This window comes from Notamacropus eugenii, chromosome 2, assembly GCF_028372415.1.
Source record: "Notamacropus eugenii isolate mMacEug1 chromosome 2, mMacEug1.pri_v2, whole genome shotgun sequence".
Lineage (NCBI taxonomy): Eukaryota > Metazoa > Chordata > Mammalia > Diprotodontia > Macropodidae > Notamacropus > Notamacropus eugenii.
In genome coordinates, this window is record NC_092873.1 from 495,851,342 (window position 1) to 495,907,422 (window position 56,081).

The following is a 56,081-nucleotide window of genomic DNA, read 5'->3' on the forward strand; positions in this document are numbered from 1 at the left end:
CTAGAGTGAGTTGCACCATCACCAGCAGGAGCAGAAGCACGCAAAGTCACCCAGGAAGGGAATGGTGACACCAGAATTCAAACCCAAGTTTCCTATTTCAAACACTTTCTACTACACCATTTCCTTTGCACCTTTATATGTGTTAACTGACTTCAGTCAGACCACTGCTAGGAGGAATCAGGATTCTAAAGAGGGCAAACAGTTGTAAGCATATATGTGCCTTGGCTAACCATCTGTGTGTGTCCATTCTAGTGAACTGGGTGTGGAACTCCCACACCCTCAATCCCAACAAATGGCGTGGTTGATAAGCAGCATAATGCCCTTTCCACAATGAAATATTTGAGTATACACAAAGTTATTATTTCCACATTATTCTCTGGAATAGGGGCAAGAAAAATGGTAGAATAATTAACGAAATGGGGTCAAAGGGTAATAATAAATCAACACAGATAACTTGGAAGATGATGTTATATATATAAAGACACAGTGAAAGAGGGACACAGAATGAGAAGAGTCTTCTAGACCAACACTCTCTGGTATGCCATGAGGGGGTCTGTTAAGAATTTTATCTTCCCCCTGACCTTGTGCCTGCTGGGGGGGGCAACTGCTTCCCTCATTCAGCTGAATAACAATGGCTATGAAAACATTGTCATTGCCATTGACCCAACTCTGCCAGAGGATGATAAACTCATTGAAGAAATAAAGGTAAGAGAGCTAAATACTACTGGTCCTCAGAGTAGGGGCAAAAGGATGGCTTGGGGAGATGTAGTTGGGCATATAAGAAAGGGAGAGATGACCTGGGCTGTCCCTCTACTGTTTCTTAATCTCTCAGGGCATCATCAGTTGCCTAATTTATAGATTGGGGATAATAATGTCTGGTGTGCTTTCAAGATGAAATACAACTTCCTTGGTTGGAAATGAGAAAGGAGTAGGGTCTTTGTGGAGAGATTTTGTCTACTAGAAGCTCCATAGTTATCAATGTTTTAAAATTCATGGACCCTAGGAGAAGAACCTGTAATACATCAATACAAAATGGCAAATGCTCTTTAATGGTCTTGGAAATTTGCTTGGGACATTGACAGGTTAAATGACTTGTCAAAGGTCACACAGTCAAGTGTCATCTCCTCCATGAAGCCCCAGCAGGAAGGGGTCAGGCTCATATTTCTCAAAGTACATTGGGTATCTCCTTACATTTATCACATCTCCCTTTGCATTATTACTATTTACAAATGTGGCTCTCCAATTCCTTCCTTACATCCCATTAGACCACAAACTCCTAAATAGAAGGGTCTGTGTTGTAGGCATCTTTCTGTCCCCAGTAGTATTTTGCAAATGTCGGTTACTTAAAAGCTTTTTGTAGAACTGAGTTTAATTGAACTGTAGGTCCTGTTGACAGAGAACTCCCTTATGGGGAGGAACAATGTCAGGACCCCACTAGGGCACATATCAAACCCTGGATGGTTTGAAAATGACTTATTAATCTACCAAGTTTCATGAGAAAAGCCGGAGAAGCTTTAGGAAAGACTCTTAAACCATCCCAGTTAGTCTGTGCTCACTGAAAAGTTGTCTAATTGTGAAGCAAGGTGGCCAATTTCCCTTATTTCACACATGAAGGCACTGAGAGTCTGTTTAAATATCTTGTTCTAAATTATATCATGTATGGGACTTTGGGGATGGCATGCCTGACCCTTGAACCAAGAACACCTGACTCCTCTTTCAATACAAGCATGTCCACATCTTCATTTTCACTTGGTTAAAATTCTATACTCTTTTTACAAAAGCAGTCTTCATGTGAAGTTAAATGATTATTGCTTATACTTCTGTCAGCTGTCAGATTTCCCAATGGATTTCTTCTTTCCATATAGAACGTGGTATTAGATGCTTCAACTTACCTGTATAAGGCCACAGAACAAAGATTTTACTTCAAAGAAGTCTCCATCTTGATTCCTACAACATGGCAGACAAAACCAAACTATGAAAAACCAAAACTTGAGACCTACAAAAATGTAAGATCATCAGATTCTCATTTTTATTAAATAGGTCATATGTGACTTAAATTTTTTAAAGATATAATTTACTAATAATTATTATTCCAGAATCTTTCAGTTCAAATATTGCAAGTTTTGTTTATGATGCTCTATATAATAAAAAGTTTTTTAAAAAACATTTCTAGGCAGATATCATCATTGAAGTCCCTAATGCCTCAGGCAGTGATGATCCACGAACTGACCACTATGGACGGTGTGGAGAAAAGGGAGAGAGAATTCATTTAACTCCTGACATCATATTGAAGAAAAAGGTGAAAGAGTATGGAAATCCAGGTAGAGTTACTGATGAAAGTCTATGATTACATCATATTGCAGAATATTTCATAACTAAGGTTTCACAATATGTATAGAATATGGTTCTCTTGATTTGAAAATGTAGATTAGCCAAAAAGATTTCAGGAGCATTCCTTCATTTCATTTAAGAAGGAGGAGCAGTATTTCACTTCACCTCTGGAAATGTAATAGTTTTACACTAGTAGTCGCTAAATTTTTTAATGCCTTCCCTATCAGAAAAAAAAAGGAAAATCACTTTAGTGGCTGAATTGAGGTTGGATCAGGTGAGGAGAGATGTGAGGCAGGCAGACCCACCAGCAAGCTACTGAAATAGTTCAGGTGTGAGGTGATGAGAGGCTGCACCAGAATGCTGGTAGCATCAGAGAAAAGAAGTGGCCATATTACTGAGATGCTTTGAAGGGGAAATCAATGGTTCTTGGCAACAGATTAAATGTTGGGAGTAAGATAGAGTACGGAGTCCTGGATGACACTTAGGTTGTGAGCCTGATGGACTGGGAAGATGGTATTGCCCTCTCCAGTAACAGGAAGAAGGGGGAGGGTTTAAGGGAAAAGACAATAAATTCAGTTTTGGAAACAGTGAGTTAAAGATGTCTACTGCATATCAGTTCAAGACGTTTGAAAGGCAGTTGGAGATGTGAGACTGGAGGTCAGCAGAGAGATTAGGGCAGACTAGGTTCATTTCAGAATCATCAGCAAAGAGATGGTAATTAAATTCAGGGTTTTGATGGATCACCAAGTGAAATAGCATAGAGGGAGAAGAGGGCCCACCTTAGAACCCTGAGGGTCACCTCTTGGATGAATGTCTTGGCTCTGCAGGGGTCTGGGCTTCTACCCTAGAGACCACTCCTTTAGAGAACATGTTCAATTAAAGTATTTCTCACATCAAAAGTTTATGAATCAGTGTAAAACCCAACATCAACATAAGAATCTAAATTTTCTCCATAAGGATTCAAGCATCTAAGCATAGGTGGTTATTAAAATGAAAGGAGTCAAATAGAACTAATTTGATTTTCAATAAATTCAACAAATATTACTAAGTACCTACCATGTGTAAGGGACTGAGCAAGGTTTAGAAGACAAGGAGATAAAAAATACCCTCACCTAGCCCACAGTCCATGGGAAGAATACAAGATGGACACAAAGAATTAGAAAACAGAGCAAGGAGTAAAGAGGGAACGAGAGAGAAGAGCCAATGAGCTCTAGCACTACCAGAAAGAGGCTGAATGTGGACTAATAGTGGTGGGCTCCAGGATGACATCTCAGAAGAAGTGATACTAAAATTGAATTTTGAATGAAGATAACGATTCTGGAAGGCACATAAGAAAGGAATTCATACTAGGAATAGGGCAGGGCTTAGACAAATATCGAGAGACAGGAGATTGCATGTTGAATTCTGGAAACAATCTGACTGGAACGTGAAGGGCACAAAGGGAAACGATAAATTGAAGTCAGAATCTGGAAGGCTAAAGATCAGATTCAGTGGTCTGAATTTCATCCTACTGTACTAGGGAGCCAAGAAGGTTTTTTAAACAGGGGAGTAACATGGTCAGATGTAGGATCATGGGATTATAGATTTAGAGATGGAAGGGACCTTAGAGGTAATCTAGTCCAATCATTTCTTTTGACACATGAGAAAACTGAGGCCCATGGATGTTATGTAATGTGTCGAAGATTACATAAGTAGCTGAGTTTGGGCCAATTTTCATCCTACTACAACACATTGCTAGTCAACATGTCCTACAAACATACAATACACAGTAATGTGAGGAGGGGGAGAGGCTTAGCAGTCAGGGAGAGAAATCAGAGAAGGCTTCATGGTAGATAGAGTGCTTGAGCTACACCTTAAAGGAAGATGAAGATTTTGAGAAGCATGAAGGACCAGTAGTATTAAATGTAATAGATGTACTGGGGATAAACACAGAATACCTAAGGGACAAAAAAGACAGACACATGTAGCACATGCTGAGTGTAGGAAAACAGAGGGATAGTCTATTGGTATCTATACAATGTCAACAAATCTATTCAAAGATACACTCCTCCCCCAGAGTGTTGGTTAGGATCCCTCTGATTGATTCATATTGGGGAGGACATAAGATGGGGAAATACGGATAAACTGAAATCTATATCACTGATGAGTATAACTGAATGAAAGAGATCACAAATCCATCCGATTATTTAAGTAAGAGTAAGAGAAATAGGGAAGGAAGGCAGGAAGGCAGGAAGGCAGGCAGGCAGGCAGGCAGGCAGGCAGGCAGGCAGGCAGGCAGGAAGGAAGGAAGGAAGGAAGGAAGGAAGGAAGGAAGGAAGGAAGGAAGGAAGGAAGGAAGGAAGGAAGGAAGGCAGGCAGGCAGGAAGGAAGGAAGGAAGGAAGGGAGGAAGGAAGGAAGGAAGGAAGGGAGGAAGGAAGGGAGGAAGGAAGGCAGACAGGCAGGCAGGCAGGCAGGCAGGCAGGCAGGCAGGAAGGAAGGAAGGAAGGAAGGAAGGAAGGAAGGAAGGAAGGAAGGAAGGGAGGGAGGGAGGGAGGGAGGAAAGAAGGAAGAAAGAAAGAAGGAAGGAAACATTTAGCAGTCATCTATTATGTACCAGGCACCTAAGTGTTTCACAGATCTCATCTCATAAAATATGAAACTCCAGAAGAAGAGCCTCAGTGCACTGGATAGTTTATCTACAGGTATGGAAGAATGTAAATAAGAATTTCACAGGAGAAGAAAGTGTGACTAGGGTGCACTTTGCATTAATAAAGGGAATACCCACATAGACTTAAGAAAATTCCCACAGAACCATTGAGTTGTAGAAGTAATTATATTTTTGCATTTCAAATATATTCCCACAGGTAGAGTTTTAGTTCATGAATGGGCCCATTTACGGTGGGGAGTGTTTGAGGAGTACAATGAAGAGGAGCGTTTCTACCAGTCTAATGGAAAAAATGTACCAGTAAAGTATGTTTATCTTCTTTCAACTTTTTTTGTGAACCACATCAGATTAAAATTATCTTCTCAAGTTAATTTTTAAAAATATTTTGGTTATCATGACTTTTCTTTTCATCTATAGACTATAACAATGGCATGTGTTATCATCAATTTCACCACAACCTTCTTCATATGTGACTGGTTCTTACAGCAACACACTTCAAAGCAAAGGCAGCTATATCAAAGCACAGAAATTTTTCTGAATCTGAGGCACAAAATCATTACAGATCAACTCTTTGGTGTTGTTATATATATCTGCACCACAGAGAGATTTGCCAACATGGCCTCAGATACAAGCCACCCCTAGAGAGACAGACCTAGCACAGGTCCTTGCTGCCTCCTCAGGACAGCAGCAGCACACATTGACAGACAGAGACAGAAGAAGTCCCCCAAATGTTGGAATATCACACCGTCACTGCACCAAAGAACCTACCAGACCCTTTCCCTCTTTCTCCTCAGGGGCTTTAAGAATGATTTTAGGAAGCACAAGCAACATTCTGTTACTTCTTGGTGTTTAAGTACAGTGGGAAATTACAACTCTCAAGGAGGGAAAACATCAGTATCCTTCCTTGCGTAGGCTACACCTGCTCTCTTTCTGTTTTTGCAGGAAACCTACATTGCTCTCCCTGTTGGGTTAACAAAAGGTTTAGCATCAGTCAATCCATGAGCATTAATGAAACACCTGCTATACAATGGGTGCTGTCCTTGATTTGGGATACAAAGGGGAAAATGAAAGTCTCAGCTCTCAAAGACCTTGAGGGAAATAACATGTGCGTGTGTGTATGTATGTTGTGTGTGTATGTATGTATATGTACACAAAATAGATGTGAAGTAAATGCAAGGTAACTGGGAGGGACATAAGTCTTCATGGTGCCCTCATTTCATCTATATGCTTGGCTGGGCCAGAGAGTTCTGAGTTCTGAGAGAAGCTTTGTTGAGTACTTTTGATCTAATGAATGAATGAAACCTTATGAAAGAAGTCAGTGAAAAGCAGGAATACAGATAAAAAATTTGAACTTCCTTATACATTAGTGTAGCTGAGCAGCTACTACAGTTGCTGAGAATGAGAATTCCCTCTTAATTTTCATGAAGACAATAAGGATCCTGGAGCTCATTCCTGGGAGCAGTAAAATCAGGGACACCAGTAAAGCCAACCTGGGACTCCCTGAAGACAGACTAGCATTGGGATATTCCAAAAAACCCACCTGAAATTCCCTGCAGGAGTTTTCTGCCAAACAGAAATTGGTCTTCCTGGCCCTCTGAGACTTTGCTGCCTAAACGCATTTGGTGATGAAGGATAATTGATGTGATAACATCAAGGATACACATAGGTTGGGGTGGTTTGAAATGAACTGATGTTCTTAAAACCTACTCCTAATATGTTTTCAGATGTTCTGAAGCTCTCAATGGTGAAAATAAGGCATATGTATGCTCCGGAGGCAGCTGTTCAGTCAGAAATTGCAGAATAAATCCCAGAACGGGAAAGTTCAACAAAGAGTGTGCATTCATACCTGGCCAATTTCAGACTGAGAAAGCCTCCATCATGTTCATGCAAAGCATCGATTCTGTAAGTATAAGGATTATTGGTTCTGAAGTTTGTAAAAAGAAGAAACAGGTTCTGTTCTAATCCTATGAGCTGGCATTTATTTAGTGTTAAGGTTTTCAAGACACTTTGCCTCTACATTCTTATTCGATACTTAAAACAACCTCATTTGCCTTAACTTTCTTTCTTATTTCCCACATGAGGAGAAATGAAATGAGCATGATCCCACTGCTAGCTCCGGGCTCTTTCCTTACCCTGGTCTGTCTCCCTATCAGTACATCTGTCCAGATGTTCTGAGGTAGACCCCTTGGGCTAGGCAGCCCTTCAAAGAGCCATTATTTCTCTAAAAGGGAACGCTAAGGATACAAAATCAGGAGAATACAAAAGAATACCGCCAGCAATACTCTGATCCTCTTATTTCCTTCTCCCCACCCCATACACTCTGGACATTCTATTTTACTTCAAGATCTTGAAATTAAATACCCCTTAAATCCCTAAAATAAATAAGGAAATATGGGACTTTGAGAGGGAATACTTTCTTTTTTTTTCTTCTTTTTATTACTAAAACTTAAAAGAAAAAATATATTGTAAATTTTAATATTGAAACGTAAATACAAAATAAGAAAAGAAAAACTATGTCCTGTGCACAGCAGAACGTGAGAGAGAATTCAAAATATATAGCAATAAATTTCCATGTCGAGAAAGCCTATATAATATGCAGTTCACATTGTGTTGAGAGCTGTACATCATTTCCTTGCTTCCATGCAAGTTTACTTTGATTCTCTGCTGTGCATTTTTTTAAAATTTTTATTTATTTATTTTTAGTTTCCAACATTTACTTCCACAAGATTTTGAGTTTCAATCCCTCCCATCTGCCCTCCCCAAGATGACATGCAGTCTGATATAGGCTCCACATATACATTCATATTAAACATGTTTTCACATTACTCATGTTGTAATGAAGAATTAGAACCACAAGAAAGAAGAAATAAAAACACAAAACAGCAAATAATATGCTTCAGTCTATATTCAGACTCCACAGTTCTTTCTCTGGATGTGGATAAGCATTTTCCGTTATGGGTCTTTTGGAGTTGTCTTAGATCCTTGCATTGCTGAGAAGAGCTAAGTCTATCAAAGTCAGTTACTGTTACAATGTTGCTGTTACTATGCATAATGTTCTCCTGGTTCTGCTTGCTTCAGTAAGCATCAGTTCATGCAAGTCTTCCCAGGTTTTTCTGAAGTCTTCCTGTTCATCATTTCTTATAGCACAATAGTATTCCATTTCATTCATATACCACAATTTGTTCAGTCATTCCCCAATGGATGGGCATCCCTTCAATTTCCAATTCTTGTCCACCACGAAAAGAGCTGCTATAAATATTTTTGTACATATGGCTCATTTTCCCATTTTTATGTTCTCTTTGGGATATGGACCTAGAAGTGGTATGTATTCTTGCATCAAAGGGTATGCACAGTTTTATAACCCTTTGGTCATTGCTCCCCAGAATGGTTGGATCATTTCACAACTCCACCAACAATGCATGTGTTCCAATTTTCCCACATCTTCTCTAGCATTTATCATTTTTCTGTTTTGTCATGTTAGCCAATCTGATAGGTGTGGTACAGTACCTCAAAGTTATTTTGATTTGAATTTCTCTCATCAATAGTGATTTAGAGCATTTTTATATGACTATAGATGACTTTAATTTCTTCCTCTGAAAACTGCCTGTTCATATCATTTGACCACTTATCAATTGGGGAATGACTTGTATGCTTATAAATTTGACTCAGCCTCTATCTATTTTAGAAATGAGGCCTTTATCAGAGACACTGGCTGTAGAAATTGTTTCCATGCCCTCTGCCCCACTTCTCATCTTGGTTGTATTGGCTTTGTCTGTGCAAAAACTTTTTAATTTAATGTAATCAAAATCATCCATTTTGCATTCCATAATGTTCTCTATGTCTTTTTTTGGTCATAAATGCTTCTGTTCTCCATAAATCTGACAGGTAAATTATTCCTTGCTCTTTTAGTTTGCTTATAGTATCAGCCTTTATATCTCAATCATGTTCCCATTTTGACTTTATCATAGTATATGCTGTAAAGTGTTCGTCTATGCCTACTATCTGGTTTCCTAGCAGTTTTTTTGTTAGTGAGTTCTTATCCCAGAAGCTGGAGTCTTTGGGTTTATCAAATGGTAGATTCTTATAGTCATTGACTATTGTGTCTTATGTACTTAACCTATTTCACTGATCCACCACTCTATTTCTTAACCAGTACCATGGAGTTCTGACAATTGCTGCTTTATAATACAATTTAAAATCTGGCATGGCTGGGCCACCATCCCTTGCTTTTCTTTTCATTAATTCCCTTGACGTCCTTTTGTACTTTGACCTTTTGTACTTCCAGATGAATTTCATTATTATTTTTTCTAGCTCTATAAAACAATTTTTAGTAGTTTGATTAGTATGGCACTTAGTAAGTAAATTAATTTTGGTAGAATTGTTATTTTTATATATTAACTCAGCCTACCAATGAGCAACTGATAGTTTTCCAATTGTTTAGATTTGACTTTGTGTGAAAAGTGTTTTGTAATTTTGCTCATATAGTTCCTGGGTTTGCTTTAGCAGTCAGACTTCCAAATACTTTATAATGTCTACAGTAACTTTAAATGGAATTTCTCTTTCTATCTCTTGCTCTTGGGCTTTGTTAGTAATATACTGAAATATCAGTGATTTATGTGGATTTATTTTATATCCTGCAACTTTGCTAAAGTTGTTTATCATTACAAGTAATTTTTTTACTTGATTCTCTAGGATTCTGTAAGTACACCACCATATAATTATATATATATATATATATATATATATATATATATATATATATATATATATATATATATATATATATACATATATATATATATATCTTTGTTTCTTCTATGCCTATTCTAATTAATTTCTTTTTCTTCTCTTATTGCTAAAGCTAAGGTTTCTAGTACAAATATTGAATAACAATGGCGCTAATAAGCATCCTTGTTTAACCCCCAATCTTATTGGAAATGCTGCTTGCTTATCCCTATTACAAATAATGCTTGCTAATGTAAAACTATAGATGTTGCTTATCATTTTAAGGAAGATTTCATTCATTCCTATGCTCTCCAGTGTTTTTAATAGGAATGGGTGTTGTATTTTGTCAAATGCTTTTTCTGCATCTATTCAGATAATCATATGGTTTATTAGTTTTGTGACTGATATGGTCAATTATGCTGATAGTTTTCCTAATATTGAACCAGCCCTGTGTTACTGGTATAAATCATACCTGGTCATAGTGTATTATCCTTGAGATAAGTTGTTATAATCTCTGTCAGTATTTTACTTACAATTTTTGCATCTATATTTATTAGGGAAATTGATCTATATTTTCTTTCTCCGTTTTGGTTCTTCCTAGTTCAGGTTTCAGCACCGTATTTGTATCATAAAAAGAATTTGGTAGGACTCCTTCTCTGCCTATTTTCCCAAATAGTTTATGTAGTATTGGAATGAATTGTTCTTAAAACTTTTGATAGAATTCACTTGTAAATCCATCTGAACCTGAAGATTTTTTCTTAGGGAATTCATTGATGGCTTGTTCAATTTCTTTTTCTGAAGTGGGGTTATTTAAGTGTTTTATTTCCTATCTAGTTAATCTGGGCAATTTATATTTTTGTAAATATTTATCCATTTCAGTAAAATTGTCAAATTTATTGGCATAGAGTTAGATAAAATAGCTCCTCATTGTTGTTTTAACTTCTTCTTCATTGATGGTAAATTCATTCTTTTCATTTTTGATACTAGTAATTTGATTTTCTTCTTTTTTTAATGAAATTAACAAAGATTTATCAATTTTATTGGGTTTTTCCATAAAACCAGCTCTTAGTTTTGTTTATTAGTTCAATTGTCTTCTTAATTTCAGTTTTATTAATCTCTCTTCTGGTTTTCAGAATTTCTAATTTGGTATTTAATTAGGAATTTTTCATTCGTTCTTTTTCTATCTTTTTTAGTTGCATGCCCAATTCATTGATCTCCTCTTTCTCTATTTTATTTATGTAAGCATTTAGAGATATAAAGCTTCACCTAAGAAATGCATTAGCTACATCCCATAAGTTTTGGTATGCTTTCTCATTATTGTCATTCGCTTAGATGAAGTTATTGATTGTTTCTATGACTTGTTGTTGGACCCCTTCATTCTTTAGGGTTAGAATTTTGTAGTTTCAAATTAATATTTAGTCTTACTTTCCATGGTCCTTTATTACATGTAATTTTTACTGCATCATGATCTGAAAATGATGCATTTACTATTTCTGTCTTTCTGCATTGATTGTGAGGTTTTTATGCCCTAGTACATGGTCAATTTTTGTGTAGATGCCATGCACCTAGGTATATTCTTTTCTATTCCTGTCCAATTTTCTCCAGAGACCTATCATAGCCAACTTTTCTGAAATAATATTCACTTTCTTCATTTCTTTCCTGTGTATTTTGTGGTAAGATTTATCTAGTTGTGAGAAAGGGAGGCTGAGGTCCATCGCTACACAGTTTTGTTGTCTATTTCTTCCTCTAACTCACTTAACTTCTTTAAGAATTTGGATGCTATACCACTTATTGTGTGTGTGTGTGTGTGTGTGTGTACATATATATATATATATATATATATATATATATATATATATATATATATATATAGATAGATAGATAGATAGATAGATAGATAGATAGATAGATAGATTTAATGATGATATTACTTCATTATCTATGTTCTATGTTTGTATTATGGCACTTGCTGAGCTCTCTTAGCAGCTTCAAGGACTTGGTCATTCCAATGGAGAATCATTAGTGGCAGTGGGAACTTTCCAGGTGAGGGAGTTTTGGATTATACTCAAGGGTGGAGTTAGCCTAACACAGATGGACAGATATAGTACCTCAGTTAAACAGAATTCCATTTGCACAGGGACTTCTGTCACTGTCCCTCCTTGCTGTAGTTTTCTTTCTTATCTCTTTTAATTAGATCTATTTTTGCTTTTCCTTTGTCTGAGATCAGGATTGCTACCACTGTATTTTGTTTTTACTTCAGCTGAAGCATAATAGATTCTACTCCAGTCTTTACCTTTACTCTGTATGCATCCTTTTCCTTCAAATGTGTTTCCTGTAAACCACATGTCGTAGGATTGTGGTTCTTAATCCATTCTGCTATCCCTGTTTTAGGGAAGAGTTCATCTCATTCACAATCACAGCTATGATTACTATCCATGTCTTTCTCTCCATCTTAGTTTCCTTCCTGTTTATGCTTTTCTCTCTCCTTTCTCCCTTTCCCTCATCACTAGAGTTTTGATTTTGACCACCCCCTCCCTCAATCTGCCCTCCCTTCTATTAAGAGGGAATACTTTCTTGGGGGATGTAGGGAATAAAGGGTCATGACATCTTCAATAGCTCTTTTTTCTCAACTCAATTTCTAACACTCATTTAAAAACTTTTTTTGAGTTCCAAATTCTCTCCGTCTGCTTCTCCTCTTTGAGAAGACAAACAATTGCTATAGATTATACATGTGCAGTCAAGCAAAACATATTTCCATATTAGCCACATTGCAAAAGAAAACAGACAATGCTCCCCCAATAAAGACAGTTAAAAAAAGATTCTTTGATCTGCATTCAGATTCCATCAGTTTTTTTTTCTTGAGGTGAATAAAATTTTTTCCATCATGAATCCTTTGAAATTCTCTTGGATCTCAATAGCTCTTTTTTCACGTTTAACTTTCAGTTAAATATTATCCTATCTCTTCATTATTAAAGTTCCTAACCTTTTGAAAACTATGCCTACATATAAATAAGGTTAAAGTAGTCTTTTAAATCTCAATGACTGCATCATTTTGGCTCGGAGGCCAAATGCTTGTTGACTGACTGACAGAAGAACTACCTTCTGATTTAGGGGGGAAAGGCAGACTAAGCCAAGGTTTCTACTTTCTGGCTATTTGATGAGACTTTACAAATAGCTGAGGAAAGAAGGAAAGGGAAAGGAAAAAGGGAAAGATAGCCAACTGAATGTAGAATTCTAGATAATAGCAAGGAGAAATAATAAAGTTTTCTTAAATGATCAACGCAAAGAAACAGAAACAACAGCATGGGAAACACGCGATCTCTTTTAAAAAAGTTAGAAATATTAATGGAAAATTTCATGCAGAAATGGGCATGATAAAAGACAAAAACGGTACAGACTTAATAGAAGCAGAAGAGATCAAGAAGAGGTAGCAAGAAATCACAAAATAATTGTGCAAGGAAGTCTTGACATCATCTATAACCACAATGGTGTAGTTACTGATCTACAGACAGACATCCTGGAGAATGAAGTCAAGTGGACTTTCAGAAGCATTCCTAATAATAAGCCTAATGGAGGTGATAGTATTCTAGCTGAGTTATTTAAAATCCTAAAAGATGACGCTGTTAAAGTGCTGCATTCAATATGCCAGCAAATTTTGAAAGCTCAACAGTGGCCACTGGGTTGGAAAAGATTTGAATTCAGGTCTTCCTGATGATAGAACATATCCACTGTGCTACATGGCTGTGCTTGGTTTGAGTTGTTTTGATTCAGTTTAATACAATTCAACTCAATTCAAGAAATGTTCATCAAGAGCCTGCTTTCTAATAAGATTATAGAACAGTTAGTTCCTTTTTTGACCTGGCACACAATTGGCATTTAATACATTTAAAAACACTTGTTTTTGGCTAACTAATGGTAGAGGCCTGCTGAGAGCTTTTGGACTCTAGTTCCGTTATCCCATGGATTACTCTTTCCACATATTTTTGACTCAACTGAAAATAAGATAAATAGACTACCTGAGCTTCTATGCATGGCACTTCTGTTTCCCTACTGCATCTGACATAGGGCTACTTATTCTCTTCAAGCACCAGGGCCTCTGAGACATTGAACTGAATGGGATCTATGGGGCTGACAGAATACTCCACTCCTTTGTGATTTGGGAATCCAGCAGGGAGGGACAGAGACAGAAGCCCCTGTGCAAATGGAGTTCTGTTTAACTGGGCCATCTGTGTTAGGCTAACCCCACCCTTGAGTATAATTCAAAGCTCCCTCACCTGGAAAGTTCCCACTGTCATTGATGATTCTCCATTGGAATGACCAAGTCCATGAAGCTGCTAAGAGAGCTCAGCAAGTGCCATAATAAAAACATAGAACTTTTTTGTGTAAGCTCAAATGGGGTTCTACCCAACCTCTGACCATAGCATGATCCTCTTCCACAACATCCTTGACAATTTGTTTATCTAGTTGAATATGTCCAGCAAGGGGGAGCCCTCCACTGAGTAATGAGATGCTTATCACTTCATCCATTTCTAGAAGCTTCTAACTCTAAATAAGTTTCTCTACATAGAGCTGAAATCTGATTTTCTGTAACTTCTAGCTGCTCATCCTAATTCTACCCCCCCCCTCCCCCCCACAGATCTAACCAGGGTCAGTCACAAGTCTAATATCTTTTCCATTTATAGCACTTAAAGTATTGGTAGAAAGCTATCATGTTTCTGTTGAGCCTCCCTTTCTTCAGATTTGTACTCCCCCACTCCTTTAACCTGTCTTCACATGGTGACATAGTTTGGAGCCTCCCCACAGTTCTTATCATCTCCCTGTGGATAATTTCCAGGTTGACATTTTCCCTTCTACAATGTGGCACCATGAGCTGGACCCAGTACTTCAGGTGTGGTGGGACCAGGCCAGTGGAGAAGGAGACTGTCATCCTCCTTTGGCTTTGGAAACTCTATGTCTATTAATGCAGTCTAGGATGCATTGACTTTGAGGGTTGGTGTCAGGCTATGCAAGGGATCATGGGTTTGGGACTGGTCATGATCTCAGATACCTTCTAGTTTACTTTGCAGATGAGTAAGTGAGACTCAGAGTCACACAGTAACAAATGGTAGAACCAGAATTTGAACCCAGGACCTCTTCATACAAACCCAGCACTCTTTCTATAGCACTATTATTCTGCCTCACTTCTGGACTCCTCATGCTGAGTGTGCAGTTCACTATAAACACTAGGATTTTTTTTCATTGAGGCACTAAGATGTGAAATTTGAAATTTCAATCTGTGTGACCTAGAGTAAGTCACTGAGCCTCTGCCTGCCTTAGTTTCCCTATATGTAAAATGGGGATAGTAATAGCACCTACTTCCCAGGGTTGTTGTGTGAATCGATGAGATCATCATCGTAGAAACAGTACTGGGTCTGACACCTAACAGGTGCCTTACAATGTTTTTTTTAATCAAGAAGCATTTAGTAACCCCTCGTTACCAAGTGCCAGGTACTATGACAGACTTCAAAGATGCAAAGACAGAAATAAAATAATCCCTTATCGATAGGAAGCTGACATTCCGCTGGAGGCAGGGGGAGAAATATAATATATTCATATATAAGTAAACACAAATATATGTAAAAATACAAATTATTTGGGTTTTTACAAGTAGGGGAATCAGAAAAGGATTCTTTTAAGAAAGTGACACCGGAGTTGATCCTTGCAAGAAGCTCAAGGTTCCAACAGATGGAAGTGAGGTCAGGGGAACATTTCGGGCATGGGAGAGAGCCAGGGCAAAGGCCTGGATAGAGAAGATGGAAGGCAAAGTATATAAAACAAACAAAAGCCATTCTGGATGGAGCCTAGTATGTGTGAAAGGGCATGTGGTATAATCAGCTGGGAAATATATCCTGGAAGAAGAGTTGGAAGGGACCTAAATGCTTAAGAGTCCAATGGGCAAACTTGGACTTTAGGAATATCAGTCTGATATCTATGTGGAAGACTGAGTAGACAGAAGAGGCTGGATACAGAGAGACCCATATAGTTGAGTCGAGGTGATGAGGTCTTGAAGAACCAGGGCAGTTGTATTTAAACAGACAAAAGGGGAATGGATACAAAAAGTGTTGTGGAGATAGAATCAATTTGACAACTGACTGGATGTGAGGCATGAGTGAAGAGGGGAGAATGATTCTTCAGTTGTGAATCCACATTACTGGAAGAATGATGGCACCCTCAATTGAAATGGAAAGTAATGGGGGGAAGTTAGGAAGCAGATGGTCTTGAAAACTGCTTCCTGGAATACCAATTTTTCCAACACTAGTCATTCATTATTCTGAAAAAGTGCCTACAGTCAACTACACTTGCTTTTTATTCCTTGATGACAGTATACCTAAAGCCCTTACCTGCTCCTTCCAATACAGAAGCAGCAGCCAAGTCCTAAGGAACTCTGCAATAGCCTCTTGGTTTCTATCATTCTTCTCACTGTGTTTCCAGAAAGTTCCTTGGAAAAACCTGTGTTTCCGGCACAGCTCTTCCATTTTTGAGAACCAAGTCATCCTACAATTGTTCCTACCCCAATGGTATTTCTCCTGTTGTTGCCTTTCTGATGTCTCTACTATCTTCTTAGAAGTGTTGTCAGTGATAGCTTTGAGCTCCTGGTCACAGAGGGTCAGAGTTTGATACACAGACTGGAATAATGAGCCACAGGGTTGGTGCAGGGGCTGTGTAGTAGCAGTGCTCCCGCAGTTCATCCTCATAGGTATGTAAAAGGCAGTGACCACTGATGGAAATTGGAGAGGGTCAGACAGAAGATGCAGGCTAAGTCATTGCTTCTTTTGCCGGCCATTTTCCCAGAATGACCAGAACACTCTTCCTTAGGCTCTGTTGGCATGGCAGTGAGTTCATTCAATTTCTCTGAAAGCTTTTCCAGCATACACTCTCTAGACTTTAGAGGCAGACTGACTGATCTGTGAATGCTTTCTTCTGCCCCAAGGTTAGGGGGAAGATGGCTTAACACAAGTTCTAGGATCTCCTGAAGATGTGAACTTCCTCAACAACATCTCATACTTTTTTACACAGTCATGGGAATTCTCCCCCATACTGAAGAAATTATTATGAGGCAAACTTCTAATGAGATTCGTTAACAGATCAAAGGAAAATAGTTGTTTCTTTACATTGATATGGCCCTTCATGAGATTCTGGTTCTCCAACTCATATAACATCAGTTCATGAGGGAGTTTTGCCCTCTCTATTTTTTCTTCAAGTCAGCATTCTATAAAGTAGTAAATGATTCTTTAATCAAAATTTATTTATTTATTTAAGTTTTCAACATTCACTTTCATAAGATTTTGAATTCCACATTTTCTCCCCATCTCTTCCTTCTCCCCACCACAGGACAGCATGTATTCTGATCGCCTCTTCTCCCTTCTGTCACCACCACCTGCCGCGCCCCCCCCCATTCTTATCCCCTTCCCCTTCTATTTTCCTGTAGGATAAGAGAGATTTCCATACCCCATTGCTTGTGTATCTTATTTCTCAGCTGCATGTAAAAACAATTTTTAACATTCATTTTTAAAACTTTGAGTTCCAATCTCTCCTTTCCTCCTTCCCCACTCACCCTCATTGAGAAGGTAAGCAATTCGATATAGGTTATGCAGGTGCCTTAATCTTTTGTCCCCTTCGTGAACTCCTTTCTTAACATATCTCCCCATTCTGTACTTGTAATTTTTGAACCCAAGTGAAGGACTCCACCTCTCCTCACCTTATGTTGTTTACCTCACCTCCTGTTCCAGCCTAGTAAGGTTTTTTACAGATCTTAATGATACAGATCGATGTATTAACTACTCTACCTTGTTTTGCAACATCTGAAAAACAGACCGAGATACTCTTTATGCCTTCATCCAAATCACTAAAAACTTATTTTAAAATTAGATTAAAAATTAGGTTATCAAATAGAATAGAACAGGGTCAAGGAAATTCCCCTGTGGCATTGCACTGAATGTGGCCGTTCATGTGAATACCTTCGTGTCACTACATTTATCACCGCTTCTGGAGTCGGCCAACCAGGGCCAGGCTGAATTAGTGATTTTATTATTCTTTCTACATTTTTTCAACATGTTCACAAAAGCATTTAGTCCAACATTTTGCTGAAATCCAACTGCCTGAGATGTTCCCATGATCCGTCTAGTGAGCTGATAACAAATGGAATCGAGGTTGGTCTGACATGACCAGTTCTTCAGGATCCTCTGCTACCTTTCAGGCATTGTTTCTTCTCCTTCTAAGTGCTCACACTCAGATCAAACTCAGAATCCCTAGATTCAAAGGAGAATCTACTTGGAAGGGAACCTGGAAATCACCTAGTCCATTTCTCAATTTGTGGGTTTGGCAGCCAAGATGGTGGAGTAAAAGCAGGGATCTGCTTGAGCTCTTCCCCCAAACCCCTGCAAATATCTGTAAAAAATTACTCTAACAAAATTCTAGAGCTGCATAACCTACAAATTGATGGAGTGAGGCAAATCTCCAGGCCAGGACAGCCTGGAAGGTCAACAGGAAGCATCTGTTACACCAGACTGGGAGAAGAGCAGAGTGCATACTGGCCACACCAGCACAGACTGGGCCAGAATAGGCCTCAGGGGACTAAACTGCTGGCAGCTCTGGCAGTTTCCAGACTTCTCAATCCACAAATGACAAAGAGAGCATAGAAGGTCAGTGGGAAAACTCTGTCAGACCTGAGGACCCCACTGGAAGCAGAGTCCTACCTTGACAAAGAGTTAGAAAGTTAAGTACTTAGCTGGGAAGATGAACAGACAGAGGAAAAAAAGTCAGACTATAGAATCTTATTTTGGTGACAAAGAAGATCAAAACATACAACCAGAAGACAACAAAGTCAAAAGCCTCTAAGAAAAGTATGAATTGGTTGCAGGCCATGGAAGAGCTCAAAAAAGGATTTTGAACATCAGGTAGGAGAAGTAGAGGAAAAATTGGGAAGAGAAATGAGAGTAATGCAAGAAAATCATGAAAAGAGAGTCAACAGCTTGCTAATAGAGACCCCCAAAATACTGAAGAAAATAACACTAAAAACGCACTAACCCAAATGGCAAAAGAGGTCCAAAAAGGCCATGAGAAGAATGCCTTAAAAAGCAGAATTGACCAAATGGAAAAGGAGGTACAGAAACTCAATGAAGAAAATAATTCCTTCAAAACTGGAATGGAGAAAATGAAAGCTAATGATCGTATGAGAAATCAGGAAATAAAACAAAACCAAAAGAATGAAAAAATAGAAGACAATGTGAAATATCTCAATGGAAAAACCACTGACCTGGAAAACAGATCCAGGAGAGATGACTTTAAAATTATTAGACTACCTGAAAGCCTTGATAAAAAATAAAAGCCATGACCTCAATTTGTGGACTAGGGAACAGTGTGGGCAAAGGTATGCTGGTATATATTTAACAAATGATTCCCTGAAACAAGCAAGACATATTTTAAATGTTAAATGCATCATTAACGTTGTCTCCTTCACTTTCTTTAGTCTACACCAGTGTGTCCAACTCAAAAAGAAATAAGTTTACTGATCCACATAGAAGGATTCCTTTTCCTGTACACTGAGCTGGCTTTAAAATGTTATCATCTATATTTTATTTTTTTAATTTATTTTGTTAAATATTTTCCTGTCTGGTTTCCAAGCACATGAGATGCTCTAGATACTCAAGGAAACATTAAATGTAAATGTGATTTGTAGCATTTGCTGATTTGTAAATGCTCATGCTAAAAATTCAACTATTGGCTCTTGACAGCCCCTTAAAGTTGGTTCTAGCACACTCAGTCTGCAGTCCCAGAGACCATTTCTGGGAGGTCCTCCAGATCAAAACTATTTCATAATAATACCATGGCATTCAATTTCTAACGTGATAAAAATAAATAGGTAAAACAAACATAAACTAAAGCTGTTGGGGGAAAGGGCATCAATAATTTTTTAAATGTAAATGAATCCCAAGACCTACTTATCTAGTCCAATGTCTTCACTTTGCAGGTAAGGAAAGTAAGGTTAAATTACTAGGTCAAGATAGGGCAGGTCTAGAATCCCAGGAGTGCTGAAGAGTTTTTCCATTGAGTTACTTTCTCCCCTATATCATCGTTGGCTTACTAGTTGTATTCATTACATTAATGGTTTACAGAAGGGGTTCTTGATTTTTTTGTGTACTGCCCTTCAGTATTCTGGTGAAATTTTGGACCCCTTCTCTTAATCAAGTTTTAAATGCAAAAAAAAAATACTCAGCATGATAAACAAAATGAATTATATTTAAAAAGGTATAAACACGTCTTTTTAAACTCTAGTTCATAGACCCAGGTTACGAAACCCTGCTTTACAATTTTTGTATTTATGGTGCAATTGGACTTTTTCAGGTGGTTGAATTTTGTACAGAAAAGAACCATAACAGAGATGCACCAAATGCTCAAAACCAGAAGTGCAACCTCAGGAGCACATGGGAAGTGATCCAAGACTCAGAAGACTACAAGACATCAACTCCTATGACAGAAGCACAGCCACCCCAGACCAATTTCTTACTGAAGCAGATCAGGGCAAGGACCCTGTGCTTAGTTCTGGATAAGTCTGGAAGCATGGGGGTAAGCCAAACCTGACCCATTCTGCTGGAGGTGGGAGGGGGGGTGTATTTACATCCTATGGTGCCCCGTAGAATTTGGGGGCTGTTGGAAACTACAATGATCTCATGGTTTAAAAGAAGCTAGGAAGTAGGGAATCATTATTCTCCCTACACCAAGTTTTCCTTTAAGCCCTCATACTCACACTCCCTCCTCTCCTCTTCCTACAACAAAAATGAATGGAGAATTATTCATTGTATCTAAGTGACATTTGGATTGTCCAAAAGTGACTAAACTAAGGATTTTCTCAGCGGTTTCCCATCCCGTGAAGATCTGTAGTCCCTGTTAACAAAACAACACAATCAACTTTGTATGATTTCTTATTTTCCTCCTTTGTTCATGATTGTGCAAAATCATCAAACATTCTACCTAAAAGTGCAGCTGAGATTCCATACTTGAAAAGACTGACAACTTCATTAATCTGGGTACCCTCTACTGTACCCCACCATTCCTCACTGATCAAAATGATTTAGTAGTCCCAATACACAAATTCTTTAGTTTCTCTGGTCAAAAATAATTTACTATGAGACAATGTGGTGTAGTGGATGGAGAACTGACCTCTGAGTCAGGAGGATCAGTTTCTACATCTGGCACATGCTGGTTTTGCAATTCTATGAAACTATAACTTACAGAGAAAGTGCTAACCTGCCTTGGTAGGGAGTTTCCTCATCTGGGAGTCCCCTGTACCAATGAAATCTCAGGTCTAGTCCTTGTTCTCCTTGGTAGTTCATCCCTGGTGATGTGGCTCAAATTAAAAGGCAAAAGTATTTCGCAGAACTTCTGTCATCTACTAAGCCCGACACCAACCCATTTGCAATCGTGATCCAACTTAAAAATCCCATGCTTCAATGTTTTCAGAATCTGCTAATTAGTTAATGAGCATCCACCAATGCAGAAACAAACCCTTCCACCATTTAAGCTTTGAGAGTTACTATGACTGAAACATGCACTGCCCTTTTGGTCATCTGGTGATGTGCCTCTCTAAATTTAGGAGGCTTAGACCTCAGAGAGCAAACATACAGCCTATCCTCCGACCCATTTTCAAATACTTTCTAGCCTAGAAGAATCCTCAGAGCTTGTGTTCTGTTTCCTAACCTGGGAGAATCCAGAGTCTCCACCATGGTACCCAGAGCCCCTACAGTCCCACATATGGGCTTAGTCCATTTTGCCACAGATTTCTTGTAGAAGACCCCTTGCCAATCCGACTTGTGTTTTTCTTTCAGGGTGAGAACCGGCTAAATAGACTGAATCAAGCCTCCAAACTCTTCCTGCTTCAGATCATTGAAAAGGGGTCCTGGGTTGGGATGGTCACATTTGACAGCTCAGCCTATGTTCAAAGTGAACTAGTACAGATACAGTCTGATGCTGAGAGGAACGCCCTCATTACCAAGTTACCTACTGTTGCTTCAGGAGGAACATCCATCTGCTCTGGACTCAAATCAGCATTTACGGTAAAGTCATCTCCCCTCCACTGTCTCTATTACAGTGGATATTTTCAAAGTGAATTTCTACTCTGAATTTCCCTCACATGCCTACCATCTACTATGAATTTGATGCCTTCCTCTAACATGTGAATATATTTCCAGGGAGGGAAAAAAATATCAACAAATGGTGATGTGGAGAAATTAAATTCAGCCCAAAAAACACTAAGCACTTAGTGCTGGACTAGGGTAGAAAGGAAGGAAGAAAGTCATCCTTAGACTCAGGAAGACTTGAGCTCATGTCCCTCCTGAGAGGCAACAAAATACAGTAGGCAAAACCATCATCTTGGAGTCAGAATAAGCCAAGTTCAAATTCTTCCTCAGAAATCTACTGGCTGTGTGACCCTGGGCAGGACACTTAATTTGTGCAAGCTTCAGTTTCCTCATGTTGAATAAGCAGAGTGGAACTGATGACCTGCGAGGTCATTTCTAGCCCTAAATCAATAATACTCTAACTCACATGGGCTATACAATTATAAAACCAATGAAAAACGCACTGTGCATGATATAGAAAGGGGGAAATGGTATGCAGCAGAAGCATTCAGGACATCCAGGGGCAATGATCTTCAATCTGGGCTCCATTCTGGCAAAGGCAGACATTTCTGGCTCTGTTGATTCATTTAAATACACTGAGTCAAGCAGCTGTTGGTCATCCATTTAGGGGGATGTTATAACACAGTCAATGAGTGATGAATGGATGTTTTGACTCCCATTATAGTAGGTTTTCCACATTTTGATGCATTAATTCTGTCTTGATATGAAATATGAAATGAAATTATAAAATTGTCTTAGTGATCCTGAAGTCCAGTAGCCTCATTTTATCAATGAGGAATATGAAAGAAACAAATGAATGGGAATTGGACCTATCATGTATGGTATTTCTAGAGTAAGTGTAGTACATATTTGTATAAGAAATAATTTTTATATAGGAAAAATGGGATAAAAATCAAGAAGGATAAGGACTAAGAGGTCATGGATGATGTTGTAGATACAACCTTCAATAGAGAAGAACAGAAGGAACCTGGATTGTAGAGCCATGAGTGGTATAGAAGTAATGAACATGAATTTTAATAGTGAAGGGGGAAAAAGACAGAGCCTGAGCCTGTACTCAAGGTAAAGTTGGCATGGGACTCCTAATCATGTTTGTAGGAACAGAGGAAGAAATCAGTAGACAGCAAGACTAAAGATACATAAGAGGGAAAGCAAGGAGAGTCAATGGAACAAGGTCCAGGAAGAAAAGAAAGAGAAGACATCAAGGTCAATGTGGAGAGATTAGCTTTGACATGACAGCCCTGCTGTTTCCTCTGATATAGGAGGAAGGAAATGGGTGAGAAACCAGAAAACATGCCAGATAGCTTCAACTTTTTCTTCAAAGTAAGAGATGATGTCATGTGATGTTACTTGAGGGATATTGATGAGAAGCTGGGGTCTCAGAGTTAGGGAAGTGGTAGGAACAGATGTTGTGGGGGATGTGCTAGAGAATCAAGAAAAAGTAAATGCAATAAGCATCCAAAGGTCTGGTTGAAGTGCATGTGGCATGCACTCCTAGGGGAAACACTGCCTCAGGGCTTTGTGTCCCGGTTCTCCATTGCTCAGGAGCAGAAGCAGAGAGAAGCAGGTGATAGGGAGCACAGGAGCACAGAGTTAGAGGTGGAAGACACCACAGAGGCCACCTACTTCTTCCTTTTACAGATGAGGAAACTGAGACCCACAAAGCTTCAGACTCTCTCTACCATGCCGTGTCTCCTCTAAGGTTTATAAGCTTTGTCCTCTTTAGCCCTCCCAGGAATAACAAAATAATCAGAAATAATTCCTTGCACATAGTGGGTGTTCATCTGTCCAGTGTCTCATCAGGCTCTGTTTGTGCTAGAGCGAGAAAGTACAGATACCTTGGCTGGGATTCAATGCCAGTGTTCAGAAGCTGGGTCACTCATTTGGCCAGAACAGATCTGCTTCCAAATGGGAGCATCACCTGGGACAAATTTTCCTGGATTAGTTCAGGAGAAAAAGGGCTTTGACTGAGTTTCTGAAAGTTGTCATTTCATATTAGAAAATTTCATGATGGGAAGATCTTCCTGCGGCTCCTGGGGTCTTTCCTTCATTTTCTTCTTTCATTCCTGTCCAGGTCCACCCACTTAGGGTTACCTGGCAACACTAAGTCTGCTTACCAATGTCTGGGATGAATCTGTGCTTTCAGGTAATAGGAAAGAAATTCTCAACAGATGGTTCAGAAATCGTCCTTCTGACTGATGGGGAAGACAGGACAATCAGCGCATGTTTCGAGGCAGTGAAACAAAGTGGCGCCATTATCCACACAGTTGCTCTAGGACCTTCTGCAGATGAAGGCCTGGAGAAACTGTCAGATATGACAGGTAAAATATAATCTGGAGAATATGTTTCTTCAGTAGGAAGGAAATACTATTTCTATGCAAACTTCCCCTTGAGTTCTCCTCTAAGATCTATGGGTGATCCAGGGCTTCTGAAAGCTATGGAAGTGGGGCACAGGCTCAGTCAATAAACAATTCAGTGCTACTATGTGCCAGAAGTCTCCGCATGGTTGAACTAATGGATTCTTGAAGTAGTGCAGATCCAAGAAGCTCCATCATGAATGAAATACATGAACTGGTTTAGATCGCAGATTCTGTGACACTTATTTGAGGCCTCATCAGTATTTTTGTCCCTTCCCAAAGATTTGCTTATGTTCCAGATGAATGAGACTTTAATGATTGTATAACGTATATTTTATATACCACAAGACTGAAATATTTTACCTTGACTTCCTAGAGCAAGGCTGTACTCTTACTAGCTGTAGAATGCTACACGTTATTAAACAACTTGAAACTTTATGAAAAAATAACTTTGGTAAGACTAGTGATTTGTCACTAACCTGTGCCAATTATTTAACTCCTGGGAATGTAATCCTACTTTAGGTGGTGTGCAGACAACTGCTACAGACAATGCCCAGAACAATGGGCTCATTGATGCATTCAGTACCTTCTCATCAGGAAATGGAATGATCACTGAACGGTCCATCCAGGTCAGTTTCAATTTCTCATTTCCCATGATGGTGTTATATAGGATCACAGAATTCTAGGATCAGAGAATTAGAGTTTATAAGGACCTCTGAAGTTCATAGAATCACATATCATAGATATGACATTGGAAAGAACTTCAGAATTTACCAGCAGAAACTACACATTTTAAAAATGAGGAAACTGAGGGAAATGGAGTTGTCGAAAGTGATGCAGGTCTTGAGTGGCCATGACTGGGATATGAACTTTAATCCTTTGACTCTATATCCAAGATTCTTTCCACTGCACCATGCTATGTGGGACATTAGAATCAAGGGGGAACTGACATTATGAATAAAAGGTGAGTGTGTGTGTGTGTGTGTGTGTGCATGCACACATATAAACATATTTTATTAAACACCTTCTGTGTACCAGACACAAATTTGCTAATATTATCTCATTTAATCTTTGCAACAACCCTGGAAAGTAGGTGCCATTAGCCCCATTTTACAGATTAGGAAACTGAGGCAGGCAGTGATTAAGTGACTTGCCCTAGATCACATGGCTAATAAGTGTTGGAGGTCAAATTTGAATTCAGGTTTTTCTGACTACAAGTCTAGGGCTATATCTCCTGTGCCACCTAGCAGCCTCTAGACTGTGAGCATTTTTACTGGCTGTCCAGACTTGGTTAATTTTTTTTAAGAGAGCAGCGGACATCATGATGTTAATTCACTTGATGCTCTAACTGTCTCACTGATACATGAAACAAGCTCTTCACCCAACTTGCTTTGAAAAAGTTGTCTAGTCCTGATGATTCCTTCTAAAGCCTTGGAGAATAAAGAAACTGAACTTTATGCATACCACTCTCAGTAGTGGACTCCATCTATTTGCATATTTCCATGCCCTACTCCTCTTTCCATGCCCTACTCCTCTTTCCATGCCACTCCCTGACTGTTAAAGACCACCCAAATGGTTCTCTCCACTGAATCTCTAGCTATATTTTCACTTCTCTACAAATCCATGATATTTTAGCACTTTTAAGGTCATTAGAATCTAAGCCTCAGGGCAGCATTTAAGTCTTTTCCAAAGATCCATAACAGGACAGCTAGCTGGTGCAGTGGATACAATACTGGGCTTGGAATCAAAACGACTCCTCTGTGAGCTCAGGTCTGGACTCAGACATTACCTGTGTGACATTGGGCAAATCACTTAACACTCTATACCTCAGTTTACTCGTCTGTCAAATGAGTTGGAGAAAAATATGGCAAAACACTCCAGTAGCTTTGCCAAGAAAACCCAAAATGGGGTCGTGAAGAATCAGACTCAACTGAAAAGTTCCAACCACAAGGATTGATGAGGCAAGATTTCCCATGTAGGGATTAGAAGATGAAAATGAAAGTCAAAGTCAAAGTCAAATTTGTCGTTTAAAAAAAGAGCACATGTCCCTCTTTACTATTTTGCTTTTCCTTATTATCATTATTATCAATAATCAATCAACAGACATTTATTCAGCATTTCTCATGTGTCAGGCACTGTCCTAAACACTGAAGATACAAACTAAAAATTAAATGGATCCTGCCTGCAATGAGCTTACATTTTCCTTAGGGGAAACAATATGATCAGACATACTAAAATGTAAAACAATGACAGAAAACACAAAATGGAATTGGACTGGGAGGCGCTATATGGTGGGAAGGAAGGGAAGCAACAATGGTGCTCAACAGTGGGCAGCATGGAAGAAAAATAAAGGCCAGAGTGAAGCATCATCATGTCTGGGGCTGGCTACGTGTAGCACTTTCTACCACTCAGGACAGCCCAGCCTCTTGGTGGGAGCTCCAAAATGGAGCAGCTTAATTTATCTAGGGCAAGTCAGATTTAGATGTAAAAGAGACAGTGCTAGAAAGCATACAGGAGATATGAAATGGAAAGGAGGAGGGGAAAAAGGGAACTCCCAGAGAATGATCTCAATTTTTTTCAGTGAAATATGAGGCAAGAGTTTCAGAAGGAGCCATGGGAGCTTTAATGAGAGATGAAAAGATTTGGAGGAGCCTTTGTTGTAGGTGCAATAGTGAGTTAGTTGGGATGAATAAAAGGATGATAGGGTCAGGACAGGACAGACCAAAGGGGCAGGGTGGTTCAATGGAAAGAAATCTTGATTTGGAATTTTCTGAGGCCTTCTCTCGAGACTATCTCCCATTTGTAATATATCTTGTATGAAGTTTTGTTTTCCTTTTGGAATGTTGTTTCTACCCCCTAATCAGAATGTGAGCTTCTTGTGTGCAGAGACTGCTCTAAATTTTTGTGATTTTGCTGGAGATATTCTATTTACCCACCAAAAGTATTACCTGTCCTCACTGTTGAGAAGCTGACTCAAAATCAAAGAATTGAACTTGAGAACCTGGCTTACAGGACAGCTGCACTCACAATAGAGGGAATTTGATTTAGAAGAGAAGTTGAGTAGGAAAGAGAAGTGAGGGGAAGAGAGTGAATGAGAGAAATTTGAACATTACCTTAGAATAAAAACAAGGGATCTCTTTCTAGCCCTGACTTTCATATCCTTTGTGCGAGAAGTATTGTTCATGCAATTTGTATAACCAGAACATCTGTCTCCTCTCTTGACCATCCTATCTCCTAATGGATACTAACCAGAGAGATAGGGAGGGTGCCTCTAATCAAATTGTTATAGGGAACTTCCAGGTAAAGAAACTCTCTCTATCAATTCATGCTGGTTCCTTTTGTGCGATTTATAATCTTTTCCCCTGGCATGACCTTCAGATTAACTGTGATATGACTTGTTGACCACTTATTCCTTTGCCCAATCACTACATGTTTTGTTATGTTTTCTTAACAGCTTGAAAGTAAGGGAGCTACTCTGAAGAATGGGGAATGGATGAATGGCACAGTTATTGTTGACAGCACAGTAGGCAGTGACACTCAATTTCTTGTCACATGGACAGCACAACAACCCCAAATGTCTGTCTCAGATCCCAGTGGTAAAGTGTATAATACTTTTTTAGTGGATGCAAACTCCAAAATGGCATACCTCCAAATACCAAACACTGCCAAGGTGAGTTTTTTCTCGTTTTTTCTTGAGATTTTCAGAAAATAGAGCCAAGACTTTAACTTCAGTATTACAACTTATTAACTATTCTTGACTGACAATAGGTTTTTTTTTTAATTAAAAAAATACATTCTTTTTCCACTTTTTCCACTCTTTAAAATGTGATGAATTGACCACAAAAAGCCAAGGCTTAAAAAAATTATACTGTGTCAACAAAAAAACTCTTATAAGCGATATCAGAAGGACAGACACTGGGCTAGAACACAAGAAAGGTTAGGAGGGCAATCTATAACAAGAAGTTATAGAACCTTTTCTGAGTGGTGCAAATATACTTATGACACCCTACTTTCCCACCCCGAATTTTAGAACCCATGTGTTCTAACAGCCAACATCTTTGCTTTGCTTCTGAGAAGAAAGGACTATGGCAGGGGTATACCTTTCAGATCACATTTTTCAGAAGCAAAGGTTTCAATAGTAATCAGTATTATGTATTCTAGGTGCACTCACAGGAAAAATGGTTTGAAATGACTCACATATGACTGAGAAGCAAAGTCATACAAACTCTCTAGCAGACAGTTTTCTTGAACTTCACTTGCAGAAGTCAAATAAGAGGTCAAGATAGATAATGGATAACAGAGAAGGCAGGTAGGGCAGATCTTAAAACTGTTTTGCTTTAATGAATTTCTATTGGATTTTTCAGGTTGGAACTTGGACTTACAGCCTTAAGTCAAGTGCACAAACTTTGACTCTCACCGTAACATCTCGTGCTGCAAATTCTAATATAACCCCCATTACAGTGGATTCTAAAATGAATGGAGACACCAACACCTTCCCTAATCCAATGGTTGTTTATGCACGAGTTCACCAAGGATCTCTGCCTATTAAAGGAGCCACTGTAACAGCCCTCATTGAATCAGCTGATGGGACAACACAGACTCTGGAACTTCTGGATAATGGTGCAGGTAAATTATCTCCCAAAATAAGCACAAGGTTCTCTTCCTTTTTTAATAGTGTTTTATTTTTTCCAGTTACATGTAAAGACAACTTTTAACATTTACTTTTTATAAAAATTTGAGTTTCAAATTTTCTCCCTCTCTGCCTACCTACCCTAAAACCTTTTCAAGAAGGCAAGTTATTTGATATAGATATAGATATATAAAATCCTGTAAAATCAATTTCCATATTAGTCATATTGTAAAAGAAGAAAGCGCTTGCAAAAAATTATAATTTGCATAAGGAAAAAAGCAACAAAAACAATAGTATGTTTGATCTGCACTCAGACTCCATCAGTTCCTTGTATGGATATGGACAGCATTTGACATCATGAATCTTTGGAATTTTCTTGAATCATGTATTGCTGGGAGAAGCTAAATCAATCATAGTTACCATCACCCATTGTTTCTGTTAATGTGTACAATGTTCTGTTTCTGCTCACTTCACCTTGCATCAGTTCATACAATTCTTCTCAGGTTTTTCTGAAATCTGCCTTCTCATCATTTTTTTTTATTAAACTTTTAACATTTATTTTCACACAATTTTGGGTTACAAATTTTCTCCCCTTTTATCCCCTCCCCCCCCAGACCCAAGCTTTCTAATTGCCCCTGTGACCTATCTGCTCTCTCCTCTATCCTCCCTCCCTGCCCTTGTCTCCGTCTTCTCTTTTGTCCTGTAGGGTCAGATAGCTTTCTTGACCCCTTAACCTGTATTTCTTGTTACCCAGTGGTAAGAACATTACATTTGGTCCTAACACTTTGAGTTCCAACTTCTTTAGTTCCCTCCCTCTCCACCCCTTCCCCTTGGAAGACAGGCAGTTCAATATAGGCCATATCTGTTTAGTTTTGCAAATGATTTCCATACTAGTTGTGTTGTATAGGCCTAACTATATTTCCCTCCATCCTGTCCTGTCCCCCATTACTTCTATTTTCTTATGGTCCTTTCCCTCCCCATGAATGTCGACCTCGTATTGCATTCTCCTCCCCATGCCCTCCCCTCTATCCTCCCCCCCATCCTGCTTGTGCCCCTGTTCCCCCCTCTCCTGTATTGTGAGATAGGTTTTCCTATCAAAATGAGTGTGCATTATATTCTTTCCTTTACTGGAATGTGATGAGAGTAGACCTCGTATTTTTCTCTTGCTTCCCCTCTTTATCCCACCACTAATAAGTCTTTTGCTTGCCTCTTTTATGAGAGATAATTTGCCCCATATAACTTCTCCCTTTCTCCTCCCAATATTTCTCTCTCACTGCTTGATTTCGTTTTGTTTTTTTTTTTTTAGTATATGATCCCATCCTCTTCAATTCACTCTGTGCACTCTGTCTCTATGTATGTGTACGTGTGTGCATGTGTGTGTGTGTGTGTGTACTCCCACCCAGTGCCCAGATACTGAAATGTTTCAAGAGTTATAAATATTGTCTTTCCATGTAGGAATGTAAACAGTTCAACTTTAGTAAGTCCCTTATGATTTCTCTTTGCCGTTCGCCTTTTCATGGTTCTCTTCATTCTTGTGTTAGAAAGTCAAATTTTCTTTCTAGCTCTGGTCTTTTCATCAGGAAAATTTGAAAGTCTTCTATTTCATTGAAAGACCATTTTTTCTCCTGAAGTATTATACTCAGTTTTGCTGGGTAGGTGATTCTTGGCTTCAGTCCTAGTTCCTTTGACTTCTAGAATATCCTATTCCATTCCCTTCTATCCCTCAATGTAGAAGGTGCCAGGTCTTGTACTATCCTGATTGTATTTCCACAATACTTGAATTGTTTCTTTCTAGCTGCTTGCAATATTTTCTCTTTCACCTGGGAATTTTGGAATTTGGCCACAATGCTCCTAGGAGTTTCTCTTTTTGGATCTCTTTCATGCGGTATTCTGCGGATTCCTTGAATATTTATTTTGCCTTCTGGTTCTAGAATCTCAGGGCAGTTTTCCTTGATAATTTCATGGAAGATGATGTCTAGGCTCTTCTTTTGATCATGGTTTTCAGGTAGTCCCAGAATTTTTACATTGTCTCTCCTGATTCTATTTTCCAGGTCAGTTGTTTTTCCAATAAGATATTTCACATTATCTTCCATTTTTCGAATCTGCGCGGTATGTTCTGAGATATCTGTCTTTCTCTAAAAGTCCAAAGCTTCCATCTGTACCATTCCAGATTTGAAAGATCTATTTTCTTCAGTGAGCTTTTGAATCTCCTTTTCCATTTGGTTAATTCTGCTTTTGAAAGCATTCTTCTCCTCATTGGCCCCTTGCACCTCCCTTGCAAGCTGAGTTAGGCTAGTTCTCAAGGTGCCAATTTCTTCAAGATTTTTTTGGTTCTCCTTTAGCAGGGAGCTGATCTGTTTTTCATGCTTCTCCCTTATCCCTCTCATTTCCCTTCCCAGTCTTTCCTCCACCTCTCTAACTTGATTTTCAAAATTCCTCTTGAGCTCTTCCATGGCCCGAGCCCATTGGGTGGGCTGGGACACAGAGTCCTCGATTTCTGTGTCTTTGCCTGATGGCAAGCCTTGTTCCTCCCCATCAGAAAGGAAGGGAGGAAGTGTTTTTTCTCCAATAAAGTACCCTTCAATAGTTTTATTTCTTTTCTCTTTTCTTGGCATTTTCTCCACCTAGTGGCCTGACCTCTGAATGTTCTCCTTACACCCACCTCGCCTCCTGGTCCTCCCAGCCAGCGTTTGGGCACTGAGATTCAAATGCTGCTTCCCGCCTTAGGATTTTTGGTGGGGGCAGGGCTGTTATTCAGTGTTAAATTAGGCTCAGGTGCTGAGGTCAGGGTCAGGGCCGCCTCTCTGGCTCAATTCCCTCAGGGGGTTTATGCACAGACCTTCCACAATGGATCCAGGCTCCCGCTCGCTTTGGGAGCCCCCGTCCGCAGCCGCCTCTCAGCCCCCACCTCCCGGGGGGGCCCGAGCCTTGGGGGCACCTCACTCCCCTCTCAACCCACCAAAGAGACTCTCTCACCCACCCCCGTCAGTCACCTGTTGGTGGGAGGCCCGTGCTGCCGCTGAAGATCCCGCCTCCGGAGCCCTTTCAGATCTGTGCCTCTCGGAGCCGTGGCCGCCGCTGCCGCCGCAGGTCCAGGCTGGGCACCGCGTCTGCAGCGCGATGGACCTTTTGCAAGAGGTTTGCTGGTCCCTCTGTGGGTGGGGGGACCCGCTGGCGGCTGGAGATCCCGTCCCGTAGCCCTCTCAGATCTTTTTCTCATGGTGTCGCTGCCCCGGTATGGTTGCTCTCTGCTACCCCCCCCCTCCCCCCCCCCCCCCCCCCCCCCCCGGCGCCCAGTTCACGGTGTGAAGGACCCCCCACGAGAGGTTTGCAGGTCTCTCTGGAACAGAAATCTCCCTCGCTCCAATATTCCGTGGTCTCTGGGTGCAGAATTCGCCCTGGGTTAGTCCCCTCTGCCGTTCTGTAGTTTGTGGGTTCGGAGCTATGTGTATGTGCGTCTTTCTACTTCGCCATCTTGGCTCCGCCCCCATCTCATCATTTTTAATAGCACAATAGTATCTTAGTACATTTATATATCAGAACTGGCTGAACCATTCCTCAATTGATGGACATCCTCTCAATTTCCAATTCTTTGCCACCACACAAACATCTGCTACAAATATTTTTATACATGTAAGTTCTTTTCACTTTTTATGATCTCTTTGGAATACAGACCTACTAGCGGCATTTGCTAGATCAAAGGGTATGCAGTTTGATTGCCCTTTGGGCATAGTTCCACATTGCTCTCCAGATTGGGTTGGATCAATATTTTATTTAATCAAAATAATATTTTGTAATTCTCTTGATCTTTTCTATTGCATTAAGTTATAAACTCTTCCTTAACCCACAAATCTAACAGGTAAAAATTCCGTGGTCCCCTAATCTACTCATGATATTGACCTTCTCTTGGTACAAGGTTTAAGATGTTGTCCTGTACATTATTTCTGCCAAATCGTTTTCCAGCTTTCCTAGAAATTTTTGTCAAATATTGAGTACTTATCCTAGAAACTAGGATCTTTGGCTTAATTAAACACTAGATTACTATGGTCACTTACCACTGTGTCCGTGTGTACCTAATCCATTCTACTGGTCCAGTACTCTATTTTTTAACTGGTACCGGATTCTTTTGATGATTACCACTTTGTAATCTGGTTTGAGATCAGTTGCAGTAAGGTCACCTTGGTTCACATTTTTTTTCATTGAATTCCTTCATATTATTGGCCTTTTCTTCTTTTAGATAAGTTTTATTATTTTTTCTAATTCTATGAAATAATTTTTGGCTGTTTGTTTGATTGGAATGGTACTGAGTAAGTAAATTAATTTAGATAGAATTTTCATTTTTATTACACTGGCTCATCCTACCCATGAGCAATTAATATTTCTCTAATTGTTTAGATATGATTTTATTTTTATGAAGTGTTTTGTAATTGTGTTCATACAATTCTTGAGTTTGTCTTAGCAGGTAGACCTCCAAGCATTTTATATTATTTACAGTTATGTTAAATGGAATTTCTCTATCTCTTGCTGCTGGACTTTGTTTGGTAATATATAGAAATGCTGATGACTTATGCAGGTTTATTTAATATCCCTCAATGCTACTAAAGTTGTTAATCATTTCAACAATATTTTTGTTGATTCTGTAGGATTCTCTAAGTATACTATCATGTCACTTCCAAAGAGTGATTGTTTTTTCCTCACTTACTATTCTAATTTCCTTTTCTTCTCTTATTGCTATAGCTAGCATTTCTAGATCGATATTGATAATAAGTATTCTTGCTTCTCCTCTTATCTTACTAGTTTATCCCAATTACAGATACTTACTGATGGTTTTAAATAAATACTACTTATCATTTTATGAAAAGCTCCATTTATTCCTATATTTTCCTGTGTTTTTAATAGGAATGAGTATTATATTTTGTCAAAAGTTTTTTTCTGCATCTATGAAGATAATCATGCAATTTTTGCTGTTTTCCTTATTGATATGGTCAGTTATACTGATGGTTTTCTTAATATTGAACCAGTCCTGCATTCCTGGTATGAATTCCATCTAGTCATAGTATATGATCTTTAGCATATATTGCTGGAATTTTATTGTTAGTATTTTACTTTAAATATTTGCATTAATGTACATTAGCATTCTTGGCAGGAAATCTTTAATACCTTTTTTTGGTAAAAGGAAAGATTCAGGCTCATAACTTCTATATTTGGAAACCTTAACAAAACACATTGAAAAATAGCATGATGCAATGAAAAGAGCACTGGACATTTACTGTTTTTTCTTGTTCAATATATTATTTTTTTCCAATATAAAAACAAATATAAAGTTCTTTTTTTTAAACTTTGACTTCCATATTCTTTCTTCTTCCCTTTCCCTCCCTCCTCCTTCCCCCATTGAGAAAGCAAGGAATTTCACATACGTTATATATGTGTAGTCAGGCAAAACACATTTTCATGTAAGTCATTCTGTGAAAGAAATCACAGATCAAAAAACAAAAACCAAGAAAAATAAAGAAAGTAAAGAAAAAGTATCTAATCTGCATTCAGGCTCTACCAGTTCTTTCTCTGGAGATGGACAGCACCTTTCATCATTAAGTCCTACAGAATTGTCTTGGATCATTATGTTGCTGAGAGTAGCTAAGTTATTCATCGTAGATCATCATACAATATTGTTGTTACTGTATACAATGTTCTCCTGGTTCTGCTCATTTCATTTTGCTTCAGTTCATGTAAGTTTTTCCATGTTTTTTCTAAGAGCATCCTGTGCATCACTTTCCCCCAACTTAATTGTATTTTATTTTTTTTCCAATTACTTGTAAAGACAGTTTTCAACATTGCTTTAATAAGATTTTGAATTACAAATTTTTCTCCATCAGTCTTCCCCCAAGACAGCAAATAATCCAACACAGGTTACATATGTGTAACCTGTACATATATGTCATATTAATCCTATTTCCACATTAGTCATGTTGTGAAAGAAGAATCAGAATAAAAGGGGAAAACCAAAATAAAGAAAAAAAACAAAAAAAGGTGAAAATTGTATGCTACATTCAGACTCCATAGTTCTTTCTCTGGATGGGGATAGACTTTCCCATCATGAGTCTTTTGAAATTGTCTTAGATCATTGTATTACTGAGAAGAGATAAGTCTATCATAGGTGATCATCACACAGTGTTGCTGTTACTGTCTGCAGTGTTCTCCTGGTTCTGATCACTTCATCAATTCATGTAAGTCTTTCTAGGTTTTTTCTGAAAATGGTCTGATCATTCTTTCTTTTTATGCTTCTTTTGTATCTTGCATTTGAAAATCAAACTTTCTCTTCAGCTCTAATCTTTTCAACAAGAATACCTGAAAATATTTTATTTCATTGAATATCCATTTTTGCCCCTATAGGAGTTATTTAAATTTTGCTGGTTAGGTGATTCTTGGTTATAATCCTAGTTCCTTTGTGCTCCAGAATATCATATTCCAGTGTAGAAAACTCTAAATCTTATGTTATCCTGACTGTGACTCTATAATATTTGAATTGTTTATTTTTAGTTATTTGCAGTATTTTCTCCTTGATCTGGGAGGTATGGAATTTAGCTATAGTGTTCCTGGGTCTTCATTTTGGCATCTCTTTTAGGAGGTGTTTGATGGAGTTTTTCCATTTCTATTTTACCCTCTACTTCTAGAATATCAGGGTAGTATTTCTTGATAATTTCATGGAAGAAAATATCTAAGTTTTTTTGATCTTAAGTAGTCCGGTAATTCTTAATTATCTCTCCTGGATCTATTTTCCAGGTCAATTGTATTTCCAAGGAGATTTTGCATTATCTTCTGCTTTTTTTCATTCTTTTGATTTTGGTTGGTTGTTTCTTGATGTATCAAAAAGTCTTTAGCTTCCACTTTTCCGTTTCTAACTTTTAAGGAATTATTTTCTTCAGTGAGCCTCTTTGTATCTCATTTTCCATTTGGCCAATCCTACTTTTTAAGGATTTCTCTTCTATTAGTTTTTATGTATCTTTTTCTGTTTGAACAATTTTGCTTTTCAAGGATACTTCTCTCCATTAGATTTTTGTGACTCTTTTACCATTTGGTCTACTCTGTTTTTTAAGGTGTTATTTTCTTCAGTATTTTTTGTGGCTCACTTACCAAACTGTTGACTCTTTTTTCATGATTTTCTTGTATCACTCTCATTTCTCTTCCCAATTTTTCTTCTACCTCTCTTACATGATTATTAAAATCCTTCTTCATCTTCTCCATGGCCTGAGACCAATTCATATCTTTCTTTGAGGCTTTGGATGCAGGAATTCTGACTGTGTGGTCTTCTTCTGAGTGTGTCTTATCTTCCTTCTCATGGTAGTAACTTTATACGGCCAGGATTTTTTCTGTTCTTTGTTCATTTTCCAGCCGATTTCATGACTTTTAACTATATGCTAAAGTGGAGTACTGGTCACTCACTTTTGAAATGTATAAGCTGTTTAATCTCAGATCAATCACAGTTTCACTGGGTCTCATTTTCTACAACTGTAATGTGAGAGGCTGGAATCAATAACATCAAAGATCCCCTCCAAGTCATAATCCATGAAAAACATGTTTTATTCCCCTTTAAAGGAATTCTAGACCTGTGCAAAATTTTCTTTCCCTACTTTCTTCTATAAATAAAGAATCTCTTCCTTCCTCACATCTGACTCTTTGAATTGCTAGCTTCCTGTACAACACAAATCAGGTCCCATGTTCTACACAAGATTTCTCCTGATTTCCCTCTCTATTCTCCCTGCAAAGTGTTTAGTATTTAACTTGTACACACTTTGTATTGACCTTTTCCACTACTTATCTTTCTTTAAGTTGTATCTGCCAGACTAGACATAATTTCCTTCTTGTTAATGTGTCTGTAGCTTATTGAATCAAATGGAATGTATGTCAGCATCAAGCCTGAGGGCCAGGAAGATTTTTCACTTGGAAACATATAAGTGGCCCTCTAGTTACTGAACAAAGACAGTTAAAAACCTTTTAGTTTTAGGGAAAGTGTAAAACCTATGAACAGATAAGCAATAAAGACTCTCCCTTAGATAACAAGAGAATGCAGTAACTTGAGTTAGGTGAACCCCTACAGCATAGCAGAGAGAGACCCACAGAAGATCATAATCAAGTATCAAACAAATTTGAAAGGTACTTGGTAAAAGCCCAATTCAAAGTCATTAGACTATAGGGAAATACTTTAGAGTAGTAACTCCCAAATTTTTCCATGATCTCTGGGAGGAAAGACAACCTCACACTGACGAAACACCAGCACCACTCTGCCTCTGTCCCCAATTCATTCCCACCAGGGAATGGGCTATGTAGAGAGCCTTCAACAATGATTTCTCCTTTATTCCTTGAAATGTCTGTGCATCATGGGGAAGAGACCCTCTTGGCACTGTTTGTGATGTCCATTTAATAAAAATGTGTGGATTTGAGAGGTACTTATTAAATTGTTACTAATGAAAGCCCAATGATAGGAGCTAGGGATACATTAACAAACAGTAATCAATCTCTGCCCTGAAAGCACTTACACTCAAACTGGCTGAATACAACATGTGCACAGAGAGGTAAATGCAAAGTACACACAAGATAAATTTAAAGTACTTTGGGTGTGGAAGAGGATAGGGAAGGAACTAACAAATAGGGGGAATCTGGAAATCCCTTGTATAGGAGATGGTAACTGAATTATTCTTTGAAGTAAACTATAGATTCCAAAAATCAGAGGTAAGGATGGAGCACATTCCAAAAATGGGTGACCACTGAGTCACTTAAGCAAAGGCAGAGAAGTGAGTGATTGAAGGATATGTACAGGACACATTAGTCTGCCTGTTTCACTGGAATGGTGTATCAGTAAGCACTCCAACATACACAGGGGGGCCTGCTATCACAGGTTCTTAGATATGCATTCATAAAAGGAATGACAACTTTGGAAGGGTTAGCAATCACTTTAATCGAGCACATGTATAATTCCTTTAACCAAGCATATATATCATTCACCTAATTCAGGAGAGTCAGTAACCTGAACTTCAAAGAAAATACAGAGAAATCAAAAAGTCAACAGACATGGATTCCTCTGCCTCAATTCAACAGACAATTGGACCCCAACTGCCTGACCACTGTAACCAGAGAGCGAAGCACGACATCAGGGTTCTCAAAGTGGGGGAGGGGAGGAAGGGGCTCTTTAGCAGCTGACCAGAGTTCTCATCTAGCCAAACAAATACTTTCAGTCAGTAAGCCCCAAAGTAATCAACAGACATGACTTCCTCTGCCTGACCATAATTCAACAGACAGGTACAGCAGTCTGACCATAGTTACCAGAGAAGGAAGCACAATATCTGGGTTCTCAAAGCCAGAAAGCTCCTTAGTGGCTTCCCAGAGCCGTCATCTAGCACTCAAACCTTATTACAAAAACTAAACCCCCAAGTAAAACCTCACCTCAAAGTCTTTATACATTTTTTAGAGCCAGGGGGCATCACAACCCTTTGACCCAGTGTCTCAATAGAAAAATTAAAAGGTACTTGGAACCCTCCTACAAAGCAACTCCCTTAATCAAGCTTCCTACAATGGGCAGGTCCATCAATGGGTGGGAAAGATTTTTAATCACATTATTCAAAAAAAGGCGTTATACTTCTTGATTATACTAAAACAAAAATAACAAATGATCCTACTTTACTTGCCATTACAAATAGAGATCATATGAAAGGAAGTAACATAAAATAATACTACACAGAGAAGTAGGAGATAAATTATGGAGATATTTAAAAGACTGAGAAGATTTCTATAGAGGTAATGAGGGCAGTTGAAGATTTTTGCATAGTAAGATCACGTGTTCAGATCCCTGTGTTTCAGGGATATTGCAGAGGGATGAGACTAGAGGCAGGAAGACCAATTAGGAGACTGTTATAATCATCCAGATACCTGAATCAGGGTAGAAGCTGTGTGAGTGGAGAAAGAGATAGATGCAAGAGATGATATAGAGGTAAAATTGACAATATTTGGCAAATGGTTGGATATGGAGATTGAGAGAAAAGGACGAAATGTGGGTTCAAATCCTGCCTCTTGCACTTACTAGTTCTTTGACTATGGACATGTCACTTTACTGATCTGTTTCAATATCCTTATTTGTATAATGGGTATAAGAATATCTTTTATCTAGCATGTGCTGGTAAATGTTTATGAACAGCATATCTTGGAGGGGAAAATACACACAACACACTTCTAAGTTTAGTCTCCATCACTTTCTTAAATCTAAACATTCAACCAAAAAAATACACCGAGCCTCAATTTGTAGGTACTTCCAAGGTATAAATGCTCACATTGAAAATTGACCAATCAGCTATCTCTAGTACAAGCTAACAGACACAGTGCTTACCTTGCAGAGTTCTTGGGAGATTCCACTAAGATCATGTTTGTGATAAGCTTTGACAACACTCAAGTATTTTATAAGTATGTATGTTTGTGTGTAGAAGTGGCATGTAAGTTTGAGTCTAGTATTATTTTTCAGTGTTACAGTCTATTTTTGAGGATTTACATATTAACTTGTCATGCAATGCTTATTAACTCCTTTATTTTGACATAAAGGTGCTGATGCTTTCAAGAACGATGGAGTCTACTCAAGATATTTCACATCCTACAAAAAAAATGGTAGATACAGCTTAAAAGTGAGAGCCCTAGGAGGAACAAACACACAAAGGTCAAGACCCCAAGGGAATAGAGCCTTATACATACCAGGCTGGGTAGAGAATGGTAAGAAATCTGATATCTCTTTCAGGTGGTGATTGATGAATTTTTAAAATTATTACTTTACCCTCTTTTTCTGGAACTTCAGGGCAATTTTCCCTAATAATTTCTTGTAATATTGCATCAAAATTCTTTTTTTATTTAACTTTCATGTAGTCCAGTAATTCTTATGTTGTTTCTCCTTGAACTACTCTCAAGATAAGTTGTTTTTCATCAGATGTCTCATATTCTCTTCTATTTTTTCATTCTTTTCATTTTGCTTCATTATTTGTTTTATTATTTCCTGTGTCTTATAACATCATTCCCTTCCTTTGCCCAGTTCTTCTTCCAAGGAATTATATTGCTATTTAACATTTTAGAACTCTTTTTCCAATTTGTTGACTTTCTTTTCATGATTTTCTTGGAAACTTCCCACAACAAAAATATGGTTCTGTCTTGAGTCAATGGCAAGAGGGGAACTAATTGAACTTTGACACATCCTAGATCTCAAACTAAAGATTATTCATACCTCATGGAACCTGTTAAAGGCAATGGGGCTGTTTAGCCCAGAGAACAAAAGACTTCTCTATCAAGTAGGTGAAGGGTTCTCCCATGCAAGAGAGATTAGGTTTGTTGTGCTTGGCTCCAGAGGGAAGAGCCAAACTGAGTAGGTATAAGTTGCAAAGAGGAAGATTTAGACTTCACAGAAGAAAAAACCTCCTAACACTTAGAGCTCTCCCATAGTCAAATGAGCTGCCTCAGCAAGGAGGGTTCCCCTCTTTAGATGAGCTCCCCATCACTGATGGGCTTCAAGTCCAGTCTGGATGACTTCTCAGGTTTGCTGTAGAGAGGGACTCTTTTCATGTAATGTGGAGTGACTAGATGGCCATTTAGGTGCCTTGCAACTCTGAGGTTCTTCAATTTTGCAATTGAGTGACTACCTACCACGTGAACCTTACTGTAAGTCCAGTATGTCTGTTCTATGATAGAAAATTCAACAGACCAATATCACTGAAGGAGGAAGTCCCCAGCATATCTGTAACTGGTAGGAGAATCAGGGTTGTAAGCCTTGAATATTCCAGTACTGTTCACAGACGAATTTCTGTGTCTAGAAAGGTTAGTAGAAAAGTTAGGGCTCAGTATCATAGCATCTAAGAACTAGAAAGGTCCTCCAAAGTCCAGAAGGACCCAATCCCTTCCTGCAGCAAGAGGTTCTTCTACAACATACTGTCTCCAACCTCTGCTTGAAGCTCTCTACTGATGGAGCAATCCATTGAAGAAATCTATTCTATATTAGAATAGCTCTAATTACTCACTTGAGGGTGGCGCAGTGAGGGAAGGCCACTGGGAGGAGGCAGACTATGAGATAGGATGTGAAAGATGTAGAAGATTAATTAGATAGGCAGAGGAGGTTACATAGATTTTCCAAATGAGTGATTTCTGGCAAACCTCTCTTTTCAGAAAGACAGCCGAGATATTTCCTCTCTTCCTTTCCCTCCTTACTAACTTGACAAATGGCTTGGTCTCTAAATTTTACAGGAGATGACAGTGTTAATGAGAAGAAAAAAGTGAAAGAGGAGGGTGGACTGGGGCACTAAGATCATATATAATAAAAATGTGCTGCAAGCATGTGGTACTATGCCTAAAGACCTGAATGACTTCTTCCATGCAGGAGAAGTAAAAATGAACCCACCAAGAGCAGAATTTGATGTCAATGACCTTCAAGGCAATCAAGTGCATTTCACCAGAACAGCCTTAGGAGGTTCATTTGTAGTAAGCAATATTCCAAGTGGCTCCATTCAAGATGTATTCCCACCATGCCAAATCACTGACCTCAAGGCTCAGATAGGAGGAAATCGCATTAATCTGACATGGACAGCTCCTGGGGATGACTATGATGCTGGACAAGGTAAGTCTGAAGTTTGGTTATCATTTGAAACAAAAAACAGCAGGTATTTCCAAAGTACCTTCTTTGTGTAAGGCAGTGTAGTAGGCACTGGAAAAAGAACGAGTCCTTGCCCTCAAGGAGCTTCTGTTCTGATGGGGAGATATAACGTGAACACAGGTAAGTAAATGTAAATAGTATACAAAAAAATTCAGAGGAATTTCAAGAGAGAGAGAACACTTACAAGGAACATGGATTATTAGTGCTAGAAGGGAACTCTGAGCCCCTCTAATCCAACTCATACCCAAACAGACATCTCTGTAACACACCCAACAAGCAGCCACCCTGCCATTCTCAAGCACTCTCTGCTGAAGAGAGGGAAGTTAAAAAAGGTGGTTTTAAAAAGAAAACATATTCCCAGAAATCCATGCTTTTATACTGTGAGATAATTGCCTAACTATTATTTAGTATTGCATTTTTTCTACAGTAACATGTAAAAACAATGTTTCACATTCGTTTTTAAACTTTGAGTTCCAAATTCTCTCCCTTCCTCCCTCCACCATCCCCCACCACTGAGGAGACAAGCAATTCCATATAAGGTTATATATGCATAGTCATGCAAAATAGATTCATAACAGTCATGTTATAAAGAAAACACGGACAAGGGGAAAAACTAAAGAAAAATAAGGAAAGTAAATTTGAAAGTATGCTTGAATATGTTTCTGATACCAACAGTTCTTTCTCTGGGCATGGATAGAATTTTTCATCCTGAGTCCGTCAGAGTTGTCTTGGATCATTATACTGCTGAAAATAGCTAAGTCATTCACAGCTGATCATCTCACAGTATTGCTGTTACTCTGCACATAGATAGTATGCTTCACTTTGCATCAGCTCATGCATGTCTTTCCAAGAATATCCTGCACATCATTTTTATGGTACAATTGTATTCCATAATAGTATTCCATCATAATCATATATACACAACTTGTTCAGCTATTCAAGAGGTGCTATAAATATGTCTGAACATATAGGTCCTTGGCCTTTTTGGTTTTTATCTCTTTTGGGATACAGACCTACTAGTAGTAGTATTGCTAGGTCAAAGTGTATGCATGGTTTTATTGCTGTTTGGGCATAGTTCCAAACTGCTATACAGAATGGCTGAATCAATTCACAACTCCACCAACAGTACATTAAAGTCTCATTTTCCCCATGTTCTCTTCAACATTTGTCATTTACCTTTTCTGTCCTATTAGCCAATCTAATAGATATGTGGTAGTACTTTAGAGTTGTTTTAATTTGCATTTCTCCTAATAAGTAGTGATTTAGAGCTTTTTTTATATGGTTATTAGATAGCTTTGATTACTTTATCTGAAAACTGATCATATCTTTTCATTATTTATCAATTGGAGAATGGCTCTTATTTTTATAAATTTGACTAAGTTCTCTACATGTTTAAGAAATGGGGCCATCATCAGAGAAACTTGCTTCAATTTTTTTCAATTATCACTGCTAACTGTATTTCCTTCCATCCTATTCCCCTCCCTTTATTCTCTCTCTTCTTTTGCCCTGTTCATCCTCAAAATGTTTTGCTTCTGACTACTCCTTCTCCCAAACTGTCATCCTTACTATCACTCCCCTACCTTCTTTTATCCCCTCCCCCTCCTATTATCCTGTAGGGTAAGAGAGATTTCTATACCCAACTGAGTGGGTATATTATTCCCTCTTTGAGCCAATTCTGATGAGAGGAAGGTTTGATTACACCTCCTTTCCTCCACCTTCTTCCCTTCTACTGTAAAAGCTTTTTCTTGTCTCCTTTACATGAGATAATTTATCTCATTCTACCTCTCCCTTTCTGTTTCTCCTAGTACATTCCTCTCTCATTCCTTTATTTATTTTTTAGATCACGCCCCTTCATATTCAACTCATATCTGTGCCCTCTGTCTACATATGCTCCTTCTAAGTACCCCAAAAATGAGAAAGGTCTCATGAGTTACAAATATCATCTTCCCATGTAAGAATTTAAACAGTTTAAACTTAAGTTCCTTATGATTTCCTTTTTCTGTTTACTTTTTTATGTTTCTCTTCAGTTTTGTACTTGAAAGTCAAATTATCTAGGCAGCTCTGATCTTTTCATCAACAATGTTGGAAAGTCCTCTTTCTCATTGCATGTCCATTTTTTTACCCTGAAGGTGTATACTCAGGTTTGCTGGGTATATGATTCTTTGTTGTAATCCTAGCTCCTTTGCCCTCCAGAATATCAATCTCTAAAGAAGTTAACTAGAAATATCATTTCTCTCTCTCAGGAGGAATGGTCCCTGTGGAGATCTATTACATATGTACCTGTTTAGCAATTATCACTCTGTCAAGGGTGGACATACAAGACCTTAAATGGAATACTAGATAGGACTATAAGTTGCCATTTGATCTCTTAGGGAAAAAACATTATTCTGATCTGTGATTTTTATTATTTTTCTACTTTATTAAATCTATTCAAATATTATAAGTCATTTTATCTCCTTTTAGCCCAACAGTACATTATACGAATCAGTGAAAGTATCCTTGATCTGCGGGATAAGTTTGATGATGCTTTCCAAGTGAACACTACTGACCTGATACCTGAGGAGGCCAATACTCAGGAATTCTTTGTGTTTCAACCAGAAGGTATCAATCTGGTAAATGGTACCAACATCTACATTGCTATTCAGGCTGTTGATAAAGCAAATCTTAAGTCCAAATTGTCCAACATTGCACAAGTATCTGTATTTATACCTCCAGAGGAGACCACTGTTGCCAGCAATCATATCTTTAAAATAATATGGAAGTGGCTGGGGGAGCTGCAGATGACAATACCCAAGTAAAGGACATATAGAGAGAGACCTGGAGCTCAGGTTTTGTGAGAAGAGGGCAAAATCCAGCTTTTCTTCTGGATTTGTCCCATCTCATCCATTTCCCTTTTTATTATAAATGTTTATCAGATGTATTCCTGATTTCTGTGTAGAAAGGAAACATTGGCATGTGGATGATTAAACACAAAACATCTGGATGTGTATATGAAAGGCCTATTTAGTCAAGTGTGACATTTATTAGCTTTTTATTCACTATGCTGTATACTGACAAATAAAAGGAACTCTCATTGAATATTTTTTAAATGTGTTTTGATTATTTGGATGAGAACTGACATAATTTTGAATGGTAGTCAAACTTGTTCCTAGAGAAGAGATGGAAAAGCATGTCTCTTTCCCTGTATGGCAGAAATGGGGGGCTGTGGGTATAGAATACGACATCTGTAATAGGACATGGTTCATTTACTGATTATTTTGCTGAACTGCTTCTTTTACCTATTTTTCAAAAAAAATCTTCATTATGAAGGATGGATTTCTGGGAAAGACAGAGGGAGAGATATTTTCAGAAACAAGTGATATAAAAATTAAAAGACTACAATAGAAATAAGGCAAAACAATTCAAATGTAACAAGAAAGAATAAAACATATCAAATGATCACTGATCTGGCAGACAAATTAAACTGAAAATATCTCTCCCTCTGCCTTACCCAGCAATCCATCCTTTAACTTCTCACTTTGGTCAGTCAACAACAGCTATGCCTAGAAGTTAGTCAACCCCCAAAGGACAGAATCTCAGAGTTGGAACAGATGTCCTTTAGTGCAATCCTTATCCAAGCAGGAATCTCCTCCAATGGAACATGAATTCAATGAATATCAATCAAGCTCATATGACATAGAAGACCCAGTGGTTGTCTAAGAGCCTCCACTAGGACAACTCTAGTGATGGAAAGCCCAAGGTTCCAAGACAGGCCATGTCACATTTAGACAGCTCTAATTTTTAGAAATGTTCTCTTTTTGTAAAGTTTGAAGCTTGCCTCTCGTCTCTCATTCCTAAGTCTGCCGTCTTGGGGATAATGAGCTAAGTCAAACTCTTCTTCCATATGACAGACCCTCACAAACTTGAAGATCATGGTTCAGTGGCAGAAGTGCTGGATTTGGCATCAGAGAACCTGTGGACCTTTATCATTCTAACCTGTCTGGTCCCCAGTTTCCTCATCTGTGAAGTAAAGTGGTTGTACTCAAAGGTTCCTTTCAATCTTAGGTTTATGGTCCTACATACCCTGAAATGTTTTCTTTTCCAAGTTAACTGTTTCCATTTCCTTCCAATGAAGTTCAAATAATAGTCTTTAGTCCCCTAATCCTCTTTTAGACTTTCTCCAGCTTACCAATGTCCTTCCTCAAGTGTAGCCCGAAGAGCTGTGCACAATTGTCCAGACATGGTCGAGCCAGGACAGCAAGATTGCTGTCCACAGTGAGACTATCACCTTGTGGTGTATGGGGTGTTCAGAAAGACTAGCTCTCTGGTGTGAGGACTTCCTGACACCTTCTCAGGATTGCTCATTTGGATTTAGTGTCCAACCACTCATCCAACTCTTACCTGTAGCTTCAAGAAGCTGTAGCAGGTGATGTGGCCACACCTTAGTAAAACCATCTCAACAAAAGGGCTAACTCAGGTTGAGGGTAGCCAACAGACCTCAAACCTGTTGGTGAGTTAGGGAGATGTCTACCCCAAGCATGTGGGTGAAAAGAGCCACTCTCAGAGTCAGGAGGATGTAGTGTTAAATCCTGTCTATGATACAACCTGGTCCTCTGATGGCAAAGTCACTAACGATTCTCTAACACCATAAGATGCAGAGAAGGGGCCAATCTGCCTGCATAGGAATCCCTGCCTGTCGATATACTGGATATGAAAAATTAACAATTAATATGTTATTAAGTCAGTAGACTTTGGGACTAGACCTAGCTTTAACTGGTCCTGGGAACTTGCTCAAGTCAGAATTTCTCTAGGTTTCAATTTGCTTAACTGAAAAATAATAAGCTGAACTAAGTTATTTCTAAGTTCTCTTAGGGCTCTAAAATTCATCCCAATGATTCTGCTTTTAACATGAAGGATCTGGAGCCATCACTCATAATCCAGGAAAGAGGTGAAAGGGAAGGGGCAATTGCCTCTTTCCTGAAACCATCCAACAGTCCAAAGTTCTAGTGCAGACAAGACTCTGAGTGTCTCAGCAGAGACACTAAAAACAAAGCCCAAATCTGTCTCCCAACTTTATACAAAACATGGATTTATCCTCCCATGGGATACTATTATAGGCAGTTTTATCACTTCATTTAATTTCTCTTTGACCATTATTTACAATGAAAAATACTAAACTGCAGAGGTCACACGGTGCAAGACTGAGGAGGATGGTGTCCTCATTCAGTTGGGTAACATTGCTGAGGAACACATGACTTCATTGAACTTTCCAAACAATGGATGATCGTTATCTTACAGCTTTTGGAGACAGAATGGAGTTGTGGAGAGAGTTAACCTCAGAACCCAGAAGAGCCAGACTTCAAATCTCACCACTAGCATATACTGGCTCTGAGACCCTGGGCAAGTCATTGAACCACTCAGCTCCCTGGACAACTCTTGAACGTTCCAGCTGCAGAGCAGGTGCCAATCTGCATTAGTACGGGTGTTTCTTAATCCAGGAGCTCTCTATGCCAGTGAAATCACAGGTCCAGATTTTGTACCTATCCTACATTTAGAGAAACTGAACTATTATTAGTAGTATGAGAGTGTTAAGTGTAAAGCAACACTTGTATCAGAAAAAAGCTCTAATTTGTCCCTAATTTGTCCACAAAAATTTTCGATGATTTCAGAGGATGTTCACTAGGGCTGACAAAGTCCTTCATCCTCTTTATGGTACTAAAATGCACCTGCTGGTCTGCTAGGCACACAGAGAATTCTGACAATCTTTTAAAAGCATTGTTCCTTTCTACTCTTCCCCATGCTTCCATAACTCCAGTTCAACTCAAGGATTCTGGGCTTAAACTGTAATATGACATATAAGACATTTACCAAGGTGCCATCATCCATTAATTACATTTTATTCTTAGATAAAACACAAAGGGTAAGGAATTGGGGTGGTTTCTGACAAGTCATGCCAAGTCTATAAGCATTAGGTAAATACCTACTACTCTGTGCCAGGCATTATGATAAGTGCTGGGAATATATACAAGCAGAAAGACAGTCCTTGGCCTCTGAGAGTTTACATTCTATTGGGGAACACATAAAAGGAAATTGAAATGTTGTGGGGGGAGGGATGAAGGGAGAAGGGACCTGCCCCAGAGCATGGTGGGAAAAGTCTAGAAAGTAGTAAGTGAAGGGAGCCAGGAGAAGAATGAAGACATGGCTGACCTAGGAACTTTCCTTAAAATGGAAGTTCTAAGAACTGAGCAGTCAAAGAAAGGACCACAGCAGGAGGCATCTAATTCCAGGGTGAAGAGGCTGTAGGGGTAGAAAGAGGTTCAAGGGTGAAGAGAGTGCTACAGCATGGCAGAAGTCTGGAGAGTCAAGAGTGGATTCTGGACTGGTATGAACGCTTGCCCCAATGAAAACTTCTCATTAGATTGTTTAGTCTTCTTCTGAAGTTTCCAAAATACTTCCTATGTCTGTTTTCCATGTTTTTCACGAGACCTGATTTCAAAATATAGAAAATAACTTTTTATTCATCTACCCATTTACTTATATGGCTAAGTTATGGATCAGTGACTTTCAGTCAACATTGAAAGATTCACCAGAAGAACTCAAGAGGCAGCCCACAGACAAAACAACCTACAACCTCTAAGTGAACAACTTTAAGAACATGTAGGAAAAAGTTCCATTCCTTTGAGTCATTCGTTTTCTCAAGTAAAGAAAACATCTGTACCCATTCCGTGAGATAATTTGATACAAACATCCACTTTAGTGCCATCTTTTGTGCTTCCATTGTGAAGACTCAAAAGTCTCTTCTAGGATATAGCACTTTGTCTGGGAAGAGGGATCTCTTCTCCTCTGTGTTGGCTATACTTCCAGGGCATTTCCAGTGTGTGTGTGTGTGTGTGTGTGTGTGTGTGTGTGTGTGTGTAGATAATGAGATTGCTATACAAAACATCTGCATCATTTGTGGCACACCGGATTGAAGAGAAAAATATTCAGAAGAAAAGAGTAGTTAATGGTATGATATTTGGCGAAGATGTCAAAAATGATGAACACTAAGAAAGTGTCATCATATTTTGCAATTAAAAGACCACTGTAACTCTGAAGAAAGCAGTTTCAGTTGAATGAAATATCAAAGATAAGATTGAAAACTCAAGAGACTGGAATGCTAATGACGTCCTCCAAAAATACTGCTGTTCATCCTTCATTTTCAAAGAGGACCCATAATATCGTGGGCGTCTACTGGGTTTAAGAGAGGCAGAGTGGCAAAAAGTTGGCAACCTCATTCTCTCTTCCAGAGTCACTGAAGTCCAGTGATGGGACAAAAGTTAAATCAACTGGTGATGACCAAGGGTACAGTGGGTGATCTTAGCATCTTCTTCATTTCCTTGCCTTAGGTGGTACAGTGGATACCAGGACTGCAGTCAGGGAGATTCTTCTTCCTCAGTTCAAATCCCAGACACCTATCAGTAGTGTGACCCTATCCAAGTTACTTGACCCTGCCTGCCTCACTTTCCTCATCTGTAAAATGATCTGGAGACAGAAATAGCAAACTACTCCAGTATCTATGCTACAAAAAAGCCAAATGGGGTCACAAACAGTTTAATATGAGGGAAACAACAGCAAATGCTAATTGACTAGCTAAGTGACTTCCTGTTGCTATAAATGTAATCAGTAAAGCAGGGGGTGGATAAGAGATCCAGTGAATGTGCTAAGATCTTCAGGCCCTCTCTTAAGATCTTGGCATCGTCACTATCTGACTGAGATCTAAACACTCCACAGAGCCTGCTTCAGCTGCTCTCATGGCTGTTGGAACAAATCATTCTCATCTGCCTATTCTTCCTGGAGAAGTCTTCACATGCTTGGAGCAGATAGCCCCCAAATTCACTAATGAATTGGAGGCCTGCTGGTCCTCAACCTAGCTTAGCCTGTCTGTTGAGATTTTTCTGAATTGTGGACACTGCACATGCTACAGCTTTTTGGAGCCACAGGTGAGAGTTGGGTGGCAGGTGGATACAAAGGTGGCTCAACAGCCCTCATGCTGTTGCCCCTTTCCTTAAAAAAAAATCTTTATCACACATATAAGGTGTTATTTTTCTGAACTTTTCTTTTCATATAGTTTTATTTGTGTCTATTAAGGTTTTTTTTTAACTAGGGAAATTAAAATTGATAAACAGTGAGCATTAGCTCTTCCTGAACACCCATGCATCCCTTTGGCAAGTACAGAGACAGCAGTGAGCATATGCTTGCCTGGGACTGACTCTCAAGAGTCTAGCTACCTCTTCTGCATTGTCTCTCTTTCCCTGAACAAAGGTGACCTAAGATGGATGAGTCCAGTTTCAGTGGCTTGTGAGGTTGAAAGCTCCTGAGTCCTGGTGCTAGTTGCCCAGCAGGAGACAATCTTCAAAATAACTTCTCAGAAGAGAACATGCCCTCCATGGGGAGGATACTACAGTGGAATGGATTAAGAAAGGCCATGCCAAAGAAGGCTTGACTGGAGATCTAGGGCTAAATTCCTAGGACTCCACTTGTTCAGCAGTCTTAAAAAGATATTAGAAATGACATTGTTTTACATTTTATGTTTTTGTCAGCATGCACTTTGGAGTCTTTTGTGTTTTTAAGTGTTTATTTTGTGGTGGAGGGAATTTATTTAACTGCCCTCTTCCTGATGTCACTACATGATATATTAACCAATTTTCTAGCATCACACAGCACTCCCACCATCTTCATGCCATGCTGCTGGGCTCCATCCTTCACCTGGCTCTACATTTTAGTTCCTGCTCCTACTCTGGCCTAGTGAGAGTTCACCACATTTAGACAAACCCAGGTCTACCACCCCAATCCCTCACAGCACCTTTACCCTTATCCCTTTTCACCTCTAAATCTCAGAACAGTAATGTAATCAGTAACAACTGTATTGGAAAGAATATGTGACTAAGAGCCATGTGGCATCATTCCTGTGTCTTCCCAGAGTGTCAAAGGCAGTTCATCTTGGCCTCCCTTCCCCTTTATTTGTCGTCTTTCCCTATTATACTGTAAGCAACTTGGGGGCAAGTTCTCTGGCTTTTTTCTTATGGTATCCTTGTGTTTGACCTTCATTTTCTAAGAAGAACATGACATCAGAGAAATGATGACATGACTTACACTTGACTTTGTTTTGAGGGAGGGAGGGCTGTGCAAAGTCACCAACCTCCCTTTCTCCTCCTCAGCCATTTGGGTCCAATGGCCAGATATTCATCAGGATGACTGCAGATGGCCCAGGATGCAATGGGAGACCTTGGCCTTGCTAGGCTAATCTTTTCAGGTACTCACTTAGAGGGAGGTAATGCTCATTGAGTGAACAGGTCTCTTTAAGAAGTAGTCAGGGAATGACCCTTTTAATGAACAAAAGAAAAAAAATAACCAAACCAACAGAAACTGTTACTAGTGATAATCACTGCTATCCTTAGCTCTTAGCACAATGCTGGACACATAGCAACTTTTTATGAGATTATTTTTTCATTCAGATAAATGTAAGATAAGGGCTATCACCTTATCATCATCATTTTACACATATAAAATAAGACAGAGTTAATCTCTGGAACACCTTCCAGTTCTAAATAGCATGACCCCCTGCTCTTAGACTCTTTGGTCTGGACCTATGAATTTTTAAGTTTGAACTGAGTATTGGTTATTACATTCTCTTCTCCCACCCCTAACCCTACCCTCACCCAAGTACATAAAACAGTCTCTGATCATTTTTTCCCTTCCTGGTGATAAATCCTCTACTAATTTTGATACCACTTGGCTTCAATACCAAGCCAATTCCCTAATTTATCTGTGATAAATTACTTAGACCAGAAGAGTCCCTGCCCTTCTGACCTATTACACAGTAATGTTATGAGAATTCAGGGGATGAATGCGGTACTTCAGTGAACAGGGTGTGAAGCAGTAGGACTCACTGGCAGCTGACTCAGACTTTGAATTGAAAGATTTAGCTTCTAATTCTGACTCACTGACATATGACCTAGTGGTCTGATTGCTCACTGTTTATCAATTTTAATTTCCCTAGTTAAAAAAAACCTTAATAGACACAAATAAAACTATATGAAAAGAAAAGTTCAGAAAAATAACACCTTATATGTGTGATAAAGATTTTTTTTTAAGGCAAGAGGCAAGTCCAGGTTGAAGGGAAAATTCCCTGCCATTTCTTCCCTCACATTTTATTATTGTGGGAAATCCCAGTCAGTATAGAAGGTCCTTAGAGACTGCCTGGCACACTGAGAGATTAAGTGATTACCAATCATCACTCAGCCACTAAAGTCAGAAGTAAGACCTGAAGCCAGATCTACCCAACTCTAAGACCCAACTTGTGTCCAACTTACTAACCTATTTTTTTTCCTAACAAATGGGATAGAACTCAAGAGTGCAGTAGGCCAGAAGTGTCAAACTCCACCCTTCAGCCACATGCATTTAGCAAAGCTCCCCAGTGCAACCTGAACCAAATTAAAATGTAATTGAGAAATGTTTAACAAAACAAACAAAAATACAATAAAACACAGGTAATATCAATTTGTGATTTTCTAAGTCAATATGTAAGTCTGTAAGACTCCTTTACTACTTGAGCTTGATTCTGTTAAGTGGGCTGCCTGGAGAGATTGTGGCTTTCCCTTCATTAGATGTCTTCAGACAAAGGCTTAGATGACCTCCTGTCAAGCAAGTTGCAGAGGGGCTCCCCTTTTTATGTTTGGGTTAGACTACCTCTATAGTCCCTTCCAACTCAGAGGTTCTGTGAATTATTCACATTCATCCAAAAAATTTTTTCAACAAGATATCAACTTAACAGAGGAATAAAATGTGGCAGGAAGGTCAGTTCTGTAACACTTACCATGACGTTTCTTTACATGTAAGTGCTCCTAATGGAACACAGTGATCAGGGTCAAAACTTCTATTAAACAAACAACTCAACTCAATGACATCCTCTATTAATTAGATTTTTCTTGTACTCTGTTTGAAAAAGGGTCAAAGAGAGCCAGCACATAGAGAGAATACAGCACCTAGCATCAGTGTGCCTGAACTCCTTCTAAATCTACAGCTGCTCAGCTCAGAACCATGGAGTCATGGAGGACACCTCTGGGAATGGCCAAAAGTAGCTGACCAAGGAATGTGAAATTAACTTAGGCTTCAGAGACTATTGACTTAGAAAAGCAAGTAAATTAAGATAAGAACTTATTTTTGTTTTCAGGATTTGTTGTTATTATTTCTTTTTTAGGTGTTGTTTGTTTTGTTTCAGGGCTGAGACTAGAGAAATCATTTCATTTCATGAGAAACATTAATTCTGCAAGGCTCAATTTCAGTGCAGAAACTCCCTTTTTACCAATTAACAGGATACTTTTTAGAGTTGCTCACAAGGGTCAGGTGACTTGCTCATGGTTACACTAGTATGGATCAAAATCCAGATCCAGGATGTATAATCCATGATGAAAAATTCTTTGGAAACCTACAAGCAAGGATTTTTCATCTTTGTATTCTCACTGTCTAGGGCCATGACTCATACAGGTGCTTCATAGAGATTTGCTGAATGGAAAAATTTTCAAAAATTTCACAGTTTCCCTTTTCTTTGCTGAGTGGATGCAGCCTCTACTCAAAGAGAAGTAAAGGCAGAGGTAAGGTACACATATGGCCTATTAGGGACAAAAATGTGTTTACAACTAACTACCCCGGGGTCTTTTTTTTTTTTTTTAACATGGAGCCAAAAAAGCAAGCCCTTGGATTTAGGTTTTTTAATGCCAAGGCTTATTTATGCAAGGATATAAAATGAAAGCAAGAATGCTAGGGGGCAGGGAGAGAGGAATTCTCTCCCTAAGACAGTCCCTCTTCCCTGGTCTCCCTCAGGCTCAACCACATGGTCAAGACACTAATACAGTATGGTTCACAGAAGGTGGGATCTCATTAAAGCTGAGAAACCTCTGGGGGAAGGAGGTTCACATAGGAGGTTCACAAATGGGTTTATATCCCTTGTCTTGGGGCCAAGTCTGAACATCTGGATGCAGCTGTTGCCCCTGTCTCATTATCAGACACACTTTGTGGCTTAAACTACTAAGGGGGGCTTCCTAGATAATGTACATGGAATAACATTTCCAAATCAAAGGGTTGCTGAGGACTACAGGTTACTAGAGCAACCCCATTCCTAGTTCTTTCATACAAAGTCACTTAACTGCTGTCAGCCTCATTTTTCTCAACCATAAAGTGGGGATAAGAGCATGGTTATTGTGAGGATAAAACAATATATTTTTGTAAAGTGTTATGCCCATTTGAAAAGTACCATAGAAATCTAGCTAAGGATAATGTCTCCATTCTTGATAGCAACACTGTTAGGATGAAATCTCCTATGCTGTTTTTTGTTTTTATAATATTTAGTGACTTGGAAGTTTGATAGGCCTGTTGCACCTTGGAATCAGAATCCCTAAGGGGTAAGTAGCACTTCTCAGTAAATACTTTAAACTGTGGACATTTGCTGCCTCAAAAAATATATATACTGAAATGGATCCCAATCAGATCAGGTCACCTGTGAGCCTCAGAGGTCTCATCCTTAAGGGAAACAGTTTGGACTTTAGGACCTCAATGGTGCTCTAAATCTATGTTCCTGTGATCCTAAATAAGTAACCCAAACTGAACTATGGCATGCTGGAACTGAAGAAAAGACATTAGGAGTCACCTTCTCCAGCCTGTTTAGTTACTCTGTGAGGAAAATGAAGATCAGAGAGGTGCTGGGGATTTAGCATCTCAAAACCCTGGATCCATTCAAGGCTCAGTCCAAGTGCCCCCTCCTTCAAGAAACCTGTCCTGAATCCCCCAGTCAATGAGATAAATGCCTATTTTCTATAGCCAGCACTTAACGTTTGAAGGTATTGTCTTCCCCTAGTAAAATGTAAGGTGCTTGAAATTGTAGATTGTCTCACTTTTGAATTTCTTCCTGAAGAGCCTAGTACGTGAGTCTGTCTCAGAGTAGGCATCTAAAAACGTAATACTGAAATACCAAACGGAAATTGCCACTGATTAGTCAATGACTCCAGAGTGAGGAATAACAGCCTGCCCTCTTCTTCAGCTCCTAACAGACTCATAGGTCACAGGATCATGAATTCAGAATGAGGAGGCAGAGGGGTCATTTAGGGAAACACCCATATTTTACACACAGGAAAATTAAGGTCCAACATGTTAAATGAACTACACAAAGTCACCCATGTCAAGATCTGAAAATAAATTCTTCCTTCCCCTGCACCATTCATTTTGGAAGCGTGCAACAAAGGGATGTGTGCCCAGGATCAAAGGGCCAGTGTTCTGTTGCTGCAGGAGCAAAGCCTTTGGGATCCCAGGCCCATCTTTCTGTCCCCATCAGATTTAACTGGGCTCACTGGCTTCTCATATTCTCCAGGGGAAGCTACATTCCATGGCCAGGCCAGTTGGAAGCCTATTTTTACTCACTTAAAAGATGACTAGTTTAAAACAGAAGCTTGGGAGCTGGGGGAAGTCTGGAGGCGATCCATACCTGTGGTATTGCTAGTGTGGAAACTCCCTCTACTACTGCATATCAGAAGCACAGATTCAGAACTGGAAGAACCTGAGACCAGCTTATCTAAACTCTTCATTTTACACCTGAGGAAACTGAGGCAGAAGGCCACTCAATCATTTAATAGAAGAGTCAGAATTTGTATTCTGGTTCTCTGGGTTCAGATCCAAACCACAGCCTCACACAGATGCCTGTCCATGACTTATGATCTGAGAAGAGCAGGGTAGGGCACTGGTAGGTGTGGTGCCCAACGTGCCTGGCTGTTTCAGGGTCAGTATCTGAACCCACATCTTCTCTACTATGAGGCCAACCCTCTTCCCACTGTGCAATACTGCCTACCTCTCAGGAGAGCAGCAGGGATCCTTGACTTAGAGCTGGCAGGGAGAGGTTAGACATAAAGAAACTCTTCTTTCTTTGGGAAAAGGTGGGGGAGGCAGGTGGCCTCCATGGGCCTCAGTTGCTAGACAGAGCTCTTTCTTCCTTGTGGTCCAAGTGGCCCCTAAGAATTTGTCTTGCCCTCTTTTCCTCTATTTTGAGGACTCGGGGCCGGATGGCTGTTTATTGCTCTGCTTTCTTCCTCCTCTTCTCCACAAACAACAGTTCTCAATTGCTTGATGACTTGACTTACTCATGAATTGGATTTAAGTGGGGCAGAACTGTATAAAGTTATCGGGCCCACTCTTCCAGAGTCCAGGGGCAGGGCAAAAGTCAAAACAACTGGCAACGTCCCAGGCTGCAGCAGATGACTTTGGCATCATCAGTGTCTGAGCAAGATCTAAGTGCCTGGTCCAGCCATGTCATGTCCTTTGGAACAAATGGTTCTCCTCTGCCTGTTCTGCCTGCCAAGAGAAGTCTTCCCATGTGTGGGGTACACATCTCTCTATCTCATGGATGGGTCTGAGGCCTATTGCTTCCTCTCTACCTGGTTTAGCCTGTCTGCTGGGACAAGAAGCCAGTACGGCTTCTTGGAGCCACAGGCAAAAGTTGGGTGACCAGATGGACACCAAAGATGACAGAGCAGCCCTGAAAAGGGCTTG

The 56,081-nt window shown here is 39.1% G+C and overlaps 1 protein-coding gene across 1 annotated transcript; it reads left to right on the forward strand.

The window, feature by feature from the left end:
• Nucleotides 1-444: 444 nt before the first annotated feature.
• CLCA1 (chloride channel accessory 1) lies at nt 445-44,606 on the forward strand. Its single transcript, XM_072648956.1, has 14 exons — nt 445-705; nt 1,866-2,006; nt 2,174-2,321; nt 5,176-5,281; nt 6,701-6,878; nt 20,085-20,306; nt 21,566-21,793; nt 24,021-24,195; nt 24,754-24,860; nt 27,686-27,901; nt 28,596-28,857; nt 39,446-39,610; nt 41,256-41,492; nt 43,992-44,606. The coding sequence occupies exons 1-14, from the start codon at nt 544-546 to the stop codon at nt 44,324-44,326; spliced, it is 2,682 nt and encodes an 893-aa protein (XP_072505057.1). The 5' UTR covers nt 445-543; the 3' UTR covers nt 44,327-44,606.
• Nucleotides 44,607-56,081: the final 11,475 nt, after the last annotated feature.

What these genes read in the sequence shown, in the direction of transcription:
- CLCA1 (XM_072648956.1), top strand. Translation starts at nt 544, where the DNA reads ATGAGGGGGTCTGTTAAGAATTTTATCTTCCCCCTGACCTTGTGCCTG. An exon ending in GAAAGAGTATGGAAATCCAG is followed by an intron (nt 2,322 to 5,175) that starts GTAGAGTTACTG and finishes ATATTCCCACAG; the next exon opens with GTAGAGTTTTAGTTCATGAA. An exon ending in GACTCAAATCAGCATTTACG is followed by an intron (nt 21,794 to 24,020) that starts GTAAAGTCATCT and finishes CTGTGCTTTCAG; the next exon opens with GTAATAGGAAAGAAATTCTC.